The sequence below is a fragment of the Musca vetustissima genome, unplaced genomic scaffold, assembly GCF_032173495.1.
Source record: "Musca vetustissima isolate MV318-11 ecotype Yass unplaced genomic scaffold, APGP_CSIRO_Mvet_v1 utg9872, whole genome shotgun sequence".
Classification (NCBI taxonomy): Eukaryota; Metazoa; Arthropoda; class Insecta; order Diptera; family Muscidae; genus Musca; species Musca vetustissima.
Genome location: NW_026887362.1, coordinates 12754 through 84842, shown reverse-complemented (window position 1 = coordinate 84842; position 72089 = coordinate 12754). Strand labels below are relative to the sequence as shown.

The 72089-nt window shown below is 36.1% G+C and overlaps 6 protein-coding genes across 6 annotated transcripts; 3 read left to right on the top strand and 3 right to left on the bottom strand.

Moving 5' to 3' along the window:
* Window positions 1-5991: 5991 nt before the first annotated feature.
* LOC133334939 (uncharacterized) lies at window positions 5992-6273 on the bottom strand. Its single transcript, XM_061543251.1, has one exon. It carries the CDS (start codon window positions 6241-6243, stop codon window positions 6025-6027), a length of 219 nt encoding a protein of 72 aa, XP_061399235.1. The 5' UTR covers window positions 6244-6273; the 3' UTR covers window positions 5992-6024.
* A 31076-nt stretch (window positions 6274-37349) lies between these two features.
* LOC133334937 (mediator of RNA polymerase II transcription subunit 9) lies at window positions 37350-40478 on the top strand. Its single transcript, XM_061543249.1, has 3 exons — window positions 37350-37537; window positions 37815-37878; window positions 40313-40478. Exons 1-3 carry the CDS (start codon window positions 37350-37352, stop codon window positions 40475-40477), a joined length of 417 nt encoding a protein of 138 aa, XP_061399233.1. The 3' UTR covers window position 40478.
* Window positions 40479-40551: 73 nt separating this feature from the next.
* On the top strand, window positions 40552-40897 carry LOC133334938 (protein NCBP2AS2 homolog). Its single transcript, XM_061543250.1, has 2 exons — window positions 40552-40733; window positions 40816-40897. The coding sequence occupies exons 1-2, from the start codon at window positions 40561-40563 to the stop codon at window positions 40895-40897; spliced, it is 255 nt and encodes an 84-aa protein (XP_061399234.1). The 5' UTR covers window positions 40552-40560.
* Window positions 40898-43647: 2750 nt separating this feature from the next.
* On the bottom strand, window positions 43648-47777 carry LOC133334936 (GTP-binding protein 1). The gene is made up of 6 exons (XM_061543247.1): window positions 47522-47777; window positions 47282-47462; window positions 47039-47202; window positions 45544-45722; window positions 45089-45473; window positions 43648-44549 (listed from the first exon to the last, which is right to left on the bottom strand). The coding sequence occupies exons 1-6, from the start codon at window positions 47775-47777 to the stop codon at window positions 43648-43650; spliced, it is 2067 nt and encodes a 688-aa protein (XP_061399231.1).
* A 12443-nt stretch (window positions 47778-60220) lies between these two features.
* LOC133334941 (transcription factor BTF3 homolog 4) lies at window positions 60221-61001 on the bottom strand. The gene is made up of 2 exons (XM_061543253.1): window positions 60854-61001; window positions 60221-60786 (listed from the first exon to the last, which is right to left on the bottom strand). The coding sequence occupies exon 2, from the start codon at window positions 60784-60786 to the stop codon at window positions 60241-60243; it is 546 nt and encodes a 181-aa protein (XP_061399237.1). The 5' UTR covers window positions 60854-61001; the 3' UTR covers window positions 60221-60240.
* A 5778-nt stretch (window positions 61002-66779) lies between these two features.
* LOC133334940 (peptidyl-prolyl cis-trans isomerase FKBP8) lies at window positions 66780-70452 on the top strand. Its single transcript, XM_061543252.1, has 8 exons — window positions 66780-67187; window positions 67253-67396; window positions 67471-67553; window positions 69457-69598; window positions 69667-69834; window positions 69894-69983; window positions 70155-70295; window positions 70370-70452. Exons 1-8 carry the CDS (start codon window positions 66810-66812, stop codon window positions 70445-70447), a joined length of 1224 nt encoding a protein of 407 aa, XP_061399236.1. The 5' UTR covers window positions 66780-66809; the 3' UTR covers window positions 70448-70452.
* Window positions 70453-72089: the final 1637 nt, after the last annotated feature.

The window sequence follows — 72089 nt, the reverse complement described above, 5'->3', positions numbered from 1 at the left end:
GTAATGTGATGGAGAATTATCGGGAGAAAAGAAGAGAAGAAAATAGAAGAAAGAACAAGAAAACGTGAGCAAATCGAGATGTACAGGAGTCAGAATGAAGTCCGGGAATTTTTCCAACGAGTAAAACACCAAACCGAAGATTTTGGTGCAGGCACATCCTCCTGTAGAGGTAAAGGAGGAAACCTGGTGACAGATACAGATAGCGTGTTGAGAATCTGGAAGGAGCATTTTGAAAAACTTCTGAGATCAAATAGTAGCAGTGAAATGAAGTAGTAATCAGCTGAAGAATAATAAAGCAGCAGGTGCCGATCAGTTACAAGCCGAACTATTCAAGACTGATGGTCAGATGCTGGTCAGGAGCATTCACCAGCTGATTAGTACAATTTGGCTAGAGGAATGCATGCCCAATGATTAGAACCTCAGCATCCTGTGTCCCGTGCATCCTGTGTCCCGTGCATCCTGTGTCCCGTGCACAAAAAAGGAGATAAGACGATATTTGCCAATTATAGAGGAATAAGTCTCCTTCCCATCGCATATAAAGTGTTATCTAGCGTACTGTGTGAACGACAGAAGCCAATGGCCAGGCTTCAGGCCAATTGCCAGGCTTCAGACCTGGCAAATCCACCATTGAACAGATTTTCACTCTACGCCAAATCCTGAAAAAAAACCCAAGAAAAACACATCGACACATTCCACCTATTCATCGACTATAAAGCCGCATTCGACAGCCCTATCCGTTCAGAGGTGTTTAAAGCCATGTCTGCGTTTGGCATTCCTGCAAAATGAATTCGGCTATGCAGAATAAGTTTAACTGGTACAAAATCAGCAGTTAAAGTCGAAAAGGACCTCTCGTAGCCCTTTAATACCGAACGAGGATTCGGACAAGGTGACAGTTTGTCGCGTGACCTTTTTTACATCCTGCTGGAAAAGGTCATGGCACTATGTACACCACACAACACATGTTACTCGACTACGCCGATGACATCGACATAATGGGTCGAACATTGAGAGCGGTAACAGCCACCCTTGAACAAATTGAGAAGGAGTCTGTCAAAGTGGATCTGACAGTAAACGGCGAGAAAACCAAGCTGATGGTATCAACGCGCAATACGTCGTATAGACTCAGACCAACTTTAGAACTACAGCTTCGAGGTAGTTAAAGGTTTTATATATACCTTGGTACCGCCATAAATAAAACTAATGGACATCAGTTTTGAAATTTGGAGAAGGATAGTGTTGGCCAACAGATGCTACTATGGTCTGAGTAAGCAACTCAAAAGCAAGGTCATCTCCCGCCAGACCAAACTCACACTCTACAAGCCGCTGATACTACCCGCAGATGAGGCAGCTCTTGGAGTTGAACTTGAGAACTACAGCTTCGAGGTAGTTAAAGGTTTTATATACCTTGGTACCGCCATAAATAAAACTGATGACATCAGTTTTGAAATTCGGAGAAGGATAGTGTTGGCCAACAGATGCTACTATGGTCTGAGTAAGCAACTCAAAAGCAAGGCCACCTCCCGCCAGACCAAACTCACACTCTACAAGACGCTGATACTACCCGCAGATGAGGCAGCTCTTGGAGTGTTTGAGAGAAAAATTATCCGAAAGACCTATCGCCGTCGAATTAACCATGAGCTGTACCAGCTATTCTCGGACATCGGCATTGTTAGGCGTATTGAGCTGCAGCGACTACCTTGGCTAGGTCATGTGGTGAGAATGGATGAAGATGTCCCAGCCCCCATATAAAAGCGAACCAGCTGATGGTTCATGCAGACGGGGAAGGTTACGAATAAGGTGGAAAGATCAAGTGGAAGACATCATTGCTGAATATGGTCTTCCAAATTGGAAAAACCGCGTAAAAGACAAAAGAAAGAAATCTTTTTTAAGCTCGGCTTATGGAACGAAAGTTCTGTCACAAGCCAGCTAATTAGGTAAGTATACACAAGGCGGGAATTTTATAAACATTTCTTTTCAAGGCCCTACACAAAGTGTGGATTTTGATTTTTTTTTTAAGACCCTACAAAAATTCTACCTAATATACGTAATACCCAACATCGATCGAAACCCATTATATAGGACTATGACAATCTTTCAAAATAAACAAAAGATGCGATGAAAAGGTTGGCAACTCTATTATTACTCAGCCAAATTTGTCTAAGCAGATATAGGAGAGAGGAACTCCGTCCACTCGCTTAATTTTGCCTATTTGTTTTTCATTTTCGGAGTAAGATAATAATTTTATTTCCAAACTATGAAAATAACAAGTGAAAAAGCGTTAAGTTCGGCCGGGCCGAACTTTGCATACCCTCCACCATAGATATACTGACAGGTACTTGAAATGAAAATATAGGGAACATACCAAAAAATGGACATATACCGACAATCCGATTATGTAAACAATAATTTTTAATAGAAAATTATACCCTCAGCCTTATGGCTCATTAGTGTGTATACACTATCACACGGTGAAAATGTGCCTCATCGAAATATTGGTTCTAGGCCCCATGTTTCTTGGGACCAAATCCGTTTCAGAAAAATTTGATTCCATCCCATCTTATTATGTCTTTCAAACTTAGTTCAAGTCCAAATTTGGGGAATATCGGTCCATGCCTTCTGGTACCTCCCACACAGGGGCTACGGCTAAGCCTAAATGCGGGCTATAGTTCACATATAGTTCATTATCGAACCGTACGTTCTAGTTTTTTTATCTCGATATCCTTCGCAGGTGAAATGATTACAACAGAATGTTAGAACCAAACCCAAAACGCGGAAAAATCAGATAATTTTATTAATATAAAAAATGGGGTTATATGGGGACTACGCCTAAAAGGGGTTGACTATTAAAAATTTTTGGTAGGGAGATTTGTTTCCATATACGTCTACAAAATACCAAATTTCAGTGATTTCGGTTGAAAAACGTGCTCAAGAACCTCCAAATGCCAAAATTTGAGGGTACCAGAAAAAAAATGGACTTATATTTATAATTTTTAGTGGAGATATTTGGTACCCAATAAGAACCCAATATACCGAATTTCAGCGAATTCGGTTGAAAAACGCGCTCAAGAACCCCAAAATACCGAAATTTGGGGGTACCTTTATATGGGGGCTACCAGAAAAAAATGGACTTATATTTATAATTTTTAGTGGAGATGTTTGGTACCCAATAAGAACCCAATATACCGAATTTCAGCGAATTCGGTTGAAAAACGCGCTCAAGAACCCCAAAATACCGAAAATTTGGGGGTAGCCTTATATGGGGGGCTACCAGAAAAAATGGACCTATATGCATAATTTTTTGTGGAGTGATATGGAACCCAATAAGAACCCAATATACCGAATTTCAGCGAATTCGGTTGAAAAACGCGCTCAAGAACCCCAAAATACCGAAAATTTGGGGGTAGCCTTATATGGGGGGCTACCAGAAAAAATGGACCTATATGCATAATTTTTTGTGGAGTGATTTGGAACCTATTTAGAACTCTAAGTACTAAATTACAGCCAATTCGGTGGAAAAATACGACCAAAATCCCCAAAATACCGAAAATTAGGAGCTACCGTTACATGGGAGCTACCAGAAAAAGTGGGCCTATATTTGTAATTTTTTGTGGCGACATTTAGTACCCATTAAGAACCCAATGTACCAAATTTCAGCGAATTCGGTTGAAAAACGCGCTCAAGAACCCCAAAATACCGCAATTTGGGGGTACCCTTATATGGGGGGCTACCAGAAAAAATGAACCTAAATGCATAATTTTTTGTGGAGTGATTTGGAACCTATTTAGAACTCAAAGTACTAAATTACAGCCAAGTCGGTGGAAAAATACGACCAAAACCCCCAAAATACCGAAAATTAGGAGGTACCGTTACATGGGGGCTACCAGAAAAAATGGACCTATATGCATAATTTTTTGTGGAGTGATTTGAAACCTATTTAGAACTCAAAGTACTAAATTACAGTCAATTCGGTGGAAAAATACGACCAAAACACCCAAAATACCGAAAATTAGGAGCTACCGTTACATGGGGGCTACCAGAAAAAGTGGGCCTATATTTATAATTTTTTGTGGCGACATTTAGTACCCAATAAGAACCCAATGTACCAAATTTCAGCGAATTCGGTTGAAAAACGCGCTCAAGAACCCCAAAATACCGAAAATTTGGGGGTACCCTTATATGGTGGGCTACCAGAAAAAATGAACCTATATGCAGAATTTTTTTGAGGAGTGATTTGGAACCTATTTAGAACTCAAAGTACTAAATTACAGCCAATTCGGTGGAAAAATACGACCAACACCCCCAAAATACCGAAAATTAGGAGGTACCGTTACATGGGGGCTACCAGAAAAAGTGGGCCTATATTTATAATTTTTTGTGGCGACAATTAGTACCCATTAAGAACCCAATGTACCAAATTTCAGCGAATTCGATTGAAAAACGCGCTCAAGATCCCCAAAATACCGTAAATTTGGGGGTAGCCTTATATGGGAGCTATGCCTAAACGTGGACCGATATATCCTATCTTCGAACTTGACCTGCCTGCAGACAAAAGACAACCCTATGCAAAATTTCAGCACCCTATCTAAAGTCCTTCGGAAGATAGCGTGATTACAACAGACGGACGGGCGGACAGACGGACGGACATGGCTAGATCGTCTTAGAATTTTACCCTGATCAAGAATATATATACTTTATAGGGTCGGAAATGAATATTTCGGTGAGTTAACAACGGAATGACAAAATTAATATACCCTCCATACAGCAACGTCCCGGTAGTACAAAATGAAAAAAATCGCTGTTGCAAAGATAAATTTACTGTGAAAAAAATTCATTCATTCATACGTCCCTGCCTCCATACTATTGTGGAGGGTATAAAAAAATATTGCCGATTAGGGAACACAACTATAGTTAGAGAACAACTTACCTGTAATATAGGGTGATGATTGTGATTATTATTACTGCTACTGTTGCCACTGTTGTTGTTGTTGTTGTTGCTACTGCTATTATAATCCATTGAGTCTGCTAAGATACCCTTAGAAGGTGTTATTGTTGTTGTTGCGGTTGTCGAATGCTGATGATGCAGTAGATGGTGTTGTTGTTGCTGCTGCTGATGTGGGTGTTGTTGTTGTTGGTGTTGTTGGTGTTGATGATGTTGCAACGAATACGGATCAAACAGCGATTGTAAATCGAAAAAACTCGGTTGATATTGATGGGGGTTGTTGTTATTGTTGTTGTGGTTTGTATTGGTGGTATTGGTAACAACCGATAAAGCCATTCGGTCAGGAGCTTTTCAAAAGCCCAAAAAATCGCAAGTGATTTTTGAAAAAAAAGTAAAAAAAATATATAGTGAAACGGAAACGCAGCCGAATTTACGCGGCAATTTCAAACGGATCTCTGTTCTCTCTCTCACTTTTCGCTCTTTCACTCTCAATAACTCACAGATCAACGGCACAAAGAAATTATTACGATTATTCGATTACAATGGATGATGACGTCTAGGCGTTTGGCGGCGACGTTTAACTCCCTAACGCCAAGAAACACGGTGTGGCTAACTTTAGGCGTTTTTCTTATTGGCGATTTGCGATGGCCTCTTTTCACGAGACAACGATTGTTTTTTTGACGAGAATCAAGTTTTTTTTTCGAACTTTATTGGTTTGGATATTTTTCTTTGCCAAAATTGAAACGTTACATTTCTTTTTTTTTTAAAAAATAAAAGTGTTTACTAACAACCAAATATTTTCACTATTTTTGTTTAAAATTCCTTGGCTATTTTTTTGTTTTTTTTTTATTAACTAAAAATTCTTTAATTTCCTTGTTTTTAAATGCACTTTTCTTTTTGGGGGGTTATAAAATAATTTTTTTCTAAGTTTGGTATAGTTGTTATATTGAAGTTTAGTTTTCGCTTATGTTCTGGTTTTTCTTCTTGTTCTTTTTCTTATTGCGTTATAAGTTCTATATTTCTTTTTATTGTTATTGCTGTTGCTGTTGCGGTGAGTGAAACGTAACGGACGACAGCCGGCGAAATTAAAATAATACAAAAAAGGAATTGTACAGTTTCTTGATACCGGTGGTCTCACGTTGACGATGGCTACGCAATAGGGTGTTTTCAATTTTCAACAGCATCTTGTTTTTCAGGCACATAGAACACTCCCAATACTCATTGAAGGATGGCAACGACAGCAGCGGAAATGACGACGACGACAACGACAACAACTTATCAAAGTGGCGTGCGATTTTCCCCATTTATTGCAAATTGGTAGAAGTAGACGGCAATGTTCTTTGCTTCGGCCAGATTGAATTATTTCAAAAAAGAGATTTTTGTTTAACAATTTTCAGTAATAATTTGTAATTGTTTTTTGTTTTTATTTTAAATCTTTCCAATTTAATAGATTTTTATTTAAAGTATTTTAATGCTTTGTCAAATAGATTTCACCATTATAACAATTGTTTGCTTTTTCTATTCGTAATATTTATTTTCACACTTCCGTTTTATAAGTTTTTCAACACGATTTTTTAATTAGCAGATTTTTAATCGATGCGATCTGTAAATAAAAGAATGAAATAAATTAATTATTGTATGTATGTAAATCCGGTAAAATAATTACTTTATGTAGTAATAATATCTATATAATTAATTGCAAGAAATTCCTTCAAAAAATTTTCCTTTATGATATCAAAAAAATTCACAGAAAAAAAAAGCGAATGTAAAATCAACATTGCAAAATGTTGATATTACATCGATGTATTTTTTTTTTTTTTTTTTGGAAAAATTTTATTTTAACGTTGTTTCATATAAAATCTACAGCAAAACATGTGAATTTAATATTAAACATTGTTGATTTTAAAGTTTTCATGTCAAAATAAAATTGGCCATATTCATTTCAACATTTTTCATAGTTAAAATAACAGTAGACAATGTTGAATTTCTATAGATAGATTTTTATAATAAAAATGTTAAATTAACATTGTGACAATAGTAAAATTAATAGTTATTAATGTTGAAATGACATTCTTCCATTTGAAAAATTAAATAACATTGACTCTTTTTAACATCCTACTGGAAAAGGTCATACGAGACGCAAAGGTGAACAGAAATGGCACTCTGTACACCAAACAACACATGTTACTCGCCTACGCCGATGACATCGACATAATGGGTCGAACATTGCGAGCGGTAACATCCACCTTTGAACAAATTGAAAAGGAGTCTGCCAAAGTGGGTCTGGCAGTAAACGGCGAGAAGACCAAGCTGATTGTATCAACGCGCAAGACGTCCAGTAGACTCGGACCAACTGTGGAACTTGAGAACTACAGCTTCGAGGTAGTTAAAGACTTTATGTACCAAGGTATAAATAAAACGAATGACATCAGTTTTGAAATTCGGAGAAGGATTGTGATGGCCAACAGGTGCTACTATGGTCTAAAAAAGCAGTTTAGAAACAAGGCCACCTCCCGCCAGACCACACTCACACTTTACAAGACGCTGATACTACCCGTGCTATTATATGGATCAGAAGCATGGGTACTTGCGCAAGCAGATGAGGCAGCTCTTGGGGTGTTTGAGAGAAAAATTATCCGAAAGATCTACGGGCCGATCTGCGTCGAATGAACCACGAGGTTTACAATTTATACGCGGACATCGACATAGTCAGTCGTATTGAGCTGCAGCGACTACGGTGGCTAGGCCATGTTGTGAGGATGAATGAAAATGTCCCAGCTCAAAAGGCATATAAAAATGAGCCTACTGATGGTTCCCGTAGAAGGGGAAGGCCACGAATTAGATGGAAAGACCAAGTAGAAAACAACATCTTGAAACGTGGTCTTCCAAATTGGTTGACTTGCGCACAAGACCGACGCGCATGGAAATCTTTTTTAAGCTCGGCTTATGGAACAACCGTTCTGTAACAAGCCAGCTAAGTAAGTAAGGCGTATACCGCGTGGAAAAGTGAAGTGATACAAATATTAAGTGAATTTAAAAAAGGAGGATATAAAGGAAAAGGTGGACATTAGGAAAAAAAAAGGGGGACATAAATGGAGCTATTCCACTAATAGGCCTTCGTGCGTCTTTTCGGAAAAAGTTGTTATGTTGGAGAAAAATGAAAGTAAGGAAAATAATTTTAAATGTTTTCATTTTATTTTTTGCAAATATTTTGTTCGTATTTTCTACAGTACACCTAATTCTGTTTTTACACGGTCTTTTTGTGCACAGTTTTGATATAACACGTTTTGAAAATTGAATATTTTTAATTTTTTAGACGATTTTATTCCATTTAGCACGATTTGAAATTTTATGTACTTAAATTTTTTGTCAAATTTAATTTTTGCGAAGTATGTTCATGTCACAAAAAAGTATTTATGAAGGAAAAAAGTCTGAAACCATCGATAGTTTGCGAAAACTAGCTTAAAGATTTAAGTGAATTCCCCTTTAGCGCGTACAAACAATTTTTACTGGTCAAAGCTAATGTGAATAGCACTAATTTAGGGGAATTCCCTTTATGTATAAGATCAATGTATTTTTTTACACGGCTTCTTCTGAAACCAATCTACCGTGTAAAAACAGACTTAGGAGTATAACATTGATGACGATACATTGTCTCAAACGATTGCCAATATAGAAGTCTCTTGTTCATAAAATCAATCTAGTGTTAGTGCAACATCACCGCTGGCTTTATTCTTATCAACATCAATTGCTAATTCTAAGCTGCTTAAGGCAAACTTTTAAATCATAGTTTTTCTTTTTTGTAATATACATTATTTTTTGCAGAGGGGTTGTTCTAACTGAGACGAAGTTAAAGACAAATGGCAATGGACATTTTCATTAAGGCAGAGCGAACTGAAATCGTGTGGTAGCAATTACGAATACCTTAGCGATCGGCCATTATGAAAATTTCCAATCGTACGTTGTAGACAAGTTAAAGAACTGCATGAATTTACATACTTCTTTGGAAAAAATAAAAAAAAATTAAAACAAAATTAACTCAAAAATCAGACGTTCGAAACCTAAGCAACCTTCAGTATTTTGTATGATACCATTCGTTTTCTTACAGCTGTACATATTTTTGGCATAGCTTCTACTAGATTTGTTAGATTTGTTGTTGGCATAGCTTCCCACTCTGATTTTTGGCAGGTATCATTTCATGTTTGTTTTTAAAGCGACTTGTTCCAACCATTCGTTTTAAAATGCTGAAAATGTTTTCAATGGGATTCAGATCTGGTAACGACAAATCCAAAACTTGAATTCAATTAGCAGATAACCATTCCTTAACAAACTTTGATGAATGTTTCGGATCGTTAACATGTTGAAACATCCATATAAGGGGCATATCCCATTTAGCATATCGCAGCATATGGGTTTTTAAAATATTCCTGTAAGTAAAACGGTCCATTTTGATTTGTATCTCCACAAAGGGACCAACTCCACTGGCCGAAAAACAAGTCCACATCATCACACTCTCACCTCCATGCTTTGTTGTGGCTTATGAAAATCGCGGATGTAGCCGTTTACCCCTCGGTCTTCGAACGTGGCATACTCCGCTGAATAAAACAGTTCTTAATTTTGCTACACTCCAATCTACATGGGCTTTAGCAAAATCCATCCTAAAATTTATTATTTCTTTAAATGCTTCATAGTCAGCATCGCCTTTTTGGACAGCATGAAACTTCTTAAAATTTGTTTTCCAATAATCGCTTTCTAATTGTGGATGAACTAATATTTAGTTTTAACCAAAACGAGCAATAAGTTGATCTGTACGTTCAGTAGTTTTTCGGTAGTAGTTGCAATTTTTGCAAAAATACAACAATGCAAAAGTTGCTTAGGTTTCGAACAGCTTTTTTTTTAGTTAATTTTGTTTTTATTTCCTTATTTGTTGAAATGAAAAAAAGATTGTTGTTGTTATTTTTAAAAAATAGACACAAAGTGTAGTAATTAACAAAAGAAGTATTTTTCATAACTCAATTTAACAAAATAATATAAGATCATGATTACTAAGAAAAAGTTGCTTAGGTTTCGAACAATACTGTATTGAAGCGGATCAACTCTGTTTTATTCAAATATTATTTGCTATAGTATAAACGCATACATTTTATTAACCATTTGAATGCAACTCTTATTTAGATATTTGAAATTAACGGTTAACTATGTAAATATTTTGTAAATAGTACTAAAAACTACATCTCTGAATCTACTACATTATTACACAACCAATACTAGACGAGGATCTTGCTTCTCATAAGTAGTACCTAAGCTCAACCAAATTTCAATAAAATCGCTATACTCCGAGTCCGGATCCCCCGACTCTAATTCGTGTAAGCGAATTCTGAAGGCTTAAGATCATTACCCACGCTTGCCCAAGTTGATGGACTAGATCATAAGCTGGAAGTAGTTCCTAAAAAAGGAGTAGCCAACATTCACCCCTGTTCCGTATGTCGTCGACACAGAACGACGACGTAGAGAGTCGTCTTTTGCAAATTGGTATTCTCTATGTCGTTGTCGACATTTATCGATAACTATTGAAACATTTTTGGTATTCCGTAACAAAGTGTGACGACGACGATGTCGAAGATTTTTTCGTCATTGTTTTAGTTGACGACTGAAGTGTTGGACCATTTTTTTTTTTTTTTAAGAAATTAAAAAAAAAACATGACCGAACAAGAAAAGTATACAACATTCTAGAATCTATTCAATGCGTAATGCCAAATTAGGTGTAAATAAACAAAGAAAAATATATGGAATCTATATATAAATCTGAAATGATTTTGAACACTATCAATTGGGCTCGTTTTTCTGCCAAATAAAGTTTCATCGCTTTCGGATGGAGTATACCAAATTTTATCCCATTCGGATCATAAATGTGACCTGTAACTTGTTAAAAATAATACATGGACGGAGCGACATGCATAAATCGACTCAAAAAGTAATTCTATGTACATATATACTAAAAAAGGGAACGATATAAGTTTAGAGGCTCATCTCGGATGACATTTTTACCACACGTAGGTCTCGTCTCCCTGATCACGAAAATTTATGATTTTTCATGGGAGAAGCCAAACATCCCGAAATATAGACCTCTGAAGTTCCGAAATCATTTGTTCATAAAACGGCATTTACATTAGATCTTTTTACCGGGTTAACCTACTTTATGAGGATTTATTTGACATATATGCAAAGGAATTGACAATTGAAACCCACTGGGTTAACGAAATCCGGTTAAATATAAACGTATTATAAGTTCGGCATTTACATTAGAACTTTTTACCGGGTTAACCTACTTTATGAGGATTTATTTGGCATATATTCAAAGGAATTGAAAATTTTAACCCATTGGGTTAACCAAATCCGGTTTAATGTAAACGACCTTTTATATACCGATGAAGGTAATATTGGTGTACACATATTTTCACATAAATTAGTTTTAATTAAAAATTATTCAAAGTAACCGGCCTTTGGCCAGTGATTTAAGACATTCTCCTATGGACAGGCCTAAATCAGTTTTTTTTTTTTTTTTTTTTGAAGACCACTCATGGACGGCTATCTATAATGGAAAATTCGGCTACGCGATCGAACATTTTGAATAAACATTCATTTCTTAATAGCCGTCAACATTACCATCATCGGTCCATAAAGGACGCTGTTATGAGCATATGAATTCCGCAATTTTAGAGGTCCATATCTCGGGAAGTATGGACTTCTCCCATGAATGTCATATATTTTCGTCATCAGGGAGACGAGATCTACCTGTGGTAAAAATTCAGAAAAATTTAGATAAGCATATATATATTAAATTATCTGTTCAAGAACACTTTGAAATCTTCACTTGTTTTCGATTTTCAATTTATAAATTTGAAAACTTTTATCAATTAAGAAAAAAATGTCACTTATTTTTTTAATTTTATATAGTGGTAATATGTTAGTTGTTGTGATAATTTTTATTTTTTTAATTAAAAAAATGGTTGAACAAATACTGCTGCAATAATTTTGATACGCAATTCTTTATTTTTATCTAGAGGTAAAAAAATTAAAAAAAATATTTTTCTTTTTTTGATTTTTTTTTAATTTTTTTCTTAGCAATATTAAATCGATATTTTTATTTGATTTGATGTCCTTGTTTTTTGTCTTTTTTTAATGCGACATCCCTTATATCTGTTCTTAAAAATTCGTGTATTATCGAATTAAATTATAACGGCACTTTTTATAAAACTTCAACTAAATTATAGCATTTTTTTCGATTCTAGTTTTGGTATGATAATTTCCAAATAGTAAATATTTTTTGAGACAAATTTCAACATTTAAAAATTGGCGATTTTAACTGTTCTTGTTAGCTAGATGCAATATTTTATTTAGAAAAATTTTTTAAAATCAAAAAAAAATATTTCTATCCGTTTTTTATATTTCTTTTTTTCTCAGCAATATTAAATCAATATCTTATTATTCGATGTCCTTGATATTTGTCTGTTTTTTTTTTTTTATGCAAAATCTCTTATATCGTTTCTTAAAAATCGCAGGTTTTCGAATTAACTTATAACGACACATATAAAAAAACTTCAACTAAAAAAAATATATTTTTTTTCCTCGTTTTTTTATAAACTTTTTCTCAGCAATATTATGTCGATATTTTTTCCTTGTCCTTGTTATTTCTCGGCATTTTTCTTAATACCAAAAGCTCTTATATTGCTTCTTAAGAATTCGTGTATTACCGAATTAAATGATAGCTGCACTTTTTTTACAAAATTTCAATTTGATTTTTTTTTCAATTTTAGTTTTGCTGTTAATTTTTTATGGGCGTTAATTTTCAATTATCATTTTTTTTTAATAAATTTCAACACATATATTTCAAGATTGATTTTTTTCGTTGCGATTTTAACCGTTGTTGTTAGCTTGGCGTTTAAAGACAAACTGTTTGTGGTTCGGTCAATAATTTTCGGTGCTAGAATCCGTTGGGTCTTGGAGGAGAATAAGCGAACCAGTTTTTTCTTGCATTGAACAAACAAAAAAATATATAATTAAAAAAATATATATGAAAATTAAAAAAAGAAAAAAAAGAATTTAGTCTCAGAGTTTAACTCACGATTTGTTTTTGTTGTTGTTGGTATTGGTATATTTTTAAAGGCTCGATGGCGATTTGTTGTATGATGTAGTATATTTTTATATTTAATATATATATTTTATTTTCCTCTTCACACAAATGTATTTGTATTGTTGTTGATAAGCATAAAATATTTTTTTCTTTTGTTTTGTTTTGAAATAAAGTTGTTTTTTTGAAACACTTTTTGCAATGATTTTTTTGTTGTTTTTTTATTTTTTTTATTTTATTTTTTTTTTTTTTTGTTTGTTAACAGATCACTCCTTGTTTTGTTGTTGTTATGATTGTCTCCAAAATATTGTTTCAAATTCAACTGCCCGTGGAATCTCCTTTTTTTGGGGGGATCAGCTGATTGTTGAATTTTATGGTAGTACACTTAAAGAAATTTCTTCTGCTTCCTTTTCTTTTTGTGTTAATTATCTTTCTTTCACTTTGATTTGTCAAAAAATTTTTGTTTTTTTTTTTTTATTTTTCAAATTATTTTATATTTTTAATTTGACACACACACAGAAACACTCGCAGATTTTGTTTTTAATGGAGCAATTTTAACACAACGAAGCAATGCTTCGCATGGCAAAAGAAGACCAGCATCGTAGCAGAACCTGGTTGATTACAACCATGAGCGCGTGCGAACTATGTGGAACGAACGGAACAACAGCTTTAAATCGAGTAAGAATAATGAAAAAATACCAAAACGGAGGCCCAGCATCAATGAATATGACAAGCAGGCAGGCAGCCAGCCAGGCAGGCAAGGCAGTCAGAGAGACAGACAAACAAACAGACAGAAATAAAACAACACAAAAATTTGTATAAAAACAAAATCAACAGACACGATCGTGTATTCGGTTTTATATACCGAGGCTCGGCGACTTAAAGACAACAAATAAAAGAAAAAGAAAATCTACAATTGTAGTTTTGCTCAAGTTAGACTGATGCCGATACACTTATCGTCATACAAGTGGGCATACAAACAGGCATACATCTACATATGTATATGTTAAATATCTATGTATCTATCTATTTGACAGTTAACAGTCTTGTCATTTACATACACAATTCTCGTTCGGCACATTAAACCCGCCAAAAAGAAATGCAAAAAAAAACACAAATAATCGGGTTTTTTTTTCTCGTTTACATATACAAACACACACACACACATGTACGAACATGTGGAATATTGTAAGGTAGCTGATTTCTTTGTTGTTTTTTCTTTTTATTATTTATTTTCTTGAGAGCAACAACAACAACAAACATTATATATTATAACAATAATAGTAATAATAAAGATACTTGGTCTGTTTGTCATCTATTTAGTTATGAGATAACTAAACATTTACACACAGCTAGGCATGGGTTGGGCGTACTGTCTCACTGGCTGGCTGGCTGGCTGGCAGGCAGGCTGGTTGACTGCTTAGTAACAACAACATTTTGGCGTAGCGTCTAATCAATTCGTTTTGTATTGTACTGTTGTAAGCAACAACAACAACAACGGCATAATAACGATAACACTTGTCGTCGTTGTGTCGTCGCCAAACGTCATCATTTTGGCGAATTAAAAACAAGTTGTTATCAGTGATGTCAACTCAATGTGACAAAAAATCATCTCTTTTGCATAGAAATTTCATAATAGTTTCGTTTCAGAACCAGAAATAATCAACTACAGTATTCGTGCATCCCCTGAAAATTTATCAAAAAAAAACATTTTTTTTATACCCTTCACCACACTGTGGTGGTACAGGGTATTATGTCTTTGTGCATATGTTTGTAACAGGCAAAAGGAAACGAGATAGACACATGGTTCCTTTTGAGAATATGCATAGAATCACTTTCTAAGTCGATTTATGCATGTCCGTCCGTCTGTCTGTCCGTCTGTCTGTCCATGTTAAATTGTAAACAAAGTGCAGGTCGCATTTATGATCCGAATTGGATGAAATTTGGCATAGGTCACTTATTTGGCCCAAGGACGAACCCTATTGAAATTGGGAAAAATCGGTTCAGATTTAGATATAGCTCCCATATATATATTTAACCGATTTAATGTAAATGGTCCCTATATAACTTTCGATTTGCACGAAATTTGGTACAGCCTAATCATTTAGGTCTAGAATGATGTCTGCCAAGTTTCGTGAAAATCGGTCCAGATTTAGATATAGCTCCCATATATAGTTTCGTCCGATTTCATGTAAATGGTCCCCCCAAAGTCCCTATATATCCTTCGATTTGCACGAAATTTGGCATAACGTACTTAATTAAGCCCAGAGTGATGTCTGCCAAGTTTCGTGAAAATCGGTCCAGATTTAGATATAGCTCCCATATATAGTTTCGTCCGATTTCATGTAAATGGTGCCCCAAAGTCCCTATATATCTTTCGATTTGCACGAAATTTGGCATAACGTACTGAATTGAGCCTAGAATGATGTCTGCCAAGTTTCGTGAAAATCGGTCCAGATTTAGATATAGCTCCCATATGTAGTTTCGTCCGATTTCATGTAAATGGTGCCCCAAAGTCCCTATATATCTTTTGATTTGCACGAAATTTGGCATAACGTAACGATGTCTGCCAAGTTTCAAGAAAATCGGTCCAGATTTCTATATAGCTCCCACATATAGTTTCGTCCGATTTCATGTAAATGGTGCACCAAAGTCGCTATATATCTTTCGATTTGCACGAAATTTGACATAACGTACTGAATTGAGCCTAGAGTGATGTCTACCTTGTTTCGTGAAAATCCGTCCAGATTTAGTTATAGCTCCCTTTTATTATAGATAGATTTTATGTAATTGACGCACCAAGGAACCAATAGAAACAAAACGTTCTGAAGTTAGTATAACCTAACCTGTGACAAGTTTGTTTGAAATCGTTTAATATTTGGATAGAGCTTCCATATATATTTTCGCCCGATTTCAAGTAAATTGGGCATCATACTCCTCATGTTAGTCAGATTGACATCAAATTTTGCACAACGTACAAAATTGAGCATAGAATTACGTAGTTGCGTTTTCTAGAAGTACAGACATAGCCCAAAGGATGACCTATTTATATTTGTTTGAAGTCGATTTACATACTTTATGGATAGATCTAGGTAGATTCACATTTATATAAATATCACATATTTTATTTCATCCAATTTCATGTTAATAGTCCTGTTTAATATACCCATAGTGGTAAAGGGTATCATATAGTCGGCCCCGTCCGACTTTACTACTTTCCTTACTGTTTTTTTTTTAAATTTCATATAAATTTATTTTTTTTTATGAAAAAAAACAAACTTCCGCATATCAATTTCATTATTTAGTCGCTACATGGCGAAGTTTTCATATTATGGATGACAAAAACAGTAGATTAAAAAAATATTAAAGATATTATAGTACGTTTACATTGTATCGGATTTAGTTAACCCAGTGGGTTTTAATTGTCAATTCCTTTGTATATTTGTCAAATAAATCCTCATAAAGTACGTTACCTAAATTCCAACGAGGCGCACAAAAATATTTCACTTCCCCCACTATGGCGAAATGTTCTGTACGGCTGTATTACCCAAATACGTAGGGTTCACATCTCTTAGCGAATTAAACAAAATCGAGGAACAAACTTTAAAAATTATAAAATGTGTCCAATTATTACATATTCTTGTTGAAAAATTCATATTTTCTTTTTGTGCTTCGTTTATTTTTTCAACAAATGAAAAAACAAACCAGTGAGCGGAGCAGTATAGTCGGACGGGGCCGATCATATGATACCCTACACAACTACCACGGAACTCTAACTTATTGCAGTTAGATATTCCAAGTTCTATATTCCAAGAATGGGCAATATTTCGCGATATTTGCACCCTCTTAACCGTTTAGAGATCAATAGCTCCTACTTCTTGCCTTGACATCTATATGGAATTATGTTTTTTATCATAATATCCAATTTTTTTTTTCATTTTACACAGAAAGGTCTTGGTTGATCGTTACAAAAGCCCATTCCATTTAGTTGGCCAGATTCATTATCCAGTGTAATATTATGCTTATAATTGTGGCATATAGATCGACATGAAAAAACACAATAAAAATAAGTTTCGGTACACTTCATTCCAAAATTATTATCTGATCATCACCGCAAATTATAGGCGTTGTCCTTGGCCATACCTGGAACCTCACGATCAGCGCTATATTTCCGCCTGTAAACACCTGTAAATATTTAAGTGTAACTCTCATATCCGAGCACATACAATATAGTTGGTATAAATTTAAAGGCCAACAACTTCTCTTGGGTATACTATAAATTTCTCGTGTCTATGTCCTTCAGGAGTAAATATATATATAAATATATATATACATACAAATTTTGTCATTTATCACACAAAAGTATGGGTCCATTTAACCCACTAAATATTGACCGATCTTTATCAAAACAGGCATGTTTATTCTTTGGCCAGATCCCCTTCTCCATGCAAAAATTCGCGACGTTTGGACGATAATTGGGGCCTTTGGAGCGACCAGAAAAACCGACAAAAATTAAGTATTTGGTCCATTTCATCCCCTAAATATTATCCGATCTTTACCAAAAACAATAGGGGTCTTCATTAGCCAGAACCCATCCTACATGCAAAATTTTGTGAAGATTGGTCCATAACTGTGGCCTGTATCGTGTTTACAAATTATAATGGACAGACGGACGGACACACATGTCTAGATCGACTCAGCTAGTCGAGATATGATGATCGGTATACTTGAAGGTGGGTCTAGGACCAATATTTCACTACGTTACAAACTTTTGGGGCTGCACAAAGCTATAATACGCTGACAACATAGATGTGTAGGGTATACAAATACGTTCTGTAATAGTTGAATATTTTCAATTTTGAAAAATCATACGTCGACGTATTTCGACAACATTCATATAAATACATGTGTTGTACTTTTGTGGTGAATAGCGTCGAACGTCCTAGACTAATTGTTCATGATATTTTCTCTGATATTTTACATCGTAACATGGATGCATTTTACAATATCAATTAGTACTCGGTAACCACCTTATTACATTAAGATTATTTCCTTAATCTATTCTACTACAGTTCGGTCAATCTGACGATAGTGGCCTGACCATTAACAACCAGAGTCGTGGGTTTTCAATATCATATATTGCTTGCTTCCATCTCCCCATCATAGGAAATATGCGTAATTTGACAATCCTCAATAATTTTTTAACGTATCGATCGATCGGCAGCACCTTGTGAACAACATAGAGTCCCTTGAATTTCGGCAATAATTTCTAGTTTTCCACTAACGTTGGCCCCACATTCCGAATCACTACAAAATTTCCTACATGAAATGAGTCAATTTTCGCTTTATCTATTTGTACACTATAATCTTTCGACCTCACAATCGTGTCTTCAGCCTTATCTTTGATCTGCTGAACATCCTATATTATGAATGACAAAACCAGTATTCTACAGAGAAACAAATCAAAAAAAAAATTAAAGATATTCTGGTGATATTTGATCCAATTCCGTTTTAAAGTTATTTTCAGGTCTATCACGTTTCTGATGCTATAATGTTTCAAAATTTTCATGAAATTTGACCACAAATTCTTAATAGATTTATGATCTGGGCCTTGATAGGATGTTTTGAGGTATTTGGAACAGTTATAAAGTATCCAAAGTTTGGAATCTAGCGACATATGTTAAATAAATTGTATGTTCCAGTAACCTGGAACTGTTAATAAAACTTCAATGTCAGAGACCTGTCAAGGAAAGAGATCTATCGGCACTCTTAACACTTAACTCTAACTTGAGACCAAATGGTCCAAATGGTAACTGTTAATAAAAATTATATGCGGATACCTGTCGAAACCAAATAGCCCTCTGTAATTATAGAAAATAAAAATAATAAAAGAGACCAGAAGGCTCTCTATAGCTATTGGTTGTATTTGTTCGTACAAAAACCGCATTACATCTCATTAGTGTCATGATTTCGATCATGATTTGAAATAAACCCTGCCGCACGTTTATTTAAATTTGTATGATAAATCATGGTAAATTCAGTAGTCTTGGGCAATCTCGTTCAGTTCAGTGATCGTACGAACTAGATCATTTTTTAAAAGTGAACTTCGTTCATTTGCTTATATCGTTCAAATTGGCATGACATCGTATTTCAATTAAGTTCTGGCAGTTCAACCAACCGTAAATAATGATTACCCTTTAAAATCATTCGAAGGACTTTCTCCGGACACCTTTGCCTCTTTTACGTGGTTGTATTTAAATGTCGCTTCATATTATTTACTGACCCTCCAGCAGGGTGCGCAAAAATTCGCTCGCGAATTATTCAAAATTCATTCTTTTCGTTTTGTGCTCATTTTAAGAATGAATTTATGGCGATAAATTCTTTACCAAACGAGCATTCACCAAAAAAATGTTCGCACACACATTACAAAAGAATGAGAGCGCACAACAACGTTCGTTCGTTTTGGTGGTTCTCTCACGAATGAAAACATTCTCTCACGAATGAAAACAAACATTCCCGAATTCTCGAGAATGCTTAAAACGGTAACAAGAGTTACTCTCACACACTTTGTGTCTGTGTAAAGTGGCCCACACATTATTGTTTGTTGTTGTTTTTAACAGGGCTCGCGAGAATTCGCGAACATTTGTTTTTTGAGTTTTTCAAAAGAATATTCTTCAGCAATGAATGCTCGCGAAAGAATGAATCGACGACGCTTGCATCGATATTTTATCGTTCGTAAATTTTTCGTACAATGTGAAAATTCGCGAGAGAATGCAAATGCTTGTGCATTCATTCTATCTTTATCATTCGCGATAAATTGAAAACATTCGAATTCTCGCCCGTTAGCATTCGTGAGAAAGAGTGTATTTTAATCATTCTTCACACCCTGCCCTCCAGCCATACGTAAAAAATTGTTCTTATTTGACGTCGTTCAAAGACCGACTAAGTTTGGTAAGTCCCCTTGATTCAGCCTTTAATCATGTTTAAATAATTAATAGCCTAGACAGACGACAGCCTTAATTGCATTAACGGCCATAATTCAAATTTATTTTTTTCATTATCCTCATTTTTTAATGCACAAAATCAAACTGAATTTATATTGAATTTAGCAATTTCAATATGACAATGCTGCCGAAAATAAATTGATTGTTGTCAATTTTGTTTACGTTTCTGAAAATAAAAAATAGGAAATAAATATAAATTTGAACATTTTTCGGAAATGGGAGATATTTTGCTAACATCATAGCTGCTATTCTTCCTTCATGTCCTGTATCAATTTCATAAATATGTAATCTTGAAAAATATTTCAAGCAAATGCCAATATTTTTTTCCTACACACATACAAACAATTGTTTTGAAACAAAAACTGTTTCAGCAGAAACTCTCGTCTGTCAGGGGTAAATATTAATTCAAATTAAGAATTTTTTAATGCAAATTAAGGCTGCCGTCTGTCTATGGCATAAGACATAAGAACAGAAAATCCCGCAATGATTCCTTTAAATACATCCACAACGGGTTTTCATAAATCTTTGGAAAGTTTCCAAAATTATTTTCTATTATAGCGTGATTTTCTACTTTTAATCCAATAGATACAGCTGATACTGAAGTTGGACTTTGATTTTGTTATGATTTTTTTCGAATTGTTGACAACATTTCCAAATTGCATAAATTTCTATTGATAAATTAGCAACACTGGAACCAATTGTTCGTTCGTCATTAGACGGACAATATGCAAAAAAACAACGAAGAGCTAACGTCTTTCGCTCCTCTACGATAAACAAAGAAATATTCCGAATAAAAATATTTCTGTTTTAGTTTTTAAGAGCGATGATCGGAAAACAAAAAAAAAAGAAACTATAAAATGCTACGACGAAAAAGAATGTAGTTGTGGTTGCAGTTGTATGTTAGAGAGACGTAAGGTTATTTTATTTAACTAGCCACCAGCGCAGCAACAGGGGCCAAACCAGCAAATACGCACACTAGCTGTTCGCTGTTCAGGTTTCATTCAATTAATATCGTATTTTTTCGTTGTTTGTTTGTTTTTTCCTTCTTTCTATGCACTGCCTCAATTCAAAGTTGTTGGGTTCCGTTTTGACGACGACGATGATGATGACGGTGACTGTGATGTTGATAACGATAATGAAGATGATCAATAAATTGATATCTGTTGTTGATTGGTTTCGTTTATTTATTTATTTGCTTTTTCGCGTTGTATTCTCACTTCATTTAAGGCCGTAACTGTTTGTTAGCTTTTCACTTGAAAGCTGTTTTGTTTTTGTTATTAATTTCAATTTCAAATACGAAAACAAGGTTATATTGGAAACCTTCCCCAGTTAATTGGGTTGACCACCACCACTGGTAATCAAAATTAACATTATCTTTGCAAATTTTTTGTTTTTGCTTTTAATCTTTGTTTCAATTTCTTGAAAAGAAATATTTTTTATTCAATTTAATAAAAACTTCGCGAACGACAATTTTTGTTGTTGATTGGGTTATTTTTTTTATATATTGTCACAATAAAACACGCAGTTGTTACGTTAAGCACGACTGATTTACCAAGACTGATCGTTAATGGCCTGAAAGTCGAAACATACACATACCAACGGCGGCATGTCACCGCACGGATGTCAAAGTAAGAGAGAGAGAGAGTAGTAACAAACACAATTGTTGCTGTTGGCGTTGACGTCAACACAGCAGCGCAGCCATTTGGTGTCTCCAAAAATTCTCCTCAAAACAAACAAAAAAACAACAACAACATCGGAGATAACGACATACATACATAATTAATAAAAGGAAGGCAACAAGAAAATAACGAGCCCAGTAAATCCGACGACAGTGCTTGAAAATCTTGTTATGTTATGTTCGTTTATTGGAGAGTTGAACAAGTTGTTGTTTTTGTGTGTGCGTGTGTGTGTGAGAGCCAACGCCATGGTATGTATACACGCCCAGTACGGGTCATAGTGGCGAATGCAAAATGTTGCGTAGGTCATAAACAATAAGGATTACGGCCATCTTATCTGTGTTTGAAAACTCTTTTTTTTTTGCAAGTAAATTGTAAATAAATGGGTATTTTCGATAACAGAAATTTATATTGTTTTATAAATGTCTGTCATGTGTTTAAAACAAATCTTAATTCTATTATTATTTTTTTTCAGAAAGCCCAATATCATCTTATCGGAAGTTGTCGCATGACAATCTGATTGGAAAAGAAAAATATGTCTGTCTGCTTTATAGAATTTTGTGGTAGGCGGTTCTTATACCACTAATTTGTGGAGAAGATAACTTAGTAGATAAATTTCTCTAATATGGCCTTTAGGACAATGAGTCAACGAGTCAACTTGCGGCAGAACTTTCGTTCCATAAGCCGAGTTTAGAAAAGATTTCCAGGCGCGTCGGTCTTTTGCGCAGTTTTTCCAATTTGAAAGACCATTTTCGGCAATGTTGTCTTCGACTTGATCTTTTCATCGTATTCTTGGCCTTCCCCTTCTGCGTGAACCATCAGCTGGTTCGCTTTTATATGCTTTCTGGGCTGGGGCATCTTCATCCATTCTCACAACATGACCTAGCCAACGTAGTCGCTGCAGCTCAATACGTCTAACAATGTCAATGTCCGAGAATAGCTGGTACAACTCATGGTTCATTCGACGGCGATATTCACCGTCAACGCAGATCGGTCCATACATCTTTCGGAGAATTTTTCTCTCAAACACTCCAAGAGAGCTGCTCATATGCTTGCGCAATTACCCATGCTTCAGATCCATATAACAGCACGGTTAGTATCAACGTCTTGTAGAGTGTCAGTTTGGTCTGGCGGGAGGTGGCCTTGCTTTTGAGTTGTTTGCTCAGACCATAGTAGCATCAGTTGGCCATCACTATCCTTCTCCCAATTTCAAAACTGATGTCATTCGTTTTGTTTATGACGGTACCAAGGTATATAAAATCTTTGACTACCTCGAAGCTGTAGTTCTTAAGTTCCACAGTTGGTCCGAGTCTACTGGACGTCTTGCGCGTTGATACCATTAGCATGGTCTTCTTGTCGTTTACTGCCAGACCCACTATGGCAGACTCCTTCTCAATTTGTTCAAAGGTGGTGGCTGTTTACGCCCTCAGTGTTCGACCCATTATGTCGATGTCATCGGCGTAGGCGAATAACATGTGTTGTTTGATGTACAAGTGTCATTTCTGTTCACTTTTGCCTCTCGTATGACCTTTTCCAGCAGGATGTTAAAAAGGTCACACGACAAACTGTCCCTTGTCTGAATCCTCGTTCGGTATAAAGGGCTCCGAGAGGTCCTTTCCGACTTTAACTGCTGATCCTTGTGCCAGTTAAAGTTATGCTGCATAGCCGAATTAATTTTGCAGGAATGCCAAACACAGACATGGCTTTAAACACCTCTGAACGAATAGGGCTGTCGAATGCGGCTTTATAGTCGACAAATAGGTGCAATATTTCCATGTGCTTTTCGTGGGTTTTTTTTCCAGGATTTGGCGTAGAGTGAAAATCTGGTCAATGGTGGATTTGCCAGGTCTGAAGCCGCATTGGTATGGTCCAATAATGTCACTGACCATTCACACAGTACGCTGGATAGCACTTTATATGCGATGGGAAGAAGACTAATTCCTCTATAGTTGGCACATATCGTCTTGTCTCCTTTTTGTGCATGGGACACAGGATGCTGAGGTCCCAATCATTGGGCATGCATCCTTCTAGCCAAATTGTACTAATCAGCTGGTGAATGTTCCTTAACAGCATCTGACCACCAGTCTTGAATAGTTAGGCTGGTAACTCATCCCCGCCGCTTTATTATTCTTCAGCCGACTGATTGCTATTCTGACTTCATCTTGGCTAGATGGTATACACTCTATACCGTCATCTATTATTGGTTCTGGGGCATCCGCTTCACTGCTACTCTTTGATACCAGAAGTTTTTCAAAATGCTCCTTCCAAATCCTCAGCACGCTGTCTGTATCTGTCATCAGGTTTCCTTCTTTATCTCTACAGGAGGATGTGCCTGCACCAAAGCCTTCGGTTTGGTGTTTTACCCATTGGTAGAATTTTCGGACTTCATTCTGACTCCTGTACATCTCGATTTGCTAACGCTCACGTTTTTCTTGCTCTTTCTTCTTTATTCTAAAAATACGTTTCTTCTCTCTCCTTTTCTCACGATAGTTCTCCGTCTCCGTTGCTACTGTCCGCAGGGTTGCCCTATACGCTGCGTTTTTCATATCAGTAGCATTACGACACTCCTGATCGTACCACGGATTTCTTGATGGTGGTCTTTGGTACCCAAGTGTTGCTTTTGCTGCAATTTGTAGGGAGTGGGCAATTCTCTGTCACTGTGCTCCTATATTATTTTCGGGACGAAGGGTGCTTTCTTCTTTATTCTATTCTTCTTTATTCTAAAAATACGTTTCTCCTCTCTCCTTTTCTCACGATAGTTCTCCGTCTCCGTTGCTACTGTCCGCAGGGTTGCCCTATACGCTGCGTTTTTCATATCAGTAGCATTACGACACTCCTGATCGTACCACGGATTTCTTGATGGTGGTCTTTGGTACCCAAGTGTTGCTTTTGCTGCAGTTTGTAGGGAGTGGGCAATTCTCTGTCATTGTGCTCCTATATTATTTTCGGGACGAAGGGTGCTTTCATCAAGCAGTTGAGTAAGTTGAGCCGAAGTTTCCAAAAACTTTAAATTTGGACAATTTAACTCAACCGGGTAGTATTCTTCAGGTATGTCACTGAAGGTTTCAAATTATAGAAGGAAGTCATTGCTTTTGTGACAAAATGCAATAATTCGGCTTCGACAAAATTATTGCATGTTCGCCTATTTTCTCAAGAATGAAATGTTTCGAGTTCAGTACAAGAATTAATGCTGTATAATAACATGTTCATCTGCGACACCAGAACCAACTTCTAATTACCTTGCAAATACTCTAATAATGTGTAATTTGCATAGCTAGGACTTAGCAGAAGCACTTGAGACAGAAAACTGATTGTGTACATGGAAATACTTCACAACTACTTCATGAATCGCAACGTTGGTAGAATTTAGGTCAAACCATGTGTGCAACGAAGGACCTATACTACCAATATTCGCAAAAATAGCAAGAAAATTGAAAACTGTAAGCAATAAATGTGTTGTGAGGACAATTTATTTTTAACAGTTTAAACATAAAAAACATTGTCAATTTTATTGTTACATTCTTCAACTATTTTATTTCGCGTTACATACATAAAATTTATATTCAAAGATATTCCAAATATGTTATTTGTATATGATTTTTCTTTGGAATTAAATGCTTAATATGAGCTTCTAAATCGATTTTAAATTTATATTTCCACGAAATTGAAGGTTATAACAAAAAAGGAAAGTGGTCTTACAATATGGTTTTAAAGTCGACATGTTTGGGAGGGTATTCGACATTGGGAAGACAAACACCAGCAATGCTCTTCTGCATCTTGTTCCTTCCGAAGAAAATAAGTAATATACCATTATCTAAGATAATGCTACCTAAACATTTTTATTTTTCTTGTTCGACTAAGACTGATTCCTTCCGCTAGGCACACCCCACACTAGCCCTGAGCACAGCCGAAATTAAAGGTAGCGTTGGGTCGGAAGAAGTAGGATCTATAGAGAAGTGGATTGTCACAGTAGCCATCGGGGCGCATTACTCTTTGTCCGCTTTTCTAATATTTTAATGTTCGCAGACGATGTAAAACTTTTTTGGTAGGCGAAATGCACTTCATTAAACTTGCGACATAATCTACAAATGGTATGTATGATTCAGGCCTGTTATGTTGACTTTGTATTAAATGTCAATTTATAAAGGAACATCAAAGTCAAACTTGATTCTGGACGCCGTTTTGGTTTATTCTTCTACAATAAAATAAGACAACTTTACATGTCAAGCCTGAAGTCCTCTTAAGTGTTTCCCCCCTTAAGAAACGTAAACATATAACTAATTCTTGGACCTGCCCCATTCTCATAAACTTGACTCTGTGGACTTCTTGGTATAATTTTAAATAAAAAAATTGCGTTTTCATTTACATATTAAGCGGGCCCCATGTTGGGCGCCAAAAAGGCGGGCTCCTATTTGGGTTTAAATGAAGTAGGCTTCACGTTGGGCGTCAATAAGGCAAGCTCGTGAGCTGGTATGGCTTCATCCGAAACAAAAAGATTTACAATATTACTATTTTACTCCTTGATTAGGAATTACTTTCAGCTCACGATCTGAGTCCATCAACTTGGGCAAGCGTGGTTAATGATCATAAGTTTTCAGTGTTCGCTAAACGAATGAGAATCGGAGAGTTGGAGTAGGACTGATTTTATTGATTTCCGATTTTGGCTATGCCATTTTATTTAATCAAAAAAAAAAACATAAGTTACATCTTAGGATGAATAGCATAAACCTTACAGTAATCTATAAATAAACATGCTTTATGTGACTAGCCTATGTTATATCTTAACATAATGCTAATTTTCTCAAGAATGAAATATTTCGAGTTCAGTACAAGAATTGATGCTGTATAATAACCTGTTCATCTGCGACACCAGAACCAACTTCTAATTACCTTCCAAATACTCTAAAAAGAATTGTGTAATTTGCATAGCTAGGAGTTAGCAGAAGCACTGTAGACAGAAAACTGAATGTGAACATGGAAATACTTCACAACTACTTCATGAATCGCAAGGTTGGGAGATTTTAGGTCAAAACCATGTGTACAGCGAAGGACCTATACTACCAATGTAGCTCGTGCTGGTATGGCTTCATCCGAAACAACAAGATTTACAATATTTTTTTACTCCTTGATTAGGAATTACTTTCAGCTTATGATCTGAGTACATCAACTCGGGCAAGCGTGGTTAATGATCTTAAGTTTTCAGTGTTCGCTAAACGAATGAGCGTCGGAGAGTTGGAGTAGGACTGATTTTATTGATTTTAGATTTTGGCTATGCTATTTTATTTAATCAAAAAACATAAGTTACATCTTAGGATAAATAGCATAAACCTTATAGTAATCTATAAATAAACTAGCCTACGTTATATATTAACATAATAGTATTTACCGTTAAGTTCAAATAAGAGTTGCATTTTAGTATTCAAATGATTAATAAAACTTATCATGGTATAATAATAGGTGTGTCTGGTTACGTTTCCAGTAAAGTTCATTCAGTAAGTTCTAGTTCAGAGAGTAAGCCTTTCTTACTCTCTTTTGCGATAATACTGAAAAAAGTAAACAGACAACATTTAGTAAGATTTAGCAAATAAACAGCTGATTCAAGAAAACATTTGATTTGCGCCAAAATAAACAACAAACAAAGGACGAACACAATTATTTGTATTGCATTTAATATTAAAAATAAAATGAATAATAAAAGAACAATTGATCTGGTGTGTTTCCCGGGAACATTTAAGCTCCCTGCATCAATACATTTCCCTCTATCTGGAACTTGCCTAAAAATATATAAGGAATTAGTTTCTAATTTAATGAAACTTTGCATTACTTACGAATTTTCTTCCATTTTCCGCAAATAATTTCACATTGAACTTTGCAAATTAAAAAAAAAATATTTAAAATAATTTTTGTGTTTGGTCAGAAAACAGCTGATCAGAGTTGCAAAAACTTACTGAATAAATTTTTTTTCAGTAAACTACAGCAACTTTGTTGTTGTTCAACTGTCAAACTTGCTCTCTCACTTGACTCTCTTTTACTGGATTTTTGTGTAAACAGACAACATTTAGTAACATTTGGTAACAATTGTTACCAAATATCGAGTTAACAGACAGAGCTAATAGAAGGTAACAGCAAGTGTTGTTTTACAACAAACGATACAACAACCACATGGAAATTTGTTGTTGTAAGTTTTACTAATGTCAACGTAATTTGACAGATAAATGTAAATAAACAAATTATCAACAAATTATTGGTCTGTTCCCGTACTGCAAGAATCTACTCGATTTTACTATTTTCTTCGATATCGTAAAGGAAAATTCTTTATCGTGGTAAAAAGTAGTATATTCTTGCAGTACGGGAACAGACCATATATTTATTTTGAAAATGTAATATTTTCGAATCCTCAAAAAAAAAAAAAAAAAAAATGGAAAGCATGAATGAAAATCTATCAAATTTATATCTCTATCGCTTCCACCTCTTTCCTATAATTGAGCCATTGCCACTTATATGTGTAACACATATGAAACCGCTGGAAAGTTATTCCAAGAAGAAAGATTTGCTTCTTTCGACTTTCCCAGCAGGCAGATTGAGTAAATTGAATATGAGAGCACATTTAATAAAAAACAATTTCGAATCGTATGCGTTCCCAATTTTCCTGTTGGGTGATTTTAATAAACATAATTTGTCAAATTCATATTGACACTAGTATTACGTTGGGGTCAAATCAGCTGGGATTTGCTGTTGATCCGTTTCAAAATTATTTATGGAATTTTGCAAAAACATTTCCTTTGTTGTAATTCTTCTTTTCATTTTCATATTGCAAACAAATAATGTTGGCGCAAATTCATAATTTATTATGAATACTAAGACGCATCAGCTGATCGACATTTAGATCATGATTAAAGGAATGTTTAAACAGTTAGGGTGTATTTCTGGTTTTCGTTAATCGAGTCGATTTAAAATTGTATATGTAAATGTACTTTATGTCTTGATTTAACTTGCCATGCCTGAAGTTCTCTGATGTGTTTACAACATTTGACATATTTCAGACACGCTTACATATATGAACTCTAAACATTATTTCCACGTTTTAGGCGTGGCGATATTCAATTTAATAACCACATGGGCACGAGACCATGCACAGATACCAACAATAATTACGTATTAATTTATTAAGACTATATAGACACGTTCTTTTTACATGTTTTAATTAATTAGCATTGTAATGTCAAATATGCCATAGTAAATTCAAAATAATTTAATTTAATTGCCTAAACACAATCATTTACATAGCTCGCCAGCATCTTCCAAACGAAATTAATTAATTATTTATTTAATCATAATTAATCACGATTTCTCAAGAAAGCCACGCCGCAGAACAACGCTAATTAATTAGCACACTAATAATTAGTCTTAGTCTTAAAATAAAACAAAACGGTAGTATTTGTTGATTTTCTTTGCCCGATTTAAAAGAGTCCTTGTATTGTCGATAGTCGATTTTGATTATATAGCCATCTAATGTGTTTGACAATTAACATATTCGTTAAAATTTCGCTAAATTTTTTTTCATACATTCGCTCGCCTCTGGGTAGGAAAATGTTTGTCGACCGAAGTGTTTATTAGCAGTTATTAATTAACATAATAATGTTTAATAAAAAACGCTATAAAAATAAACATTATAATAATAATAAAAAAATAGTTTCGCAGCAAACGATGAACATGTGTTGCAGTTGTAAAAGCTATTAATTTCTACAATTAGCATAGGAAAATTTTCGCTCTAGTTTAATACACCTGCAGAAAAAGTATTTTTTTTTTTTTGTTTTTTTTTTTAAAAAATAAATATTTTTTGTTCTTTATACAATTTAGTTCTTGTAATTTTGACGAAAAGAGAAAAAGCGCACGTTTATTGATGATGTTTTTTGTAAAAATATGAATTGGATATAAAATTGATATAGAGAAAAGTGATTTAAATTGCGTTGCATCATATGAACTAATTTAATTTGAAATACAAAGCCTGCGAAGACGATTAAATTGATATTCAATTCAAATTCAATATATTATTTAATAAACAATAATGTCAATGAACATGTAGAAAATTATTTTTTTCCATTTTATTTTTAAATTTTTCTTCCATTTTATTATTAATTCGTTAAAAAACGTCCACATGTTTGAAAATATTTGTTTTTTAACAGCACTGCCATATGTTTTGATATAAATTTCCACTGAAATGTTGGTAGCACTGCTGATTTTTTCCTAAAATATGGCAACTCAATTGAGAGCAAGAGAGATAATTTGAGTATGACACTGAGCAAAAATGAATAAAATCTATTCTAGCGTCATGCCGCTAGACGCGAACGTCAGCCGTCGCGATTTCCCGTTGCCAATAAGAAACACACGCCAAACGACTGTCGCTGACTCTAGACTCTATGGTTGCGTTTAGACTCTAAGAAATACACGGTAAACGACCGTCGCTGTATCTAGGCCAGTGTTGAACAGAATTAAATTAGGTGTTAGTGTGAGAGAGCGTAATTGAGAGATAATCATCAAAAATGGCTGTCCAAAAGAGAAAAGCAGAGAATATGAGTTTAGCCATCACCGCTATCGTACTATTTTGTGCATTAGTGCTCTAGGCGCTCTGGTTGCGTTTAGACTCTTAATCCTAATGGTTTACACCAATTCTGAAATTAGATAAAAGTCAAAATTAGAATTAAATTATTGCTACGAATTGTCATCATGTCTTTTAAGTGTTTATATTTTCCACAGCTCAAACTGTTATTCTTCAATAATTTTTTCATATTATTAGGTTTGGCATGTTAAATTGGCTTTGTTTAGTGTAAGAGAATAACGGAGAACGGAGTCCAAAATTTTCGAGTCGGAATTTCCGACCATGGTAAAATAAATAGGTTGTCCATTTAGCTGACTATTCGATTATCTGTCAAAGTGCATAGTTTCTACATGAATTCGATTAACTGTCAAAGTGCATAGTTTCTACCATGGCACAATGAATAGGTAGTCCATTTAGCGCAGCTGATGTCTCGTTTAACTGTCAAAGTGGGTCATTTCTACTTGAATTCAATGTGTAGTGTTGCCAACCATTTGAAATATTATATGGAAACATTTGACAGATAATCGAGACAAAAACAAAGGTTTTTGTTGGTATACATCACCTTATTATTGCATCATGGTTTCTACTTGAATTCGATGTGCACTGTTGACAACCATGAGAAATATTACTAGATAAACTTTGACAGATGATTGAATAACAAACATATATTTTTGTTTCGATACATCACCTTATTATCATTCCGATCATGATGCAATTATAAGGTGATGTATTAAAACAAAAACCTTTGTTTTTGTCTCGATCGTCTGTCAAATTTTTATACCCTCCACCATAGTATGTAGGGTATATTAATTTTGTAATTCCGTTTGTAACTCATCGAAATATTAATTTCCGACCCTTTAAAGTTTTTATATACTTTATCAGGGTAAAATTCTAAGACGATCTAACCATGTCCGTCCGTCCGTCTGTTGTAATCACGCTATCTTCTGAAGGAATTGAGATAGGGTGCTGAAATTTTGCATAGGGCTGTCTTTTGTCTGCAGGCAATTCAAGTTCGAAGATGGGATATATCGGTCCTCGATTAGGTACATGGTATAATAATAGAAGGTAACAGCAAGTGTTGTTGTACAAAAAACGATACAACAACCACATGGAAATTTGTTATTGTAAGTTCTACTAGTGTCAACTCATTTGACAGAAAAATGTAAACAATCAAACAAATTATCATAAAATTATTTTTATTTTGAAAATGAAATATTTTCGAATCCTCAAAATAAAAATTGAAAAACATGAATGAAAATCTATCAAATTTATATTTCTATCGCTTCCACATCTTTCCTATAATGGAGCCATTGCCACATATATGTGTAACACATATGAAAATGCTGGGAATAGCGAGTTATTCCTTGAAGAAAGATTTGCTTCCTGAAACTTTCCCAGCAGGCAGATTGAGTAAATTGAATACGGCAGCACATTTAATAATGAACAATTTCAAATTGTATGCGTTCCCAATTTTCCTGTTGGGTGATTTTTAAAAACATAATTTGTCAAATTCATATTGACACTAGTATTACGTTGGAATCAAATCAGCTGGGATTTGCTGTTACCTTTTATAATTGTACCATGGATTAGGTATAGCTCCCATATAAGGGTACCCTCCAATTTTCGGTTTTTTGGGGTTCTTGAGCGCATTTTTCAACCGAATTCGCTGAAATTTAGTACAATGGGTTCTTATTGGGTACTAAATGTCTCCACAAAAAATATAAATATAGGTCCACTTTTTCTGGTAGCCCCCATACAGGGACGTACGCAGGTGGGCGGCCCGGGGGGACCGCCAACCCTCGTAATAAACGTAATGTTCGGCCTAGCCCCTGTGTTTGACGTACCAGAAGGAGAGAAGGAGTGGACCGATATTCCCCATCTTTGAACTTGAACTAAGATTAGAATAAATAATAAGATAGGCAAAGTTTGGATTAAATCAAAATTTTCTGAAACGAATTTGGTCCAAAGAAACGATTCGATGAGGCACATTTTCACTGTATCAAAGTGTATATAACCTCATTATACATAAGGCTGAGGGTATAAATATGCAGCAAAATTGCTGAAATTTATATTTGGTGTACATTATGGTTTACATAATCAGTTTGTAGAAAGGTCACTTTTTGTTCCCTATATTTTCACTTCAAGTACCTGTCAGTATATCTATGGTGGAGAGTATCCAAAGTTCGGCCCCGCCGAACTTAACGCTTTTTCACTTGTTCCTTATAATATTTGACATGGTTGGCAACATTTCTCATATAATTCATGTAGAAATTAGGCACATTGACAGTTAATCAAGATATCAGCTGCTCTAAATGGACTACCTATTCATTGTGCCATGATTCCGACCTTAGCCACCGTAGTTACTGCACTCAATATGACTGACTATGTCGATGTCCGTGTATGGATGTTAAAGCTCGTGGTTCATTCGACGCCGATATTCACCGTCGACGCAGATCGGCCTGTAGATCTTTCGGAGAATTTTTCTCTCACACACTGCCTCATCTGCTTGCGCAATTACTTATGCTTCTGATCCATACACCAGCTCGGGTAGTATCAACATCTTATAGAATGTGAGTTTGGTCTGGCGAGATGTGGAGTTTCTAAACTGCTTATTTGGACCATAGATGTTGTTGTAGCAGCCCTAATACTTTTACACAATAGGCTGAGGTGACAGACTTTCGCCGAGTAAGACTCTGGTCGGATCGTAGACCCCTCTGTCGTGGAAACGTTTAGAGCAGGCATGCTCGGCCATACATGCTACCGTAACTGAGTATCGGTGTTTAAACACGCATTCTCTTTTTTCTCTTTTCTTCAATTGTTTTCAATTATGATTTCTTAGTTACGCTCACCCACACTTACGTTCAATTTTGTTATGCCCACCACTGTTTTAGACCATCGTATCATCTGTTGCTAGCATCTAGTTGGGTTGGCCTTTCTTGGCCCCTCTTTCATCTCAATTGTGGACACTGACGTCCCCGCGGTGTCACCTGGGGTAGCTACTTTCAACACCCGTTGAAATAGTCAGCTTATATGTGCCGCGTGCTCATACATAAGAACTATAAAAAATGGGTTGACGCGTCGGGTTAGTTGCCCACAATCGGAAGACACCAACAACTGTGAAAGAGCTCTATGAACAGCCGGTAAAAAAAACTCTGTCTGCCTCTAAACATCTCAACCGTTCTATCGTCCTTCCTTCCGGGATTCGAGAGTGACTTTACCGTTGTCCAAAGCTTCAGGTGATATAGCCACGAATTCCGCTTATGTTCGAATAAAAATCTGTTGATTTTAAGGGTGAGTTGTTTCACTCTTGGGTCTTCAGGTGTTGTACCATGACGTTTATGACTCTAATTCGCAAGTACCGTCATATTTGCTGGGAGGTTTGGTCTTACTTCGAGTATACCACCAGCAGGTATAAGGCGTTCGGCTGCAGCAGTGATGTTGTCTCGGAAATTCATCTAAGATACCCAATGATTTACGGAATCGGCGATTGGTGAAATCTCTAAAACCTTGTCAATCAGCTTTACCATGGTTCAGGAAAGTTCGGCGCTCAGAGGTAATGAAATCGGGTGGTCTATTTGCGGAGACGATAATGGAGAGGTGGTCTGAACCAAGAGAAATTATGTGTTGCCAGACTACGTCACTTATCAGACTCGGTGTCATAAACACATACGAGGATTCAGGCCTGCCCTGTTAAGTTGGCTTCGTATGAATTGTCAATTTATAAAAGAATATTAGAGACAAACTTGAAATTGGACGCTGGACAATAAAAGAAGCCATCCTAACATGCCAAGCCTGAAAGTTTCCCCCTTAATGGCGATGCGCGGCGAGCTGTGGTAATCTCATCAAATTCTTATTCACCGCGTGGAACTGTAAAGGACGGAATACGAAACCTCATGATGGGCATTGAAATTCCCTATCACTAATGTCGGGTAAATAACGTGGGATACAACTATTCAACGGCGGGAAGTACCCATTAATCATTTCTATCTCAGCAGTTCTACACTTCGCTACTACCCCCATACACTCAATTTATAGGTGAATAGAATCTAGCTCAGGAGATATAGGTCTGTACTGTACAGAATGGTGTAACAAGAACGCAAATAACTACATCCACCTTTCGCAACACGTTGTAACCATCGCAAAGGTACAAGCTGCAGTGATCGGTCAGATTGGTTTTGTGGATCGTGGCGACCATAATATTTTTCGATTCATAAAATCGACGATTTCGCTGATTTTGTTTCGCAGTCCATCGCAGCATTTTCTTTCGGTTGTACAGCACAAAGTGGCGTCAGGTTTTTCGTCTGCTGTAGAGGAGACTGAGGGGGTGTCTCATATTCCGACGACGACAAAGGTAATGCGGACACGCTGGGAGATACGCAGCATGCAGCAAAATAACTCTTGTCACTGTAGTCCTGAAGTCGGCTAAGACTTTAATAGCGGCGGAAACTGAACAAAGGTTCGGGGTTTCTTTATATCTCGGCGCGGACCAGGCAGAAAGTCGTAGTAAGAACGCAAGAATAAATAGATAGTAAATTTACCGCAGCTGACGCCTCAATAAAATGTCAAAGTACCTGTATCTCGCAACGGCACAAGATATAGGTATCGAGTTTCTTGACTTGGTTTCCTTAATCGCAGCGGCTATTATATTTTTCCGATTCACTGATTTTGTATCGCAGATAAACTGTAAAAACTATGCTTTTCCTGGCCTGTGTACAGCAACAAGTAGTGTCAGGTTCTGCGTTTGTTATAGAGGAGATTTCGGGGGTGCCTCATATTCCGACAAGTAGACGTTTACTATGTGGGACACATTGGGAGATACGCTGACGCAACATGTAGCAAAATAACTCCTGTCACAGTAGTTCTGAAGTCGGCTAAGGCCTTAACAGCCGCTGTCCGGGGCTTCTTTCTATTCCGGCTCTGGAATTCCAGGATAGAAACGTATATGTAGTGGTTCAAAAAAAATCATAAATATAACCTTAAAAAAGGATCATTTATGTTTTTTACCATGGTACAATTATACAAGGTAACTGCAGTACTCAGCTGATTTGAATGTATCGTAATACTCGTGCCAGTTTCGATATGACATTTTTGATTTATGTAAACCGACCCAACAGGAAAATTTTGTACATATATGTGAAATAAAAAAATTATAGTTTTGTGCAGCCCCAAAAGTTTGTAACGCCGCGAAATATTGGTCCTAGACCCACCTTTAAGTATACCGATCGTCATATCTCGACTAGCTGAGTCGATCTAGACATGTGTGTCCGTCCGTATGTCCATTATAATTTGTAAACACGATACAGGCCACAGTTATTGACCAATCTTCACGAAATTTTGCATGTAGGATGGGTTCTGGCCAATGAAGACCCCTATTGTTTTTGGTAATGATCGGTCAATACTTAGGGGATGAAATGGACCAAATACTAAATTTTTGTCGGGTTTTCTTGTCTCTCCCGAGGCCACAATTATGGCCCGAACGTCGGGTTAAAGAATAAGCATGCCTGTTTTGATAAAGATTGGTCAATATTTAACGGGTCAAATGGACCCAAACTTTTGTGTGAAAAATTACAAAATTTGTATTCTATGGCGCATATAGTTGCCCCTGAAGGACATAGACCCGAGAAGTTTACAGTATATCCAAGAGGATTGATTGACCTTTAAATTGATACCAATTACATTGTCGTATGTACTCGGATGCGGGAGTTACACTTAAATATTTAGAGGCGCTTACGTATTCAGATATTATTTAGTAACCCATTACCACACTAGAGGGCGGAAATATAGCGCTGATCGCTTTGAAATGTTCCATGAGGTTCCAGTTATGGTCAAGGCCAACGCCTGTAATTTTCGGTGATGATCAGATAATAATTTTGGGATAAAGTGGACCGAAAACTTAATTTTTTGTGTTTTTTTTTCGAGTCGATATATAGGCCACAATTATGAGACAACATCACAACACAACCCACGCTGAGTGGAATGTGGACATGTACCGAATGTTAGAAATATTCGGAAAATATGTCAGTGTAAGGAAGAGCTGTTGATCTCTAATCGGGCGAGAGGGTGCAAATATTACGAAATATTGCCCAGGCTCGGAATAAAAATCCACAGAAAGATGGAGTTCTGTGGTAGTTGTGTAGGGTATCGTATGGTCGGCCCCGTCCGACTATACTGCTCCGCTTACTGGTCTCAAATCTGCAGACGATAGAAAAATGTAGTATCAGCGTTTATTTTTTTTCTGAACCGGTTTTACCACCATGAATTGGCAAAATAAATAATAAATTACATTAATTTTAAAGAACAATAGCCGCGCGTTAACAATTATTCATTATCAAATTATAGAAATCGTTTACAATTTGCTTCAATTTCCTAATGGGAAAATATGAAGCAGTAAATCCCTTTGCAATGAAAAATTCCAATTTTCAACGATATTTTTATCGGTTTTGTATGAGTTACCCCTACATAACCCTCCAATGACTCAATTGAAGGAAAGATCTGGAAGCTATAAAATTATAAATATACAAGATTTTCATTCATGCTTTCCAATTTTAATCTGAAAATAAAAAAAAAAACATTTTGAAAATAAATACAATTTATTGATAGTTTGTATTTTGTTTACATTTGTGGTTGTTGTTGAATTGTATTTGTTGTAGTTTTGCAGTTACCTTGTATAATTGTACCATGGTTTATTTCTAACAAAATTGAAAAAAATACCCTTTTATTTATTCAATGTGTAAACTCATTCTTGACATACTGTACTTTTTTAACAACTCGAGCCAATTTACAATGCACGGTCTAAACACGCCTTTAAACGTACTTGTATTTACACGAAACATTCAATATTGGACATTGGTGAATGGTTCGGTCTGTTCATAAAAAATCATCTATATAAACTAGTTCATGCGCTCTTGTTAGTGAAACATGCCGTTGAACTAGTTCCTTTTTGTGAACTAAAACAATCAGCAACAAACAAAAAAATTCCAAAAATAAATTGATTTTTATTATGGATTGTGAACCAGTTGATAAGAAACCAATTCTAACAGCTGATGGTCTTATTCAGACCGCTCCAAATCCCAATAACCAAACAAATAATAATTCGACAGCCACTGGAAGTGGATCCAACGGCCAAACATTGACAGCAACGCGTCTCGACATAGAAATATTGCCTGCAATTTACGACATTATACGCTGGTAAGTGTCGGTGACATTTTTTCTTCATTTCGTCGATTCGGCAAGTAAATATTCGAACAAAAACAAACAAAAATAGCCGTGTGTTGTTTTGTTCTTTTTGATTGAATTAAGAGCAAAATCACATGAAAGTGTGACAACCGACCGAAACAAAGCAAAGAAATTGTGAGTTTGCGTCTTTTTTTAAACAAAAAAAATTGCGTTGTTAATTTGCATTTGTGTAGTAGAATTGTCGAAAGGACGTTATATAATTTACATATTTTTGTTCGTTTTATTTTAGTGTCGAAAAGGATCCAAAGGATAATACGGCCAAACAACGTGAGTCGCAGGAGTGCAGTCATAAGGTGGGTATATTTTTCATATTCTATGTTTTGATTACGTGTGTAATTAATTATTGTAGTGATAAGGCATTGTTAAAGGTGGCTGTCAAATGCACGCCGGCAATGATTTGTTACCGGTATCGCGGAAATGAAGCTCAGTATACCTAATAGAGGATTTCATTATAAAAAACTATCAACGATCCTAGCAGGTTAAAATCCTAAAACGAAACCAAATGAGTTAGGCTAGGATTCAAACCTCAAATGTTGCCGGTCCATACCCACAATTTCCAAGCACTTCAAGTTCTTAATTACGGGAAAGCCAATTGGCAAGAGTTCAGAAATTTTACTAATCGTCGCTTCAGAGAACTGCCCAATCTTTCTGATGCTCGGGTCAACATCACTACTACAGCCGCTCGCTATATACCTGCGGGTCGTATGCTCGAATTAAAATCACACTTACCATCAGAGGCAGCGGGATTAGCAAATGATCGTGATGAGCTTCGTCGTACTAACCTTACTAACCCTAGAAACAGAGAACAGTCGATGGAAGTAAACAGGTTAGTCGGCGAGCACAAGCTGAAAAAGTGGCTAGAACATCTGAAATGTTGCAACATCTGTAACGGAGTGAGTAAATTGTGGGCAACGGTTAAATCGCTGTCGAACCCTGGATGAAAGAATAATCGGACTTTTGTCTCATTTAACGGAGTTGATGTGACAGATTCAAAGAGGTGTGCGAGTTGTTTCAACCGGCAGTTTATAGAGCACCCCGAGAGTGACAGGGCGAAGAGAAGAGTATTGCGCCGTATTCGCCGTATTCCACAAGTAGAGGAGGAACAATCACAATTTACGTTGGAGCATGTTTCAATTGCCATCAGAAGCACAAAATCATCCAAGGCGCTTTGTCCGGATGCAATGTCCATGGTCATGATAAGCCAGGAGTAGAGTACCTTACCAAAGTCCTCAACTTGTCGTTAGCCACCCTAATAGTTCCCAGCAGGATAGTCCCCTACTGAAGCCAGGCAAGGATGCCAACAAAGGTGAAACATACACTCTGATCACACTTTTGTCTTTCTCTGAAGCGACGATTGGTATCTAAGACTCTTGAGGCATTACTACTCCTTGGCATTCATTAATGCTATTCAGTTGCTCATCATCAACATCGATTCCGGAAGCAACACTGCACAACAACAGCTTTGCACGCAATTTTCACACATAACAGAAGGACTCAGCCAGAAAAGGTCGTGTAATATGACAGTTATGGTGGCGCTGAACCCATCAAAGGCATTTGATAGAGTCAGCCACGCCAAGCTGTTCGAGAACGTCGAATGAACAACCCGCCAGCCATGTTTGAAACGTTGGATCATAAATTATATGTGTGGATGCCAGCCGTACGTGCAATTCAGAAATAAGAAGTCGAAGATCCATAGAGTTAAATAACCTAACTAAAGTCCTCAACTTGTTGTTACCCACCCTAATAGTTCCCAGCTGGATGGTTCCGCTACTGAAGCCAGACAAGGAAACTAGCAAAGGTGAATCATACAGGCCGATCTCACTTTTTTCGCCAGTATCTAAGACTCTTAAGGCACTACTACTCCCTAGCATTTGTGAATGCTATTCAGTTGCTGATCATCAACATGGATTCCGGAAGCAGCACAACAACAGCTTTGCACGCAATTTGCACACATGTAATAGGACAGTTATAGTAGCACAGGACCTGTCAAAGGCATCACGCCAAGCTGTTCGCGCATGCCACAGCTAATAACTCAATCGAAAAATCGTCAATCCTGCCAGAATGCCGACATGGGGACTGCAACATGGTTTCTCCTGAGGTGATGAAGATCTTTCCTTTGTGTTGAGGTGACCTTTTCTCAAAGAATAGAATATCGTCTCCTTTTTTTATGTGAATATATTTTGTTTTTCTTTACGATGATCTATTGGTCTTCTAAGGGATAACCTACAGTCCTTGTATAAGAAAAACGACTGGTATCCTAACAGATCTTCTGTGATAAGACCTACTGGTCTTCTATTAGAAGTCCTATTTGTCTACTTTGATAAGACATACTGGGTTCTTTGAAGAAGGCATACTGGGTTCTTTGAGAGACGCATTTGGATTTCATGCGAAGATTTCCGGATTTGACTGAAACCAAAAAGAAATTGGAGAGAAAAATCATCCTTAGATATCAAAAAAATTCCCTTGCTATCAGGTGTGTATATGCACCCAGATAATTCTTAGGACACTTGAATCTTTTATTTCAAATCTTCATTGTAAGAAAATACTGAGGAAAAATTAAAGTCCTCCTTCCTCTTAGCAATATTGAGATTAGTGTTTTCGAAGGACAATTAAACTACTAAAGGGCACGGTAGGAACAATCACGTCGTAGGTCGGCGAATATCTACCTATTTTACGAATTCCGATCTCAAATTTTTCTCATTCATTTGTTTTTCTTTTCTTTTTCAGATTTTAGAATTACAAAAACGTTTCGAAGCTGCACGGGCCCAAGTAAGGCTTTTACCCGGCATTGATTACAACAAAGAGGAACAACTACAGCAATTGGAATTGTTACGGAATCAATTGAAATTGAAACAGCAATTAATACGCAAATATAAGGATATACAATTTTAAGGTCGAAGCAAAAAAACTCCCCCACTCTCTCTCCCTCCCTTTTGTTTATTGCATTCCAACTACGTCCGATCACCCCCGCCAACATGGTGTTTCGTATCCTAATGCGCTATTTAGCCAATAATGAACAGCTTATAAATCGTATGGCCGAAAGTTATCCAATGCGTCGTGCAGCACAAATTGTTGTCTCCCTCATGTATCGGGCCAAGGATTTGGCACATGAAACAAAATTACATGAAATGTCACCGGATCGTTTTAAGTGAGTTTGTTAATAGCCTTTTTTTGTTGTTGTTAATTTTTAAAATTGTGTTTTTGTATTTTCTTTTTTTTCTTCGTCGCAGATCATTTATGAACCTTTTCAAAGATAATGTGAAAAAAGAAATCGAAGGTGTCAAGGATGAAATTAAAAAGAAGAAATTTTAGTTCGTTGTATTTTCAGTGTGCGAATTTTAAAGGAAGACTATTTTTTGATAATCTATTTTCCGTTTTTAAATTAAGTTTTAAATAAATGTAAAATATTTATAAACGAATGGCTTAAAAGTTCGTGAATCGAATATAATAACCTCACAAGTTTTGTAGTTTCTATTCTCTAGAGTTATTTTTTTCCAGGACGGTTAATTCACGGAGAAAACCTTCTGGAACTTTTGGACATTTATGAAAACAGCGTTTTGTAAATTATCTGATAATTAATTGCTCTTCCATTCTAGTCCCCTGTGAAAAAGACCTTGTTTTCCACTGAAAAATACTTTGAGGTCGGAGTTGTTAGTCAGAGCACTGAATATGAAGCGGAGAAGGTAAATAGTCGACAGAACATAGCTCCCTGGTTATCTGATCAATTGATTATAAGAAGAAATTGCTTGCAGTAAGGCGTAAGAAATGGTCTCAGCGTAAAAAATCGATTGAAACAGAAAGTTGGCAAACGTTTAAGAGATAATTATTATCAAAATAATATTAAGTCGTGTAGTGGAGACATGAGAAAGATGTGGCAATTTTTGAACAAGGAAATGGAAAGAAATAAGAATCCTTTGGGACAAATTGTTGATGGTGATGTCCTTCTTATAGGGGGATAAATTTAATAGACATTTCATAGACTCTGCGCATGTATTGAGAAATTCCATCCAACGATATCGAAATGATGATATTAATTCATTTGGAACACTGATGATTGAGCGGTGTGGGTTTGGTCTGTTGGAAGTGTCAAAGGATCTAGTCATTAAGGAACTTAACGCATTGGACATAAAAAATATGCATTTTTTAACAATATGATTAGAGAAGGAAAATATCACGAATTGTTTGAAGATCTATAGAGTGATAGCAATACCTAAGAAAGCTAACTGAAGACCGAAAATTTAGGACATTTGAGAGAGCCTGAACGGTTATCTCGTGGATATAGCTGATTTTTCCGGTAGAGGAATATGGAAATATCCGCCACTAAGTCAACGACTACACTGTTTACCAAATGGTCAGCGGAGGTGTGGCTACCTTTGAATATACAGATCGATGGATCCACAATTCCGAGTACCACTTACCATAAAGTGTGGCCACCTTTGAATGTACAGATCGATGGACACACAATTTCGAGTACCAATTACCATAAAGTTCTAGGGGTCCTCCGAGCATGTTACAGCTATTTGCGATAAGGTCAGGAGCAGTTATGCCTCAAGTCACTCGCCGGCAGCACTTGGGGAGCTGATAAAGAAACCTTGTTAACAACATAAACAGTAATAGACTGGTCTGTAGTAAACTATATCGTTCCATGTGGTCGGCCAATGTTAGTACAACGCAATGGAAAAATATTCAATTCTGCCAGAATGCCGCCTTGAGCACTGCAACAGAGTGTCTCCTCATGATTCCAATATGAGGAGACGAAGATCCTATTTGATGGTGATGTACTCCTTATAGATCCTCACAAGGCGGATAAATTTAATAGTCATTTCATAGACTCTGTGCGTGTATTGCAAAATTCCATCCAACGATATAGAAATGATGATATTAATTAATTTGGAACACTGGTAATTAAGCGGAGTCGGTTTGTTCTCTTGGAAGTGTCAAAGAATCTAGTCATTAAGGAACTTAACGAATTGAACATAAAAAAAGTTGTGGTTCAGATGGTATTTAACCAACGATGTTGCCAATGAGATTATCTGAGGTTGTCGAAGAATTAACCAGCCTTTTTTAACAATATGATTATAGAAGGAAAATATCCCGATTGTTTTAAGATCCATAGAGTGATACCAGTACCTAAAAAAGCTAACCCGAAGAGTATTGATAAGACCTGTGATCAGTGATCGATAAAGTATTTGAGAAGATTATTTACGAGAACTTATATCTGAATAAAGAAAAAAATTGAATTAACTGAAAAAAGTCTTTAATGAATTAGTATTTCTGGTCTTCACTTTAGGCCTTTTAAGAGAATACTTTGTGGAAGACCTTTTTGTTCTTCTACTAGAAAAACTTTTGGTCTCCCAAAGAGGACATTTTCCCAGCATATTAAAAGACCTTTTGATGGCCGGTTCCCTTATTTTTTTTAAAACAAAAATCCAATTTTAATTTATTTTCAAATAAATTGTTTATTTTCACTTTTCTTTTTCCAAAACAAAAAAAAAAAACATTTCTTATAACAAATTTCCTTTTCACATTTTTCCAAAAAAAAAAATTATATATATAAAAAAATAACTCAACATAAAACTAAAAATAAAAAAATGGAAGAAGAAAATCTTTAAAAAAAATATATAGCCAAAGAAAAAATAAATTCAGTTTCGTTTTTTGATATGGCTGATGATATTGTGAGAGTATCGAAATTAATTAAATACTTTTTATTTCCAAAAAAACTAGATATATTAACGAAACATATTTGAAACGCTCAAAAAATGGTGATGTACAAAAAAAATAATGTATCGGAGGATGTGTCTGATTTATCAAATGATTGGTGGTGGTGGTTGAAGACGGCGGAAAATGGTAATGGTTTTTTAATATTAAAATAGTTTTTGTTGTTGCTTTTCTTCTAAAAATTTAAAATTTTGTTTTGTACATTCGTATTAGCAATTCACCACGTTTTTGTTTTTATACTTCTGCCGATTCAATTTCCATAATACATAGATTTTTTATGTAAAATAGATGTGTGTGTGTTTTTATTTTTAAAAATATTTGCCTCATTATTTTTCATTTGAATTTTACTGGACTTTTCCGGCAATATGTTGCGGTGTATTTGTTGCATTGATTTGTGACGTTGTCTCATTGGAGTTGGCCGTAACACTACCAGCACCCGCCGCACCCCCACCACCTGCAGATGCCGTTGCCGAACCTATGGTCTTTTTATTCACGTTACGTTTATTGGCCAGCCTTGTATTATCTCTCTTGTCCACTGTGACCTCTAGGACTCCATCGCTTTTGTGATTTTTCAAATCCATATCAGATTTCGTTCCACTATTATTGGCTGCCGCTGCCTGGACATTGGGATTTTGGTTTTGATTTTGTGGTGGATTATTGCTGTGCTGCGAACTACCCTGACCCTGTGATCGTGATTGCATTTTATTGGGTTTCGGTCGATTTTGGGCGGCCTGTGAATTTGTAATGGGTTTCAGTACATTGCCCACAGCCTTGGTGCGCCCCTCACGAAATACCATTCGCTGACCGGGTCTTATATATTCCGGATGTTTTATAAATCTAAATTTAACATGAGCCTTATCACCGGTCCGTAGACATTCCTTGGACATATTTACAATGGAGGCGGTCTGACGTATACTGCCACAATGGACCATAGCCTGATAGCGTGACGATATGGTAGTCGGATGATGCAATACCAGAATTTCACCTTCAAATTCCCAACATGCTTGCGGTTTAAGTTCCGGACTAACCATAACCATGCCTTTGCGTATTTGAGATCGTTTGATTTTCTTCAAGGCAAAGCTGGCAGTTTGACCGCCTCTCACCTCTTTGACATTCATACGTTTGCGATGTATGCTCTTGACGGCAATGGGCATGAAATTGCCCAAGGGATCTGGGCCGAGCATTAGTACGTCGTTAAGTTTTATCAAGCCTTGAAGGCAGGTGCCGGAAACGACAGTGCCCACACCTGTTAGAAAATGCAGAAAAAAAATTAAAAACTTATTTTCAGGTACAGGAGGTTGCATTGAAAATAAACTGAGTTGTTTTGAGAGAGGGAGAGAGAGAAATACTTAAATTTTGATTATCCAAAATTATGAAGATTTATAACAAATGTGAGAGGGATTTTTTAAAATTATTTTTTTAAGCCATAAACAAAACGTTGATTTTTTAAATCAAAAATTAAAAAAAATGTTTTTAGAAGCCATAGACAAGGCGTGGATTTTTAAAAAATTATTTTTTGAAGCCATCAACAAGGCGTGGATTTTTTAAAAATTATTTTTTGAAGCCATAAACAAGGCGTGGGGTTTTTTAAGAATTATTTTTTGAAGCCATTAACAAGGCGTGGATTTTTTAAAAGTGATTTTTTGAAGCCGATCTCGAAAATGGTCCACTTCTTGAGCCAGGCTAAATAGACTTCACACTGAGTTCCCCAGTAATTTTCCTTTTTTTTTCTTTTTCTTACACATTTAAATCTTACATTTTCCCATTTTTCACACACACACTTACCCGGCACCGAATATGTATCATCAATTTGAAATTCAGCCGGTGAATTATCCTGCCCCGACATACGCGTCGTTAACAAATTTAAAAACATTTTCAGCAAATCCAAATTTTCGCCCGTCACATTGGACACTTGGAAAATGGGACACAACCGTTCGGATACGAAATTTGTCGCACTCAGCACCACCTCATCGGCTGTCTTTACCATAACGGGTACTTTGCGACACCCTTGCGATTTGAGAATTTTAAATAATAATTTAAGATTATCTTGCAGCACATTCGGTGGACACATATCGATTTTGGTTACAACGACAAATACCGGCACGGAGAGTGCCAAGGCCAAACCCAAATGTTCTTTGGTCATACCAACTATGCCGGCATTGGCGCCAATCTGAAAGTGGGGTGAGAGAAAAGGGTTATTATTTATTTTTTTTTTCAGATTATTTGAAGTCCATTCTTACCATTAACATTCCAAAATCCGGTGCATGACCTGTCATGCCAAACACAGTGGTTTTCAGGTAACGTTCATGACCAGCCAAATCAATAAAGGTTATTACCTTGGCTGACTTCTCACAGATCTTTACCCAATCCAATGTCCCGTGATCGGGTTTATTTACAACGTTGCCGACACTATCGAAGCCTGTAAAAAGAGGAAGATAAAATAATGAAGTAAGAAGGGTCAGATTTTTGTTGCCGACAGGTGTAGAGCCCCAGCAAATGTATGAATGTTTGTGGGGAAAGTACCAGAAGGAGTCGACCTATGGGTGCCATCTCCGAACATGATCTAGGTTTGGTAAAAATGTTACGATGTGTAAAGTTTAAGTCAAATCGGATATACAATCCATTTTGAATAGAAAATTTTTCAAAATATTGACACTTTGTGGGGGAGGTACCAGAAGGAGTGGACCGACGGGTCTCATTTTGGGACTTGATCTAGAATTGGTAAAAATGCATCCTTTATACCGAAAAGAGAACGGGAAAAGAAGAAAATAGAAGGATAAGGATAGCCTAGGTTATTTTAGCCATGTCAGATTTTTGACAAAGGATTTGGTTGGAGTCTACTTTAGAGAAGATCAATTTCATATCTTTTAAACTATTTATTTCTTCTGCCACCCAGCGATGGACATCTACAGAGGATATGTTCAATTGTTTCTAGCTCTTCTTCGTCCTTACATAGACGACAGTAATTCTCTCCGCTGGAGTCCACTTCGAAGTGAAAGATCCAATCCTACAGTGATCTGTTATGATCCCGTCTGCTCGTCGGCTATCTCGTTCCCTTCTATGTTACTATGTCCTGGAACCCAACATAAGTTAACTATCCATCGTATATCATGCAAAGCGGACTTGCAATTAAGAACTGCTTTTGAATTTATAGTGCACGACTTCAAAGCCCTGAAGGCCGCCTGACTATCGACATATATAGTCACTGGTCCCATATAATCGGCAGTAAGTATTTTTTGCAAGGATTTCTGCATGAAAAACGCTACAAAGATTATTAAGTTTATATGAGTCATATATTTCTAATTCCCTACAGTAAACGCTTGCATCAGTGCCTTCCTCCATCTTTGACCCGTCTGTAAAGAATGACAGACCTGGCAGAGGTAAGGAGCCACAAGTCCAAGATTCCCTACTAGGAAACTCTACTCTGATGTCATTAAAGTCTCTATGAGAGGGAACATAGTCACTAATGTGAGTATTTCTCTTCAAGAAATCACAACATGGTGTTACATTGAGGATACCAATGTGACCATAGTTCAGCTATTTCAGGTAGCAGTTTCTCGGAGCCTCAGGGCACCTCTGGCAGTCGGGAATTTAATTTTCAGCTATCAGAAGTAGTGGACCGTTATTCCCCAAATTCGAATTGATTTAAGTTTGAAAGAGTTATCGTGCACACCAGCCAGACTGATGGACGGACTTACAAATTGTCTGAAAAGAATTTGGTCCAAAGAAACATACCAAGAATATCATTGCCCACCGAACTGGTACGACCACTTTCCATTTCATGTTTGTGGCGGAACAAACGTTGACGAGCATGGCCACGTCCATTATCCAAATCACCATGGGTGAGGACACCCAGTAGAGTAGATTTGCCGGCATCTACGTTACCCACAACGGCCACTCTGTAAAAATAAAAAAATATATATTTAAAATTAAAAAAACCACACACTCACACACAAATATGCCCGCCCGACGACATACCTTATTTCCATAAAATCGGAGGTATCAACACGTTTACGTATCAGATATTGACCCGTTAGGCCTTTTTCAACTTTACGCTGTCGCAGCAATACCATATCGGCATCAATGGTCGTGGCCAGAGATTGTAATGTGGCAACAGCTGCCTGATATTCTTCCTCATCCAGACCACTATCGCCCCCATCTAAATTATATGGAGTTTTTTTTAATATATATTCAAATATTTCATATGTACGGACTTACCCTCTCCCACGCCAATTTCATAAATTGTTTCCCCGCGACTATCCTCGGTACGTTCCTGCAAACGTTTTTTCAACAATTCAAACTGTTCCTCGGTGGGTGATACCAAAACCTTTTTTCCACTTATGCTGGAATAATCGGTGCGAGGTTTTTCAATATTGGGAAAACTGCCATTCGGTGATAGGGGTGAATTGTTAAGGGAACCAATTCCTCCTCCACCAACTCCACCACCGGTGTTATTAGCTATTGCCGGTTTCATGTTGGTTTTTTTTTACTTTTATTCCACCGGGACGATTCTACTTTTTTTAAATAGTTGTCACTTAAGTTTACTTTCGTCGAAAAAACTTTTGATCCTGTTGTGCACTGTCAAACATTTCCTCTCCAAAGCCAAGAAATCTGTTGCCTTATTGCCCCATACAGAGATATTCGATATTCAGTTATTGCCACGTGCTGATTTAATTTTTCTTTTCCAAAACTAAAATAAAATTAAATACAAAATTTATTTCAGTTTTATTTTATATAGATAACGAAGAGTGCATGTTGCGGTTATTGCTGCTATTGCTTTGTTAGTCATTGTTGAACTGAAAATGTTGTTGAGGAATAAACTGGCTCTTATATGTCCAATGTGTTCGTTTGCGAACTTGACGAGATATTGTGAAATCCATTTGAGGCACATTAACATGATGCAATAGCTTCTTTTATGTTGCAAAGCAAAGAAATTGCAGCTTAGCGTAGAATGTAAATGTGTGTGAATGTTAGGGGTATAGCAGAAAGTAAGTGAACTTGTGGGTTTTTTATGGTCATAATGAAGAAGTTGATATGTGTGTGGGGTTTCCCAGAACACAAGCAGCTGTTATTGATTTCACAGCGTAACAGGAAGATGATTTTTTTTTAATAATTTTAGTATTTAGTATTCAAAAAGGAATGATGTACGTTACATCTTTAGCTAACCAATTGTCAAAATTTGTACACTTTGTTGGAGAGGTAACAGAAATAGTGGAGAGTTAAGTCCCATATTCTAACTTGTTCCCATCTTCGAATCGAATTTAAAGTTGGTAAGAGTATTATGAAATGCAGAGTAGTTTAGATAATATCGGGCATTCAATTCACGTAGTATTGGACTTATGAATATTGATTTTTTACTATTTGTATACCCAAAGGAGTGGACCGATGTGTACCCTATTCGGTCCTGATCTTTAGGTGCTAAAAATATTACGACGTACAAAATGGGTGACGTAGGGGATGATAGATACCAAGCAATGGCTCTGATGGGCTTTAACATGGCGAAGCCCAGATTTATCTTGGACCCTGTTTCATTTCAATTGTGGACACTGTCCCCCTCACGGTGTCACCTGGGGTAACTATTTTCATCTTCCATTGAAATAGTGAGCTGATATGTGCCGCGAGAAAAACTTCTCCTAATATGAAAACGTAACGAAAAAGAAAACCAAACCCCACCAACGTATAAAGGACCACAATCTGCGAATCTGCACTTGGAATGTGCGCACGTTGTACAGAACAGGCGCAGTTTTCGCTTTGGCGGATGTACTCATGAAGTACAAAGCCGATATTATTGCCTTGCAGGAAATGCGATGGAAAGGGACTGGCGTAAGTAAATCAGATGATTACGCCCGGTATTATATCTGCCATGAAACGAGATGTGAGTTTGGCTGCTCATCCTGTAGATGAGCCAATTGCTACAATACGTATAAAAGCGAAGTTCTTCAACATCAGCCTTATTTGCGCTCATGCTCCGACAGAAGACAAAGATTAACAGACCAAAGACATTTTTTACGAGCGCCTAGAAACTCCATATGACCGCTGCCCCGACCATGACATTAAAATTCTGCTAGGATATGTTAATGCAGTAATCGGAAGGGAAAATATTTTTGGTCGTATCGTCGGAAATTGATTGACATGGTAGTTAGCAGCACCAGATTCAAGAATCTCGATATACACAAGGCCACCAGGATTTCTCTTGATCAAGCAACGGGAAATCAAATTGACCCTGTTGTGATAGACGGACGGCATTTTTTCAGTGTTTTAGACATTCGATCGATACGAGGAACGAATATCGATTCGGACCACTACCTTGTGACAGTCAAGGTTCGCACCCGTCTTAATGTAGCAGCAAAGGCGTAACACGGAAACTTGACGTCGAAAATCTGCAAACACAACAGGTAGCAGAGGCCTACTCCGCTCAACTTACCTACCTGCTTGACGAAAGCACTTCTTGTCCCGATAATAGTATAAAAGCACAATGGCAAAGAATTGCTCACTACCTACAAACTGCAGCAAAAACAACACTTGGGTACCAAAAACCACCACCAAGAAACCCATGGTAAGATCAGGAGTGTCGTAATGCAACTGATGTGGAAAACGCAGCGTATAGGGCAAATCTGCATACAGTAGCAACACGTAATGTGATGGTGAATTATCGGGAAAAAAGGATGAAAGAAAATAGAAGAAAGAACAAGAAAAACGAGTCAGAATGAAGTCCGAAAATTCTTCCAACGGGTTAAACACCAAACCGGAGGCTTTGGTGCAGGCACATCCTCTTGTAGAGATGGAGAAGGAAACCTGACAACAGATACAGACAGCGTGTTGAGTATCTGAAAGGAACATTTTGAAAGCTTCTGGTATCAAATAGTGGCGGTGAAGAAGATACCCCAGATCATATAAGAGATGACGGTATAGAGTGTATACCACTTAGACAAGATAAGGTCAGAGTAGCAATGAATGAAATGAAGAACAATAAAGCAGCAGATGACGATGTATTACCAGCCGAACTATTCAAGACCGGTGGTCAGATGCTGGTCAGGAGCATGCACCAGCTGATTAGTACAATTTAGCTGGAGGAATGCATGTCCAATGATTGGAACCACAGCATCATGTGTCCTGTGCACATGAAAGGAAACAAGACGATATGTACCAACTATAGAGGAATAAATTTTCTTCCCATCGCATATAAAGTGCTATCAAGTGTGCTGTGTGACCATACCAATGCGGCTTCAGACCTGGCAAATCCATCATTGACCAGATTTTCACTCTGGAAAAGACCAAAAAAAAAACACCTAATCATCGACTATAAAGCTGCATTCGACAGCCCTATCCGTTCAGAGATATTTAAAGCCATGTCTGCGTTCGGAATTTCTGCAAAATTAATACAAAATAATTAATGTTTTAAGTGGCATTTAAAATCGGAAAGGTCCTCTCGGAGCTCTTCAATGCCGAACGAGGATTTAGACAAGGTGACAGTTTGTCGTGTGACCTGTTAATCATCCTCCTGGAAAAGGTCATACGAGACTACAAGACGCTGATACTACCCGTGCTCGTGTATGGGTCAGAAGCATGGGTACTTGCGCAAGCAGATGAGGCGGCTCTGGGAGTGATTGAGAGAAAAATTTCCCCAAAGATCTATGGGTCGATCTGCATCAACTGTGAATATCACCGTCGAATGAGCCATGGGCTATACCATATATTCTCTGACATCGACATAGTCGTATCGAGCTGCAGCGACTACGATGGCTAGGCCATGTTGTGTGAATGGATGAGGAAGCCCCTGCTCAAAAGGCCTATAAAAGCGAGGCCAAGGCCATGAATTCGATGAAAAGATCAAGTGGATGATGAAATATTGTACATGGTCTTTCAAATTGGAAAAAATGCACACAAGATAGACCCGTCTGGAAATCATTTTTAAGTTCGGCTTATGGCTTGTCTGTTCTGTCTATAGCCAGCTAAGTAAGTAAGGGGTATTCAAGTATTGTATTTATTCTGTACCATTGTATTGTTTTCTAAACTGGATGAGTATTAAAAAATGTCTATACTATGTGATAGGCCTGTTTTTTAGAGGTTATCTTTAATAGCTTCCATTCTTCTCTTTAATAGACCATTCTCTCCCTATTGGATGTCTAATTCTGAAGAAGCAGATATTACATCAACAACATATTGTTGTTCTGTTGAGACGTGATCCAGAACAGAAACTTAATAGTAATGCTTTAGTAACTGAATGATGCCGCCACACTCTTCATCATTTATACGGCTGAAATTAAGCTTCTTCTGAACATCCATAGCAGCGGAGGAAATACAGGTTTTAGTGAAAAAAAAAACTGCCAGCATATCAATTTTTCAATTGTCCATCCGAGTTAAGAAATCATCTTTCCATAGACTTATGGCTAATGCCACAGGTCACTCTCTTTCCAATTGTAATTCTTTTCATACATAAGTTAATAGACATTCCATTTCTGCAGATTTTAGGAATATTTTCAGAAAAGAACTTTCGAAAAATTAGTAATTTTTCTTTGCGTGGTTTTATATTTGTTGGGATCGGGATCGGCGTTGAGAGTTTCTCTCTCTCTCAGTGGTAAATTGTGAATTGTGTTGGAAAACATTACCACAGGTAGGAACAAAAAAGTACGAAAAGGTACCTTAAATTCTACTTCAAATGATAATAAATCATAATTATCGAGAAATATTGGCCAATATTTATACCAGTTATTTGCATAAATAATATATGTTATAATTTAAGCGTAAATGTATTCACGAATAATAAAAAATCTAATTTTTGTTTTGGTACGTTTATGTCAATTCGTATCTTTTGTGAACAAAAAGTACGCTTGTTACAAAATTTAAAATAGCGCAACTCTAATTACTCTCTCAAGAGAGAGAAACTCTCAACACCGATCCCGATCCCGACAAATATAAAACCACGCTTTGCATTTTGCCTCTTAATGGCATCAGTAATCATACTTTGACGGAAATTCCTCTCAACTATACGAGGGTCTGATGAAATTAGCTGCGGTGATTAGAAAAATTGATGAAATCTGGCCAATCATCAATATGCCTATGGTTTAGGTGTGTACGGAATTCATAGGGTTTAAAATATAACCCAAGAAAAATTTTATTATAAGGATATTCCAAATAGCCATCCAAACTGTTGCAGGACAATTCCTTGACGGAACAATATAACTCGTGATGTATATTAAAATCCCTCCGCACCATGCGGATCGCTGTATCGCAGCAACCATATACTCCGACTAACAAGATCCACAGTTTTGGATTGATTAGTGCAGTTAAATTTTAGCAAATGTAAGATGCTGCTTATTTTGCTTTTAAGAAGTCTGCGGAAATGTCTAGTTTTGTGTCGGCATCTAGCGTTTCACCTAGATTGTGGTTGATGCGCTTTTGACAAAAACTACAGGACCAGGAACCGAAATGTTTTGAAGCAAACATTCAGGAATATAATACCGATCACCAACTTCAAATGATCGGCCATTGACCCATTAACCTGACAACCATTATGTTGTGTTCCTCTTTGCACATTTTATTTATTTTCTCATTTCGACATCATTGGCTGGATATTTTCACTGCTATGTATATAGAAACAATCTTTAATAGGTATAATGTACACCATTGATATGGTGTCGTATCTTAGATTACAGCACTATACTCCAAATTATTGAGTTTTTTGTGTTGTTGTTATTGTTTCCTCCATGCTCACTTTTAAACCGTTTACACCTTTTACTTTTTAACTACAAAACTGGAGTCGTTAGTTGGGCATTTGTGTTGTTACCTTTTGCATGAACTTCAGGCGACGACAATCACCTTAAAATGCCACGTCTAGTTGTTTATAGTTAAGTACGTACGTATGTTTGTACATGCAATATCGTTTGTATATTATATCGTATACATATAGTATGTACGTTGATGTATCAATACTTTTTTTCTATTGTTCCAAAAATATAAAACACAAATATTGTTCGCCGCCTTTTATTTGTTTGATAAAGTGAAGCGTCGTCGTCTTTGTCCACATGAACGGTCATACCCCCTTTTCTCAACAAAAAAACAACTACAACAACAAATTTCGACAATGTTATGAAATATACGCATAAAAACAAAAATGATTAATTCCATTATTGACGAAAAATAGGCAAATAAGAGAAAGCAAAAAAATCAAAAAAAAAAATGATGCGAAAAATACAAAGAGGAAGAAACGATTAAACAACAAAAACAAAAATATTGTTTCCCCGAAAACAAAACAAAAAATTGTATAGGAAGGCAAAAGCGCAATAGTAATAATCAATGACCCCAGTAGGAAACTTTTTCGTGAAGTGATACATGACAAACAAGAACAAACGGTTATTTTTCTATTGTGTAAATAAATGCAATTGAAATATTTTGATGTAAAATCCAATAAGAAAAAAAGAGGTGTAATTTCTAATAATCGTGGTGATATCTAATATGATACGAAACATATTTATGATTGACTTTTTCTATCCTCCAATAGCCTCTGATCGCGACAATTCGTTTAATATTTTATATATTAATTTAGACTATTTCTTAATCCTTCAATATTTACACAACAGATGATCGGAGTTGTTATTTCTTATAATCTCTCGTTGGGATAATACGTTTCATATTTTAAATATTAGCGTAAACTTTTTTATTTATTTTGTTGGCGCACTTTTTTCAAAATCACCCGCAATACAATGACAATTTATCCAACATGGTGGGTGTGGGGGTCTAAATATACTATTACGTATATTAAAGTACACATAAGCAACAACAAAATGACAAGGCACCCAGCCACCGAAGAAAGTGAAAGGGGAATCGTTAAAATGTTATGTTATGACCTGTTTACGAAAGAAGGGGGGATGCACTCTTCGCTTTTTGGAGGGGGGATAAACGATGCAACTGACTGACTCTGACTGCACACAAATTACCTTTTACGAAGTAATCTTTTAATACGGTTTTCCGACTTTTTTACCAATAAATATCCGTTAGTATTTATTTCTTAGCCGATGGAAATAAATTGGAAGAACCAAAGTACAGGAAAAATATATATTCACCGATTTTTATTTCTATATATTATTTTTTTTTCTTTATATTTTCGTCTATAGACAAAATATATTTTGTTTGACGTACACGTACGTTAGGGATATGTAAGTCGACTATTGGCTAATCAACTTCGTTGGTATAATGTTGGTTAATGGTGACGTAACGTAGCGTAATGTTATGCATGAGCGCGCTTATGCGACGTGTATTCAATTGATGACCATCTCGCTTTAATTTTAGAGGATCCTGATAGGTTGTGTTATGGATGAAAAAGGTAACAATATTTTTGATTCCAACGTAATACTAGTGTCAATATGAATATGACAAATTATGTTTTTAAAAATCACCCAACAGGAAAATTGGGAACGGATACAATTTGAAATTGTTTTTTATTAAATGTGCTCCCGTATTAAATTTACTCAATCTGCCTACTGGGAAAGTTTGAGGAAGCAAATCTTTCTTCATGGAATAACTCGCAATTCCCTGCATTTTCATATGTGTTACACATATAAGTGACAATGGCTTAATTATGGAAAGACTTGGAAGCGATAGAAATATAAATTAGATAGATTTTCATTCAGGTTTTTCAAATTTTATTTTTAGGATTCGAAAATATTTCATTTTCAAAATAAAATAATTTGTTGATAATTTGTTTGTTTGTTTACATTTTTCTGTCAAAAAACGTTGACACTAATATAACTTACAACAACAAATTTCCATGTGGTTGTTGTATTGTTTGTTGTACAACAACACTTGCTGTTACCTTCTATTATTATACCATGGTTGTGGATGAAAAATATTTTTTTTCTTAGTCTGCTTTTCCACAGGCAAATTTTTATTTGGCAAATACTGAGTTTGTAGGCGAGAGGGGTGCGAGGAAGAAAAACAAAAATTTGCCTGTTCAGAATTTGCCGTACACGCAAATTCTGCTTTGCTCTGTTCGTTGAAAACAATTTTGTTGACATTTCCTTTTGAACCTATTCGCTTTACTGACACACAGCCGGCTTTTGTTTACAAACCTGTTGCTTTAATTTGTGCAAGTGAAATTTATTTTTTAATTTTTGCAATTTATATAATAAAATATATAAACAATAAATAAAATATTAAAAAAATCTTTAAAATGCAAACACTTTTGACTTTTATTTTCTTTCTTTTGTATTTTGATTCGCAAATTTGGCAAAGAAAAATTTGCTAATGGAAAAGCAAGCGAAAATTTCAAAAGAGAAAACAAAAAAATTGCCAAATAAAAATCTGCCTGTGGAAAAGCAGACTTAAATGAGAAAATTTGTAATTTGTCAACCATGGTACAATATGCTCAACTGTCGATACATCCAGCGTACTGTGTGAACGACTGAAGCCAATGGTGAATGATACTTTTGGACCATATCAATGCAGTTTCAGACCTGACAAATCCACCACAGACCAGATTATAACTCTGCGCCAAATCCTGGAAAAGACCCAAGAAAAACGCATCGACACTCCACCTATTCGTCGACTATAAAGCCGCATTCGAAAGCCCAATTCGCTCAGAGATGTTTGAAGGCATGTCTGCGTTCGGCATTCCTGCAAAAATAATACCATAACTTTGACTGGCACAAGATCAGCAGTTAAAGTCAGAAATGACCTCTCGGAGCCCTTGAATACCGAACAAGGGTTCAGATAAGGTGACATCCTCTCGTATGACCTTTTTAACAACATGCTGGTAAAGTTCATACGAGATGTAGAGGTGAACAAGCACCTTTAAAAAGAATAAAGTTACGGTGCAGAGAGTTAATAACCCAGTTTCGGCGGCAATCGTTGTTGAGATCACAAGCCATGTGTCGTCGAGATCAAGCGATTGTGATCCGGCTGGTCTAGGTGTGGATGCCTTGGCACCTGTATCTGCTACAAGCGCATCAATTTCAAACCCGAATAACGTTGACGAACCGGCAATTCAATTGGCAGACGAGCAAGTCTTTGACTTACAGGACTGTAGTTCTGGGAGGGGACGACTTACACGGGACCCTTAACGCTATCCGCGATTAGAGGAGGAGAGTAAGGAAATCTTCGACCAATTAGACAAAATTGTACCGGAAGAGCAATGTGGTAATAGCTCGTAGCCCAACCCGAGTCAGAAGGCAAAGGAAAAGGCTACTGAGAACATCCTGACACAAACTGTCATCCAAAAGGGTTATCAACGTGTGGAAGGCTCTGTCCCAAAGCCCGATTCTACTCCTAGGGACAAAGGTGAAGCGGTTTGTGCCAAAGCTTTGAGTGGGTCCACCAGTTGTCGGAACAGGTAGAAGGGCAAGCGTGGCAAGGTACCATAGTCTCCTGGAAGAGAAAATGTCGCCCCGCAGAGCAAATATGTGAAGCGCATTCGCTTATCAGAAGGTCCGCAACCTTCACCGTAGAAGGCGATGACTTCATCTCATATGCGGCTGTGGCTGGGCAACAAATGGCGGAGAAAAAGCCTAGTACATAGAAGGCATCAACTGGAAAAGCTAACTCCAAGGTTCGTAGTCAGAGACAGAGGAAGCCATATGGCAGACCGACCAAGGTAGGTGGTGACGAAGATCTTCAAGTGGCAATCATTGACAAATCTGATCCTTATGGTAGCATTAGTGGCAGTCATTGGTTACTCTTTGAAGGAGTCCTTCGGTCGGTGGGTGGATCAGGGGGATCGTCAGTTTGTCAGGGCCTTCAAGCTTGAACAGGAAATCAAGAGATTTCCTCGTGAGAACTGAGCCATTCTACAAGACGCTGATACTACCCGTGCTGGTGTATGGATCTGAACCATTGGTACTTGCGCTAGCAGATAAGACAGCTCTTGGAGTGTTTCAAAGAAAAATTCTCCTAAAGATCTATGGGCTGATCTGCGTTGATGGTGATTATCGTCGTCGAATGAACCACGAGCTTTACCATCTATACAGGGACATCGACATTGCCATTGTCGTGTTAATGAATGAGAATGCCCCAGCTCAATAGTCATATAAAAGCGAACCAGCTGATGGTTCACGCAGAAGGGGAAGGCCACGAATTCGATGGAAAGATCAAGTAGATGCGCAAAAGGCCGACGCGATGGGAAATCTTTTTTAAATGGCGGGCACAATAACTCAAAAACTAGGATAAAGCCAATCTTTGAAGATCTTTCTTATTTTTTAACTTGGTTTTTGGTCAAAATTCGGCGATTTTCCAAAAATATTTTTTCAAAGGTCTGTCATTTTGTTTATTTTAGAGCGAAGTCAATAATCCTAGTTTGGCATAATCTTGAGAGCTGAAAACCATATTTGCATAACCTTTTTATATAAGTCCATTTAGATTTATATTAAAAGCCGAGCTTTAAAAGGATTTCCAAGCGCGTCGGTCTTGTGCGCATCTCATCCAATTTGTAAGACCATTTTCAGAGTTATTGTCTTCCACGGTTGGACATATAAAAAATAACTAAAAAAGCTTAACCTTCATGTTCGAGGTAACATAACGAACTTAAATGATTGTTTTAGATTTATCATTAAGCATGGATTTAAATATATATTATTTTAATGTATATATAATTTTAGGCCCTACATCTAGATTATTCAAGTATAAACTATAGCAACTTAAAACAAAAAACCTTACGATAGTCCAATTTTTTGATGAGTTACAGAGCTATCTTTGGATGGGTACAAATTTACCACGGTTATTGATCTACGTATACTTTTTTGGTTATTGACCGTAGGGTTAATAATTTATAAATTTAAAACCATTCCATTAATAACGGAGTTTATGTTTACAAAATTACAAAGTCGATTGGAATCGCCTTCCATACCACTTGGTTGACGCCGTAAAACTTTAAGACAAAAGTCGATCATTATACCCCAAAAAAAAATAATCCAACCAATAGAAATACTTGATTACTGATGTGATTATAAACACCAAAATTTTTTCAGAGATACACTACTCTTGGTTGCTGTTGTCGTATGAGTCATTTTGAAAATAATACTCAAAACTTATGATTTAATATTGATGAGGCGGCGAGGGGAGGGGGTGGCTCCTCTACTCTTGTCATTTAAAACCAATGTGCATATTAGGTGGAGTTCAAGGTTATTTTTATTTTTCGGACAATTACCTCACAACAAAAAACGCATTCACTTATGAAAATTTATCAATCATTGCCCCCCAACCGGCATATAGAAATGAATACATATAGAATATTTATGCGGCATACAAACCAAAACAAACGAGAAGGGGGTGCACAGGTTGTGTATTGAATATTCAATATATTGCCGAGGCGACTGCTTAACAACCAAGGGGCTAAATATAGATTTTCCAAAAAAAAGCTATTGCTTCCATGTGATTGCCATAAGAAAAAATGTGCTGAGGCAGTTTTTTGTGGTTAGAAAATAGAGCATTTCCCACAACTGAACTTTGTTTTTTGTATGTAGATAAGAGAAAAAGTAATGGAACCACTTCCTAATTAGCTTATATCACAAAAAAAATGGTTTGAGGTTGTTTTGTTTTATATAGGTTTATTTTTATTTTTTGTTTTTCTTTGTATTTTATATTTTGTAATGTTTGCTAAATTTATAGTTTAAATTAAAAAAAAAACTTAGAACATTACGTTGTTTCAACAGTTTTGGTTAAAGATTTTTTTCACAAAAAAATTTAGAGTTTTCCATAAGAAAATGAATTTTTATATACGAAAAGAAAAATAGAACAACTTTTGATTCAGGGCAGAAGAACGGAACAGAACAAAGCAATTCAAAAAGGACCAAACCAGGTTAAAGGGGGGGAAATTGGCAAAGTTAGAAGTTTCCGGTGTGTATGGTAAAATTAAGGAAGATTCGGATAGGTTTCTATCAAAAGAAATTACTAGTAGTGGTGGTGGTTGTGGTTATGATGGTGGATAATAAAAGTCTTGCATAAGCAAGCATATTTTTTCTCTATTAAAAAGTTTAAATTTATACACCACATTATCTTAACATTACCGTAGAAAATAATTTCTAATGATTTAATTGTAAATTAGAAACAAAATATGTAATAAAAATAGAAACCTCTTCTCCTACAAAACTGGCAATGTTTCTTTAAATGGAGTGCCATAGTATTTGTTAATAGTTTCTTGTCTATATAATAGTATATCAACATATTGTAAATTATGGAATCATGCTATTGAAAATCATGCAAGTGAAGAATCAATCATCAGATCAGCTGGTAGAAGTTTAGAGAACCATGGAACTGGTGGTTCGTTCTTAGCTCTACATGTTTAAATTGATGGATGGATTGATGATGGTTGGGTTTCTCAATGTTATGTGGATGATTCCAGGTGACTGGTTGTTTGTTTTGGGAATTTGTTAACACATTTTGGGGTTGTGGTTTTTTTTCCAAGACATACTTTTCAAAAGATGTCCGTACTCTTTAATAGTAAACAATTTGTTTCTTTTGTATTCATCATCATAATAATTATGGTTGTGTACTACACTTGTTTTTTAACAAATATTTCTTACTATAGTATTTTTAATAAGCATATATGGTTAAGTTTAAAATAAAAAAAATATAGTAAAAACTTGCTTACTACACGCGTTTTGCCCAAAAGCTGATTTTTTGTTTTCGCATCCACAGTCGAGGGCCAATAAAAATAACTCTCACAACTTGATTTGAAAACCCCCCTTTTTCCAATATTTTTTTTTTCTTTTTTTACAAAACTTCCTCCAACACTAATAAATTGTGTATGCTCTTCCTTGTATGATTTCCAAGTAAACGGATGAAAGTTAATTAAAAAGTTATCTGTGTGTGTGTGTTTTCTTTAATAATTATAGTAAAAATAATGGTATTGTTTATCATCCCTTTAAACTACCCTTCTAGTACAAAAGGTAACCTCCTCTGCGCCGGTTATTTTTGTTATTATGTGTGTTTTGTTGTTGTTGTTGTTCTTAAGCTACTGGTACTTCTTCGGGCTTTTTGGCAGCTTCTGAAGTTTCAGCAGGCTTGGCAGCAGCACCACCAATGGCGACTTCTTCAAAGTTTTCCACCAAATCGGGTACATCATCATCACCAGCATTGGCTGCCGCAGCAGCACCGGCGGCGGCAGCTCCCGCAGCAGCACCACTCTTATTGGCCAATTCACTGGCAATCTTTTTCAACTGTGTAATATCTTGGGGACCCAATTGTGTCAAAATACCTGGCAACATTTCCGAGATGGATTTGTTTTCACCATGACCGGTAATGGCGAAGGTGTTGGTGGGCAACGAAGCCTGTGCCTTGGGATTGTTGAAGTGGATGACGGTACCATCGTTCTTGATGATGTTGACTTCCTCAATGCCGGGGATGGTGTTGACCGATAATTTCTTCAATGAAGAATTCAATTTCTTATCGTCTGTAGCGGGGGTGGAGTGAACAATCTTCTTCTTGCGACGAGGAGTACCCTTACCACCGATACGCACTTGCGCTTGCAATTTCTTCAATTTTTCGGCATTCATCTACAACACAATAATTATTTGATTAGAATTTTCACCATTTCAGCGGATATTTCACAGATTTTATTACATTTTAATTGATTTTTTGAGGACGGTGCGTGAGAAAACACGTGCGCCAAAAGTAGAGTCAACTGTCAAAAAGAAATCGTCGCCATTATGCATGCTAAAAATTCTAGCACCATTCTAGCAGTTTATTGTAATAGACTACAGGAATGGTCGTGTTGACACCGTAGAAATGTGCAGAGTTGCAATGGGTTGACAGTGTGCAGTTGTCAAATTGGGAGGACGTTATTATTCGATAAGTTTAAAAACATTTGACCAGACATGGACATTTTTATGCAAATCTACTTGTCAAAATATATACAGTATGTCAAAAATCAGTTTACACATTGAGTAAAGAACAAAATTTTCCAATTTTTTTGGTAAATAACACAAGTATTTCTTTATTAATGTTATCTTTTTAATTTTTTTTAAATTATAATATACAGAGAGTTTCAGAACATATCCGTATATTTGACAGAAGAAGCCACTAACAACATCGTTGATTTTTTGTTATTCACCTCATGCTATCCTGCCTTGTATTTAGTCTGTTCCCGTTCTACAAGATTATACTATGATACTATTATACAAGGTAGGGTATCTTTTGTAAACAAAGAGAAAATACAGCTTTACGTTGTGGGCTATATTGATAGAATTAATAAAAAATGCAAATGCAACAAGTCGTTTTGTTCATTTGGCATATTTTTAACATTTTACTAAAACGGGGAAAAATGAATGGAATGTCAGGTTTTCTTTTCAAAATTGGGGATATGATTTATTCTTTTATTCCTACCAATGTTTACCAAATGGATTTTAGAATATATATAAATATATATATATTTTTTTTAAACATTATACACACACATTTTGTATACGACTCATCCCTGCAAGCATATTTAGTCGCCTAAGAAACTATAGAGTCACCTGAATTCTGGGAAAGCTTAGTCGGTGACAATCACATCAAAATGATAAAGTTGTAGTACGACTTTGAAGTTAGAACTCACTTCCAAATGCTTGCAGGAATGGTACAATTATACAAGGTAACTGTAGTACTCAGCTGATTCCGTAATATCGTAATACTTACTCAAGGTGTATTTAATAAGATGTAAGTCTGCTTTTCCACAGGCAAATTTTTATTTGGCAAATACTGAGTTTGTAGGCGAGAGGGAGTTAAAAAAAAAATTTGCCTGTTCTTTGCCGTACACGCAAATTCTGCTTTGCTCTGTTCGTTGAAAACAATTTTGTTGACATTTCCTTTTGAACCTATTCGCTTTACTGACACACAGCCGGCTTTTGTTTACAAACCTGTTGCTTTAATTTGTGCAAGTGAAATTTAATTTTTAATTTTTGCAATTTATATAATAAAATATATAAAAAATAAATAAAATATCAAACAAAAATCTTTAAAATGCAAACACTTTTGACTTTTATTTTATTTCTTTTGTATTTTGATTCGCAAATTTGGCAAAGAAAAATTTGCTAATGGAAAAACAAGCGAAAATTTCAAAAGAGAAAACAAAAAATTTTCAAATAAAAATCTGCCTGTGGAAAAGCAGACTATGCATCAGATACAACAACAAATATTTTACAAAAACAACATTGTTGTTATAGAAATTAAATTGTCATGCTGGCAATAAGTTTTTATGTTCAGTGAAAAATATAGTTTAAGACCTGGTCGCGATTAATTTTAAGTTTCCCACAGCAGCCCATGGCTTCTTGTGACGATTTTTATATTGTGAATTACAATCTATTTTTCTATGGAGTAGTGTCTTTCAATTTACTTGCCTTCTTAAAGAAAATTGAAAGACATGAATCCCCGGCCAAAGACTAAATCATGGAAATAGTGTTGACCGTATAAAATCTTTCCATATGCGTATTTAACCTCCGCCGAGAATTGTGATATAGGCTAACATAATCTCTCCGATTTTATGAGTAGCTGGTATTTCTGGACAGATTTCCACACACGGGGATATAACTGAGCCTAGGTTTCCCTTCCGTCCGCCTCTATGAATGTAGTTTTCTTGAATTTTTTATAATTAAAAAAGCCTCAATTTAAAGAACATTTTTGAAATCGAAATGTAATATTGAAAATGTTTTTGACAATTTACTTTACAAACAATAAAGAAAAAAGTTTGAAACCATATGATTGTCACTTACACCTTATTAAATACACCTTGGATCGGACCAAAAGCGAGACGATGATAAAACCAATTATAAGGAAAATCGAAATCCCCCTTTGCGATTTTCACCATGATCAAAAGTCATGGTATAATAATAAAAGTTAACAGCAAGTGTTGTTGTACAAAAAACGATCAACAACCACATGGAAATTTGTTGTTGTAAGGTCACCAATTTGACAGAAAAATGTAAACAAAATCATAAAAAACAGCTGTTTTTCTCAAAATAAAAATTGAAAAACATGAATGTCAAAAATTTCGCTTCCACATCTTTGTTTATGTTTATATATGTGTAACACATATGACAATGGTCAATTCACAATTTGCTTCCTCAATGCATTTTGACAGCAAAATTGAGAAGTATCGACAATCAGCTGGTCTCCCTTGGTGACCTTATTTATAGGCCATGATCTATTAATAAGGTCACCAAGATAGCAATCGAAATCGGAAAACAGCTGTTTTTTCTCAAGTCTAATTTAAAAAATTTGGACTTTGTTAACGTTTTCATAATGGAAGTCAATTCACAATAATGCATTTTGACAGCAAACTTGAGAGGTATCGATTATCAGCTGGTCTCCCTGGGTGACCTTATTTATAGGCCATATATTTGCATTTTTTCTAGAGTTGGGCAATCTAGTTCACGTAGCGGATCGATCATTCTCGTTTCTTTTTTAAAAAGGAACTAGTTCCTTAATGTAGTTCCTTTGAACTATGTAATTACTTCATAATTAAGAGTCGAACCACGAATGAGAGAGGGAACAACGCTCGTCTGTACATGGCATTAGACTTTTCAATACAAAAAGTCGATTAATCGAAAGTCGATTTACTTATCCCTAATCATAATTTGTCTAAACCTCATTCGTAAACAACACGGTTTCCATTTAGTCAGGTGGAACGTTTTTCAATTTTTTCAGTCGTCGTTTTTATTTTAGCTCCGTTCCAAAACCTAAAAGAATCTACTAATTTTACAAGTTTTGCAACTTTTTACTCGAAAACCGTTCCTGAACCCATAAAACTGGTAAAGCATTGAATCAAATTTAAGAGAGCACAAAACAAAATGGCTTCAGTTCGTCCTCGGACGGCTCACAAGAAAGACGTAAAAAAATTTTAAATGAGTACTACACGCCCACGGGCTTAAAAATAGATTTTTACAAAATGGCGGTTGTTAAGCGTTCGCTTAACTAACACGTGTGTTTTTAAATACGGATAACCTATAAATTACGAGTCGTTCAACAAAATCCAAACAGCTGCGCATGAAATTTTTAATTTTCGTAAATTTAATAGCAAAAGAAGATGCTTTTCGCTACTATGTGACTCCTTCACAGTAGAAGAGTTCACTGATACACAAGGCTTAGAAAGTCTGAACATTGTGGTCAAATTCTTAAAGAAGATCGAAGTCAACCTGCAAAACACAAACCACCATCTATGGATAAAGTCAAATTCGTAGCAAAGCTACATACGGATACATGGCACTAAACCTTCTATCCCTATAGAAAGTGGGCCAACCAAAATAATAAATAAAAAAAAAAAAAAAAAAAAAACAAAATGGCTTTCTCTTTGTAAACTTTTTGTTATGTTGATTTTGAAGTATTGCCATCTAATTTTGGCATATTTACTAGATTTGCGTTCCCGAACTTTTCAAATTATTTTGTACTCTGAGACTTGAAATGTTTCCCTTTTACAGGTATACTGACAGGTATTTGAAATGAAAAAGTGGACTTTATAATTTTAAACAATTTGGTACCCAATATGAACCCACTGTACCAAATTTCAGCGAATTCGGTTGAAAATCGCGCTTAAGAACCTCAAAATACTGAAAATTTGGGGGTAGCCTTATATGGGGGGCTACCAGAAAAAATGGACCTATATGCATAATTTTTTGTGGAGTATTTGAAATATTAAAAAGTACTAAACAGCTAATTTATAATTTTCCCCAAAATACTGCCAAGCAGATATTATATGGCGGCTACCCATGTTTATATTTTTTGTGGAGACATTTAGTATCCAATAAGAACCCAATGTAACAAATTTCAGCGAATTGGGTTGAAAATTGCGCTTAAGAACCTCAAAATACCGAAAATTTGGGGTGCCCTTATATGGGGGCTACCAGAAAAAGTGGGCCGATATTTATAATTTTTAGTAGATATATTTGGTACGCAATATGAACCCAATGTACAAAATTGCAGCGAATTCGGTTGAAAAGCGCGCTCAAGAACCCCAAAATACCGAAATTGGGGGGTACCCTTATATGGGGGATATCCGAAAAAATTGACCTATATTTAAATTTTTTTGTGGAGAGATTTGGTACCTGCTATACTAAATTACAGCCAATTCGGTGAAAAATACGATAAAAACCCAAAAAATAGGAGGTACCGTTATATGGGGGCTACAAGAAAAAGTGGACCTATATTTATAATTTTTAGTAGAGATATTTGGTACGCAATATGAACCCAATGTACAAAATTGCAGCGAATTCGGTTGAAAAGCGCGCTCAAGAACCCCAAAATACCGAAATTGGGGGGTACCCTTATATGGGGGATATCCGAAAAAATTGACCTATATTTAAATTTTTTTGTGGAGAGATTTGGTACCTGCTAAGAACTCAAAATACTAAATTACAGCCAATTCGGTGAAAAATACGATAAAAACCCAAAAAATACTGAAAATTAGGAGGTACCGTTATATGGGGGCTACAAGAAAAAGTGGACCTATATTTATAATTTTTTGTGGATACATTTACTACAAATTCGCTTGAAAAACGCGCTCAAGAACCCCAAAATACCGAAAATTGGGGGGTACCCTTATATGGGAGCTATGCCTAAACGTGGACCGATATATCCCATCTTCGAACTTGACCTGCCTGCAGACAAAAGACAACCCTATGCAAAATTTCAGCACCCTATCTCAATTCCTTCAGAAGATAGCGTGATTACAACAGACGGACGGACGGACATGGCTAGATCGTCTTAGAATTTTACCCTGATCAAGAATATATATACTTTATAGGGTCGGAAATGAATATTTCGATGAGTTACAAACGGAATGACAAAATTAATATACCCTCCATACTATGGTGGAGGGTATAAAAAGTACTGGAACAGACCATTTGTTGGCGAAGGTTTGCGTACGACGTCGCTTGAGTCTTGGCAGAACGACGATTAACAAGCGAATTTTATGAAGGCTGGAGTCTTGGAGGCTTCCCACTGTTCTTTTGAATCTCTCTCTCTCTCTCTTTTATTATTTTTTTTTCGTTTTTCCATATATAGTTCCTTTGCTCTTTATAGTTCCTATGCTCCAAATAGTTCCTTTGCTCCATATAGTTCCTTTGCTCTTTATAGTTCCTTTGCTCCATACAGTTCCATTGCTTCAAATAGTTCAAAAAAGGAACTGGATCAGAGAAAGGAATTATATTAATTAAAGAACTGGAACTAGTTCCGTTCGTTCCTTTCTCGGAATAGTTCCAATGAACTAGTTCGTTCCGTTTTTTTCACAAAAGGATTGGAGATATTTCTGAAGCTTGAAACCACACAATTTCCAAACCAAAAACTTAAACTTTTTATGCAACAACGTAGCAATAGACGTGTTAACAACATTTCATCAGTTTTTGTATTTTTGTTGTAATATATATGTAAGTGTTATGTGCTGGATCAGATGGTGTTGCTTAATTCAGAGTTCATGTTCATTGTTGTTTGACCTTTTCGAGAATTGTCTTTGAGTCGCACATATTTATGTATATTTTTTTCGTTTTTTTTTTTTAATCTTCATTTTGTCAACAAAAAAGAGAAAGATAAAAAACGCTTTGTCATCACAATGGACGCTGAGAAATCCAGCAATAGCTCTTTTGAAGATCTTTCGAATTTAAATGAAGCCGACAAGGCCGATATGAAAGCCGCCTCCGAAGCATTGTTAGACAAAGAACGGCAAGCAGCAAAAGCTGCCGCTGGTGGTAGTGACGACAACAATGGAGCAGGTGAAGAAACAAAGACCGCGAACGCCGAGGAGGAGGAGGAAGATGTTTGCGATGTTTTGGGCAATGGTCAGCTAGTAAAACGTGTTTTGAAAAAGTCCAAAGTTAACAAACGTCCACAGCGAGGCGATAAAGTTACTTTGAACTTTACGGGCAAATTGGACGATGGCAAGGTGGTGGAAAAGCAAGAAAACTTTCAAGTGCATGTGGGCGATTTTGAGGTATATTTTTTTAATAAAATACTTTTAATGATTTTGTAGTCAAACCAAACAATAATATTTTACAGGTAATCCAAGGTTTGGATATGGTCATACCCTTGATGAATGTGGACGAAGTAGCTGAAGTAAAAGTTGATCCCCGCTTTGCTTATGGTTCATTGGGCTTGAAAAATGACTCCGATCCTGAACTGAGCATTCCCCCAGATTCTAAGGTGAGCAAATTGATTCTCCGGATTAAAGAATTCTAAACAGATTTTTGTTTTTTTTTTTTTTTTTTTTGTTGCAGCTTACCTATGAAGTGCATTTATTAGATACCAAATATGAAGACTACTCGGATTTGAAATCATATGACATTCGCAAGAAATATGGGTAAGGGGAAAGTAAAAATAAATAAATATTTTGTTTTATTTTTAACACAGAATTCCTAACTAAATCCTTCCATAGAAAGGCCTTTAATGGGAACAATACAAATACGTCTTTCAAAAACACTTTTGTAGAGGAACTTTTATTGAAATTATCTTTTGAACATGTATCTGTATAATCTGTATATGAAAGTCAAAACAGGCCTCCAAAAGATTCTCTATATACAGAAAACATTTTAAGAGAGTATTTAAAAAAGAAGAATTTTTATGAATATCTTTATATAAAGCATAGTGGCTTTACAGCCATTTCTATAAACATAAAAAAAGACGATTTAAAAAAGTCTATAAAAACCCATTCCAAACATTTTCTGCAGGCGAAAGTCCTTTCTAAAGCCAGAACAAGTTCCATGTCGCCAACAAAGACGGAACTGGTAATGTTCACTAGGAAACGTAAGCTCGGCGTCTTTGCTCCTGGATGGAGTGCAGTTTCATCTATCACCCGAAGCAAAGTACCTTGGCACTATACTGGACTGCCAATTACGATGGAACAGAAACGCTGAGGAACGGGCGAAGAGAGGGCTGATTGCACTCTATGCATGCAATAATTCCATTGGGAAAGGTTGGGGGGGCTAAAACCATCGCCTATACACTGGTTGTATAACACCGTGGTAAGGCCCATCCTTTCTTATGATTCTCTTGTTTGGTGGAACTGCCTGTGCCACATATCGACATCCAACAAACTAGATATGGTACAAAGAGCCGCTATAATTTTAATAACAGGAGCCACGAGAAGCACCCAACAAACAGCGTTTAACGCAATGCTGGACTGGAACTGGAGTAACCCTCCTCAGGACGGTCTGGCTTTCTATACAGACGGATCCAAGATGGAAGAAGGTACAGGGACTGGCGTCTACTGAGAAAGGCTAGAGGCCTTGAGCTTACCTACAAGCCGGATAGCAACTGTAGTGTTTTCCAAACTGAAATCTTCGCGTTTTGGAAGGCAGCGGAATTGATAAAAAAGCCTGTATGCAGAGATCGTTGAACCGGTGACTATCTTTTGACTATCAAGCGGCTCTTAAAGCCATCAAATTCTGTTACATCAAATCTGAGGCCGTCCTCAAGTGTAGAACAATTTTGGAAGAACTTACAGCTATCGGCTGTGTTGGGTACCAGGACACCGTGCTATCTTTGATAATGAAAGAGCAGACGAATTAGCTAGACGAGGATCTCAATCTATAGATCTAGAAATTATCGGAGGCACAACGAACCTAGGTGCAATGTGTCAAGATCTATTTGGCCGACTCTGTCTACAAAGAGGACAAACTAACTGTTGAACCTGAGAAAAGCTGAAATAAGAGTAATGACAGGAATCATTACTGGTCATTGCAATATCAAGGCCTTTACCAGTAAATGGGACCATGATGCTATTGATTACTGTAGACTCTGCGTTGACGAGGAGGAAACGGAGACAATTGAGCATCTCCTGTGTCGCTGCCCAGTCCTGGCCTACAGACGGCACATACTAGTGGGTGCTCATTTTCCACCGAGTCTCAACAACTGAACCTGCTCTAGTCTACAGCATAATTAGAAACCTTAAGTGGTTCTGTCCGATCTCTATAGCCATCGATACTATCTCATATTTACTTTCTCTTACTCCTTTGTAAGCTTCTCATCTCTCTCTCTCTATCCCCCTTATTATTCTTTATAAAACAACCGAGTGTGTCCAATCCTGACTACATCGACTGTGGGACAGGTCTTAAAAGAAGTCCATCTGCTGATGAAATACCCATGTGGAAGTTTAAATAGTAGCCAAATTGTTGCATCATCTTATACTGCTTCTTTTTAATCTGGCCCATCCAACTCAAGTAGTCTCCATTTCATTATGTTTTTTTTTTTCAATTTATTTTTAGAACCCGCAAAAAGGAACGTGCCAATTTCTGGTATAATCGCAGTGAATACAATACCGCCATACAATTATATAGACGTGCCCTAGAATATTTGGATAATCGTGATGGTGATCCTGAAAATGAATTCGACAAAGAAGATATTGATGTAAGTTAATTAATTATGGGGCGGGAAACATGATATTTCATAAATAATTTTTGCTTTCAATTTTCCAGCTGAGTAACAATGAATTGCAATCTCTATTAGATGATCGTTTAATTGTCTATAATAATTTGGCAATGGCCCAAATTAAAATATCTGCATTTGATGCTGCATTACAGTCGGTGGAGCATGTTTTACGGTGTCAGCCAAATAACTCAAAGGCTTTGTACAGAAAAGGACGGGTAAGTTATATTGGAGATTTATTTAAATAATTGTTTTAAAATATTGTATTTGTTTACAGATTCTTGAGGGTAAGGGTGATACAAAAGGAGCCATATCATTGCTACAGAAAGCAGCAACATTGGAACCCGAAAATCGAACTATTCAACAGGTAAAATAAATTTCCGACTGGTCGTTGATATAGAGAAAAAGGCATTACGGGGTTTTTGACCTCGATTGTTTTAAACTTTAAGCATTTTTTGTGCACTTCTTTATACAAATTTTAATTTCATATGTTTATTACATTATGTTGGTATCTAATATTTTCTTATTTTTATTATAGGATTTGGCCAAATTAATCATTAAGGCCAGACGTGAAGAACACAACGAAAAGAAAATGTATCAGAAAATGTTGGGACAAGCCAATAAATTGGAACAGAAAAACAAACAACCACAAAAACAACAAACTGTTGAAAGTTCTAAGGTTCGAACCAGATAATATAATTTCATTAAAATATCGTTTATTAACCCATTAGTTTTTTTTCTTTCTTTTTACAGCTGAAATTACTGGGCTATCTAATGGGTTCCATATTGATTGGTGTTGCTGGTGTGGCTATGTATCGTTATAAATATTAAAACAAATAACACACATTAAAATTCAGGCTTTGCGATCCTCTGTCAGCATCTTTAAAATATGATTTTTTTGCTTAATATCAAAAAAATGTACCCCCATCAAAACAAAAAAAAAATTTAAATAATTTATAACATTAGCCTCATATTTATGTTAATATGTGTATGTAGATCGAAAAAAACAAATATGTTCTTAGTTACACAATATATTTCTTCAATGGAGTAAAGGGTTATCATTTTGTTTATTTTTTTGCTTAATAAGTTTTTTCCCTCCTCTTCTTAGCATTCTGTATAAAATGCTTTTTTTAAGTTATATTTTTTTCCATTCCATGTTAATATGCGTTTATTTGATACAAAACAAGAAAATAAATAAAAACCAACAACAATATATATGCAATATTCCTAAATAAATCATTTAAAAAATGTAATAAGAATTTTGAATTTTAAGGACCGGATGGATCTGAAATCATACGAACTAAATGGTACTAAATTTGGTACAATTTGAATTTATGTGAACTGATAGAGGTTGAATCCAGAAATTTGGAATTAAGATTACTGTTGGAGTGTAGGATTTGGGTATGGATGCAGTTTTGGACATTTTTTACGGGTACTAAATTTGGTAAAATTTTAATTTAGGTAAAACGATGGAGCTGGAGCTCTGAAATTTCGAAATTGCATAATTGTTGGAGTTTGGGGTTGGGGATATGGATTTAGTTTTACAAATTTGTGTTTATGGGTAATAAATTTGATATAATTTTGATTTAGATGAACCGATAGAGCTTGGATCCTGAAAATTTGAAATAATGACACTGTTGGGTTGTTGAGGTAGATAGTTACGGAAATTTATATTAATATAATATAATTCAATGCTAAATGGTACTAAATTCGATACAATTTGGATTTAGGTGAATCGAGAGAGCTTGAATCATGAAATTTGCAATTGGTTTAGGAAATAGTACTTATTTACAAGAGTACAAAAGGTAATGAATGGTATACAAAATACCGAAAACATAAACCGATTTTAACTATTTTTGGTAGGATATAACCATAAGAACCTGAAAAATTAAATTAGAGGCAAAACAACCCCAAAACCGAAATTTGGACCAGGACCAGTATTGATCATTTTTAGTAGGAATATTTTCTATCCAGTAAGAATCCAAAATACAAAATTAGAGCTGATTACGTTGAAAAACGTCCCCAGGACGGCATTCACAGCGCTCGCGATGTCGTCCGAAGGGCATGGAATGCCGGAAAGGTAGATGATAAACAGTTCCGGAGATATCACTACACTCTGTAAATTATTGAACGTTTCATACTTGGCCGGAGGGAAGTGCTCTCGATGTACAGCCTAGCGCTGTTTCTGTTTAAGGGGACCCCCCCATTCTCGGTGTCAAAATTTTTTTTGATTTAATTCGAATCCACTCTAATTCTAGAATGTTCCTACAAAATTTCAAGTGAAAATCTCAAGAACTCTTGAAGATATAGCCGATTTATTGTGTCAGCATCAAGTGACGGCTAAAGGACTTCTCAACCTTTAAACGCGTTTTTCTCAAAACGAATGGCGGGTACGATAACTCAAAAACTAATAATCCAATCGGTTTCAAATTTTGACACATTTCTCTGGGAGTGTGTAGCTCTCGTATGAACT

Excerpts from the sequence above, each read along its gene's own strand:
- LOC133334939 (XM_061543251.1), bottom strand. The coding sequence starts at position 6,243 with ATGGGGAAAATCGCACGCCACTTTGATAAGTTGTTGTCGTTGTCGTCG.
- LOC133334937 (XM_061543249.1), top strand. The coding sequence starts at position 37,350 with ATGGATTGTGAACCAGTTGATAAGAAACCAATTCTAACAGCTGATGGT. Across the intron at positions 37,538-37,814 it reads ATTTACGACATTATACGCTG|TGTCGAAAAGGATCCAAAGG; the intron begins GTAAGTGTCGGT and ends GTTTTATTTTAG. Across the intron at positions 37,879-40,312 it reads CGCAGGAGTGCAGTCATAAG|ATTTTAGAATTACAAAAACG; the intron begins GTGGGTATATTT and ends TTTCTTTTTCAG.
- LOC133334938 (XM_061543250.1), top strand. The coding sequence starts at position 40,561 with ATGGTGTTTCGTATCCTAATGCGCTATTTAGCCAATAATGAACAGCTT. Across the intron at positions 40,734-40,815 it reads ATGTCACCGGATCGTTTTAA|ATCATTTATGAACCTTTTCA; the intron begins GTGAGTTTGTTA and ends TCTTCGTCGCAG.
- LOC133334936 (XM_061543247.1), bottom strand. The coding sequence starts at position 47,777 with ATGAAACCGGCAATAGCTAATAACACCGGTGGTGGAGTTGGTGGAGGA. Across the intron at positions 47,203-47,281 it reads TCCGATTTTATGGAAATAAG|AGTGGCCGTTGTGGGTAACG; the intron begins GTATGTCGTCGG and ends TTATTTTTACAG. Across the intron at positions 45,723-47,038 it reads GGTGGGCAATGATATTCTTG|GCTTCGATAGTGTCGGCAAC; the intron begins GTATGTTTCTTT and ends CTCTTTTTACAG.
- LOC133334941 (XM_061543253.1), bottom strand. The coding sequence starts at position 60,786 with ATGAATGCCGAAAAATTGAAGAAATTGCAAGCGCAAGTGCGTATCGGT.
- LOC133334940 (XM_061543252.1), top strand. The coding sequence starts at position 66,810 with ATGGACGCTGAGAAATCCAGCAATAGCTCTTTTGAAGATCTTTCGAAT. Across the intron at positions 67,554-69,456 it reads GACATTCGCAAGAAATATGG|AACCCGCAAAAAGGAACGTG; the intron begins GTAAGGGGAAAG and ends ATTTATTTTTAG. Across the intron at positions 69,835-69,893 it reads CTTTGTACAGAAAAGGACGG|ATTCTTGAGGGTAAGGGTGA; the intron begins GTAAGTTATATT and ends ATTTGTTTACAG.